Source organism: Pan troglodytes, chromosome 2 (genome assembly GCF_028858775.2).
Source record: "Pan troglodytes isolate AG18354 chromosome 2, NHGRI_mPanTro3-v2.0_pri, whole genome shotgun sequence".
Lineage (NCBI taxonomy): Eukaryota > Metazoa > Chordata > Mammalia > Primates > Hominidae > Pan > Pan troglodytes.
Genome location: NC_086015.1, coordinates 137,576,908 through 137,647,435, shown reverse-complemented (window position 1 = coordinate 137,647,435; position 70,528 = coordinate 137,576,908). Strand labels below are relative to the sequence as shown.

The 70,528-nt window shown below is 48.9% G+C and overlaps 2 protein-coding genes across 3 annotated transcripts; both read left to right on the top strand.

Moving 5' to 3' along the window:
* Positions 1-31,514: 31,514 nt before the first annotated feature.
* Positions 31,515-50,272, top strand: AMOTL2 (angiomotin like 2). Of its 2 annotated transcripts, none has more exons than XM_003310039.6 (10): positions 31,515-31,785; positions 34,641-35,435; positions 38,338-38,644; positions 39,721-39,865; positions 40,240-40,332; positions 44,334-44,629; positions 45,728-46,035; positions 46,640-46,860; positions 47,424-47,603; positions 48,380-50,272. In XM_003310039.6, the coding sequence occupies exons 2-10, from the start codon at positions 34,702-34,704 to the stop codon at positions 48,436-48,438; spliced, it is 2,343 nt and encodes a 780-aa protein (XP_003310087.1). In that variant the 5' UTR covers positions 31,515-31,785; positions 34,641-34,701; the 3' UTR covers positions 48,439-50,272. The 2 variants fall into 2 exon arrangements, with proteins under 2 accessions (XP_003310087.1, XP_009444787.1); XM_009446512.4 differs by having other exon boundaries at positions 31,524-31,785; positions 47,427-47,603.
* A 3,694-nt stretch (positions 50,273-53,966) lies between these two features.
* Positions 53,967-54,307, top strand: LOC107970776 (putative ribosomal protein eL39-like 5). Its single transcript, XM_054681045.2, has one exon. The coding sequence runs from the start codon at positions 54,057-54,059 to the stop codon at positions 54,210-54,212; it is 156 nt and encodes a 51-aa protein (XP_054537020.1). The 5' UTR covers positions 53,967-54,056; the 3' UTR covers positions 54,213-54,307.
* Positions 54,308-70,528: the final 16,221 nt, after the last annotated feature.

Below are 70,528 nucleotides of genomic sequence, written 5' to 3'. Positions count from 1 at the left end.
TTATAGATGGGAAAGCCAAGGCCAAAAGATGGGAGGAGCTATGGACAGCTGTGAACTTTATCTCTCTGTGGATTTAAAACAAAAGAGACCCACACTCAATTTGAGCTATTACTAACAGCCATTTCCATGCAAAGAGAAGTGTCAGGGCTCAACGTGGGAGATTTGGGGCTGGTCTCTCAGGTAAAGCTTCTCCAGACGGACACCTCAGTGGGGTTACCTGGGGCAGTAGCCCCAACTCCTGCTCAGTCTCTTGACCCTGCCACCAAGAACGGGATTGCCAGCACCCCAGATGCTCCAGATCCCAAGAAGCACACTCTAACAAGGCTGGGCAGAGTTCCGTGCAGACCGGGGCTCTCCTCCTTAAAACTCTTGGTGCTTCCAGCCCATAATTCTCTATCCAAAGGGAGGCCTGGTGAGGATGAAATCACAACTGGAAATCGGAACTGGAAATGTGGGTAGTATATTGTACCTCAGATCTCCACTCTTGGACAGAACTGGAAAAACGGGGGAAAAATGTGCTTCTCTGCTTCCCTTTCACCATCCCCTTCAGTTCGCAGATGGGTTCTTTCTCTGTATTTGTAAATATCACATATTATTCCTTCTCTCTCTCTCTCTCCTCTTTTTCTGTGTGTGTGTGTGTGTGTGTGTGTGTGTGTGTGTGTGTGTGTGTGTGTAACACATATACCTGTTACAGAATTCAAAAGGAACAAATGGCTATTCAGTGAAAAACAAGTCTCCCTTCCACCCTGTTCCCAGATAGCAGTGTTTGCTTTTCTGTTCCTGCTTGGCCCCAAGAAGGCCTAGGCTTCCATCTCCTGCCAGCTGTGGGACCTGGTGCAAGACTCTTTTTCTCTTTGAACCTTGGTTGCCTTCTCAGTAAAACTAGTGTAAGACTACCTACAGCATGAGCTCATTAGGACTAAATGAGAAAAGTGTTCCAGGCCCACTGAAATGCTGTGCACCCCTGTTATCACTATTTGACACAAAGCACTATTCTCATCCCCTCACCTTGTCTAGCAAGGGCCGAAGGACAGAATTTGAAGACCTTGAATAAGAAAAGGAAAGATTTGTCCGGTGGCAGGTAATAGGCTGTTACAATGTGGAGGAGAGCTGGAGTTAAGGGAAAAAAATGGCACAAGAGGCCGAAGGGAGGTATGTCTATCAGGTTGTGCTGCACAGCAAACAACCACGAAGTATATACAACTATAATCATTTCTTTCTTGCTCAGCATTTGCAGGCCAGCTGCAGCTCTGCTTGAGACTGTGGATTTGTGGGGTGTCTGGGACAGTTCTGTTGATGTGTCTTATTCAGTGACTGTGCTGAGCTCCCTCAGGTGTGTTCTGACAATGGCAGAGGCATGAACTGCCAAGCCAAACTACACAAGTGTCACATCTGCTAACATTCTATTGGCCGAATAAGTCACTTGGCCCAATCCAAAGTCAAAGAGGGTAATGTTCACTCCATCCACCATGAAATAGTGGCAAAGGTATGTATTATCAGGGATAAAAGAATTGGGAGCAATATTTCAGTCTGTCTTCTCTACGTTCCCCATCCCCATGGCTTTAAATACCATGCATTTGCTAAGGATTCCCTAACTTACATTCCAGTCCACAGCTGTCCCTTAAGTTCCAAGCAGTCCCGAGTTCCCACAGCACTCTCTTCCTCCAATATCTCCACTTGCACATCTCACAAACTTCTTCAAATAGAAATCTTGGTTCCCTACTCCTAACCCAAGCCTGATCTCATCAGTGGCCCCTCCTTCTACCCACTTGCTCAAACCAGAGGCAAAAGATCACCTTTCACCCACCGTCTCCCTCACCATCCACACCACGTTCAACCCACACAGATGATGTTGCCTTCAGAATGTGCCTCTCCCTGGCCAAGTCCCCAGCACCTCTCCCACCTACAGGTGGCTGCTGTAGCTTCTTGACTGCTCCCTTTGCTTCTGCACTTGCTTCCTTCATGCTTTTCTCAACACAGCCAGAGCAATACTCGTGAGTGAAAGGTCAAGCCATGTCACTCCCCTGCTCCAAACCTCTGACGGCTGCCATCTCGGAGAAAATTTGAAGTCCTTATGGTGCTCTGCAAGGCCCTACATAACCTGTCTTTGGTCCCCTACCTCTCTGACTTCCTCCCTAATACTCTGGCCCCCACATGGTTTGCTCCAGCCACACTGCCCTCCTTATGGCTCTGCAAACACCAGCAGGCACACACTGGCCCCAGAGCCTTTGCATTGACTGTTCCCTCTCCCAGAAGTTCTCTTCCCCCAAATATTCGTACTGCTAGTGCTCTTTCTGAGGAAAACTTCCCCTAGTCACCTTATCTAAAACATCACCCCTGACTCAAACTTTCAGATCCCCATACTTATCACTGTCAAACATATGATAAAATTTACTTGTTTATTCTGCTTATTTTCTGTGTCTAGTAGAGATAATGTATGCTCCATGTTGGGTGACCACCCCAGTTTGCCTACGGCTGTCCCTATTTTAGCACTGAAATTACTATGTCCCAGGAAATTCCTGGAAAACTGGGATGGTTGATCACTCACAAGGGCAGAGATTTTTCTGTTTTGCTCACTATCTTATTTCTCTTCCTGGTGCTTAGCACATTGCCTGGCACTCATTAAATAGTGGTTGAATGAATGAATTAGCAGTAAAAATGACCATCTGAAAATTTAAATCAGCTCATATCTGTCCTATGCTAAAAATTAATTGATGGCTCCATGTTGCACTTGAAACACAATCTAAACTCCTTACCATGGTGTATTAGTTCATTTTCATGCTGCTGATAAAGATATACCCAAGACTGGGCAATTTATAAAAGAAAAAGGTTTAATGGACTCACAGTTCCATGTGGAGACTCACAACCATGGCAGAAAGTAAAAGACACATCTTACATGGTGGCAGACAAGATAAGAGAGCTTGTGCAGGGAAACTCCCTTTTATAAAACCATCAGATCTCATGAGGTTTATTTACTGTCATGACAATAGCACAGGAAAGACCCGCCCCCATGATTCAATTATCTCCCACTGGGTCCTTCCCACAATACGTGGGAATTATGGGAGCTGCAATTCAAGATGAGATTTGGGTGGGGACACAGCCAAACCATATCACATGGCCTCCAAAACTGCATCTCCTAGTCCTTTTCTGCAACATTTCATACCTCCTCTTCCTCCACTCTTGTTAGGCTCTGGGCCAACTGACCCCCTTCTAGCCTCTTCATGAACACCCACCCTCATAACAGCTCTAGGTCTTTGCTGTTGCTGTTTTCTTGGCTTCCCTTGGAGGCACCCACTTATCCTTCAAGATTCAGTTCAATCAGTGTGTCCTCAGAGAGGCCTTCCCAGGATTTCTGGGCACAGAGGCTTCCTCCAGTGGCTACAGCTGCTCACCCAGTGTATTTCCTGCGTAGCCTCATCACTAATTATATTCACCCCTGTTTATCTGCATGCTTGTGTATTTATTAGCTGTTGCCCACAAGGGCAGGAGCCTTGTCTGCCCTGTTCTCTACCACAGCACCACCCCCTTGAACACAATGAATTATCTCCCTTGTGGTCAGGGATGGAGGAGGGTGTTGGAAAGATTTCATGCACAGAGTGAGGAGCTAATTTCACTGAGGACCAAATGGGCTCTTTGGACAGTGAAGGAATTCCTTGTGCATTTTCAAGGAAGATATCTGTAATAAAAATTATATTTTCCATTTATTCAGTACTTAACATGGGCCAGGCATAGTGCTAAGCACCTTCTATATATCACCTCATTTAATCCCCACAATAATCTCATTATTATCTCTACTTTCAGCTATGAAAACTAAATGTAAAATACACTGTCCACTAACTACCTATCCATTCTTCACATCTTCTTTGTTAATAGAGTCCTGGCTTTGTGTAGGGTGAGAATGTGTCCAGCCCTGAGTAATGGATTACAATAATCCTGTTCCCTGCATTCCCAGACTCCCTGGCAGCTAGGAGTGGCCATGTGAGCCTATTCTGGACAGTGTGAAAGAAGTGGAGTCTGTTGAGGGGCAAGGTGTTCTAAGAAAGCTTCCATTTCTCCCACATCTTTCTTCCTAACTTAAGGTGTTGTGTTGTCTGGAGCCCTGGCAGCCATCTTCTAACCTTGAGAAAACAAGCTCCATGGTGAAAGTCATCAGACTAAATATTGCAAACCAGAAAAAGAGAAGTTCTTTCCTATTCTGGTCACATTGCTAACCAACTGAACCAACACCAGAAACCACCTCCAATCTTTTTTGTTGCATGAATGAAATAAGTCCCTATTTGTCTAAGCTACCATTAGCCAAATTTTCTGTCACTTGCAAGTGAAAACATTCCTAACTAATAGATTGGGTTTCAGATAACTTTGGAAAGAATCAAACCTAGAGAGGAAGAATTCTGTCTGGAGATTGTGACTTGTGGAAGTCCAGCAGTATAATGACTGGAATTTATGCCCACATTTTGTTATGGTGATTGATACTGAAGACAGATGCTGAAGCCATTACTTTTGAGACTACTTCAAAGAGAGAAGAGGATAAAGGTCATATTCACTGCTGACCAGAATGTTATGGTGGATTTCCAAAAGTGACAGAGGGAAATCTATAGGAAAGGTTCAGTTTAAAATGCAAGGTTTTGCATTCTGACAAGGTATAAAAGAACCAACATCTTTCAGCATTTACTGTGCTCAAGCACTATGTCAGAATTTTTACCATATCAGCCCATTTGAACTTCCCAATTGCCTTGCAATGCAGAAATTAACATCTCCACATTGCAGAGGAGTGAACTGAGGCCTGGGAAAGCAGTAAAGCAAAATAGCTAAGAGCTACAGAATCAAAGCAATCCTACCTAAAAGCCCAGCAGGATTTTTTTTTTAAATAAATTGACAAGTTGATCCTAAAATCCATATGGAAATAGGAAGGACCTAGAATACCCAAAAACAACCCTGAAGAAGAGGTTAGAAGTCAGAGGACTAACATCTGATTTCAAAAATTATTATAAGGCTACCGTAATCACAACAGCATGGCATTGGTGCAAAGATAAACAAATAAATCAGTGGAACAGATATATTCAATATATAGCGATTTTCTTTCTTTTGGATATATACCCAATAGTGGAATTGCTGGGTCACATGGTAACTCTATTTTCAGTTTTTTTAGAAACCTCCCTACTGCTCTTCATAATGGCTATACTAATTTACATTCCCACCAATAGCGTATGAGGGTTCCCCCTTTCTCTACATCCTGGCCAGCATCTCTTCTTCCTTGTCTTTTTGATAAAAGCCATTCTAACTGGGGTGAGATGGTATCTTATTATGGTTTTGATTTACATTTCTCTGATAATTAGTTATGTTGTGCATCTTTAAATATTCTTGTTAGCCATTTGTATGTCTTCTTTTGGGAAATATCTATTTGGATATCACCCATTTATTGTTCAGATTATTTGTGGTTTTTTACTAGGATGTTTGAGCTCCTTATATATTCTGGTTATTAATCCCTTGTCAGGTGGATAGTTTGCAAATAGCTTCTACCATTCTTTGGGTTATCTCTTCACCTTATTAATTATTTCCCATGCTGTGCAAAAGCTTTTTAGCTTGATGTACTATTATTTGTCTAGTTTTGCTTTTGTTGCTTGTGCTTTTGATGTCTTGCACAAAAAATATTTGCCCAGACCAATATCATGGAGCTTTTCCCCCAACGTTTTCTTCTGGTAGTTTCATACTTTCAGGTCTTAGATTTAAGTCTTTAATCCATTTTGATTTTATTTTTGCATATGGTGAGAGTTAAGGGTCTACTTTCATTCTTCTGCATATAGTTATCCAGTTTACCCAGCACCATTTCTTGAAAAGACGGTCCTTTCTCCATTCTATGTTCTTGGTGCCTTTGTGAAAAATAAGTTGGCTGTAAATGCATCAATTTATATCTGGGTTCTCTACTCTGTTCCATTTACCTATGTGTCTGCTTTTATTCCAGTATCATACTGATGTAGCTGCTATAGCTTCATAGCATATTTTGAAGTCAAGTAGTTTGATTTCTCAGCTTTGCTCTTTTTGCTTGGGATTGCTTTGGCTATTCAAGGTCTTTTGTGGTTCCACATAAATTTTAGGGTTGTTATTTCTGTTTTTGTGAATATTGCTGTTGGTATTTTGATAGGGATTGCATTGAATTTGCAAATCCCTTCGTGTAGTATTGTCATTTTAACAATATTAGTTCTTCCAATCCATGAGCGTGGAATATTTTTCCATTTTTCCGTTCTTTAATGTCTTCTTTAATTTCTTTCATCAGTGTGTTATAGTTTTCCCTAAAGAGTTAGTTCTTTCATATCTTCGGTTAAGTTGATTCCTAGGTATTTTTTATTTTTTGTAACTATTGTAAATAAGATTACTTTCTTGATTTCTTTTTCAGACTGTTGTCAGCATATATAAATGCTACTAATTTTTGTATGCTGACTTTATATCATGCAATTGTATTGAGTTCTTTTATCAGTTTTTTGGTGGAGTCTGTGTTTTTTTATATATAAAATCACGTTGTCTGCATACAAGGCTAATTTGACTTCTTCCTTTCCAATTTGGATGCCGTTTATTTCTTTCTCTTGCCTAATTGTTCGGGCATGAACAACTGATTTTTTTGACAAAGGCTCGAAAGTAATGCCGTAGAGAAAGAATAGCCTTTTCAACAAACAGTGCTGGAATAATTGGAAAAGCATACGCAAAATAGAGACTACAACAAAGAAGAAGAGGAGGAGCAGGAGGAGGAAGAAAAAAGAACTTGGGCCGGGTGCGGTGGCTCACACCTGTACTCCCAGCACTTTGGGAGGCCGAGGTAGGCGGATCACCTGAGGTCTGGAGTTTGAGACCAGCCTGGCCAACACAGAGAAACCCCATCTCTACTAAAAATATGAAAATTAGCATGGTGTGGTGGTGGGCACTTGTAATCCCAGCTACTCTGAGAATGAGGCAGGAGAATTGCTTGAACCCAGGAGGTGAAGGTTGCAGTGAGCCAAGATAGCAGCACTGCACTCCAGCTTGGGTGACAGAGTGAGATTCAGTCAAAAAAACAGGGAAAGAGAAAGAAAGAAAGAAAGAAAGAAAGAAAGAAAGAAAGAAAGAAAGAAAGAAAGAAAGAAAGAAAGAAAGAAAGGAAGGAAAAGAAAGGAAAGAAAGAAGGAAAAGAAAGGAAAGAAAGAAGGAAGAAAAGGAAAGAAAGAAGGAAAAGAAAGAAAAGAAAGGAAAGAAAGGAAGGAAAGAAGGAAAGAAGGACTTGGAGTCACTCTTTTTGCCATTAATAAAAATTAACTCAAAATGGATCATAGACCTTAATGTAAGAGCTAAAGCTATACAACCCTTAGAAGAAAACATAGGAGTAAATATTCACGACCTTGTGTCAGTGATCGGTTTCTTAGATACAACACCAAAAGCATAGTCCATAAAAGAATAAGTGGATAAGTTGGACTTCATCAAAATTTAAAATTTTTGCTCTTCAAAATACACTATTAAGAATATAAAAAAGACAAGCCACAGCTGAAAGAATACATTTGCAAACTATATGTCTGATAAAGGACTTCTGTCCAGAATACAGAAAGAATTCTTAAACTCAACAACAAGAAAATAAAGAACCCAATTTTAAAGGGGGACAGGGACAAAATATTTGAACAGATACTTTGCCAAGAAGATGTAAGGTTGGCAAATAGGCACATGAAAAGACGCCAAACAGCATGAGCCACTAGGGAAATTCAAATTAAAACCACAATGAAATACTACTACACATCATTTAGAATGGCTGAAATTAAGATTTACTATACCACGCATTGGCGAGTAGGCAGAGGCAGTGATACTCTCATATGTTGTGGGTGAACATGTAAAATAGTACAACGAGTTCAGAAAGCCATTTGGCAGTTTCTTTAAACGTTGACATATGCTTACCATATTAACCAGCCATTTCTTTCCTGGGTGACTATCAAGAAAAAAGGAACTATATATCCATACAAATATTTGAACTTGAACGTTCCTAGGAGCTTTATTTGTAATAGTAATGATTCTGGAAAAAAAGCCAAATGTCCATTAAAAGAGAAATGAGTAAACAAACTGTGCTCCATTCATACAATGCCATACTACCTAGCAATAGAAAGCGATGAACTATTGATACACACGACATGGATGACTCATCAAGGGAATCATGCTAAGTGGAAAAAAACAAAAACAACAAAAAAGAGCCTACTGAATGATTCCACTTATATAAACATTTAAACAAGGTAAACTAATCTATAAGAACAGAAAGCAGATCAGCGATTTCCCGGAGATGGGGTTGGGGAGAGGGGTGGAAGGGAAGGACTGAAATGCTGAAATTAACGAATTGTTACATGTAGTTTATTATATGTCCATAAAAGTAAATAAGACTTGTTGTTTTTTGTTGTTGTTGTTGTTTGTTTGTTTGTTTGTTTTGAGACGGAGTTTCACTCTTGTTGCCCAGGCTGGAGTGCAATGGCATGATCTCAGCTCACTACAACCTCCGCCTCCTGGGTTCAAGTGATTCTCCTGCCTCAGCCTCCCGAGTAGCTGGGATTACAGGCATGTGGCACCACACCCGGCTAATCTCTACAGACGGGGTTTCGCCATGTTGGCCAGGCTGATCTCAAACTCCTGACCTCAAGTGATCTGCCCGCCTGGGCCTCCCAAAGTGCTGTGATTACAGGCGTGAGCCACCACGCCCGGCCAAGACTGTTTTGTTTTGTTTTGTTTTGTTTGAGACTGAGTCTCGCTCTGTCACCCAGTCTGGAATGCAGTGGCGCAATCTCGGCTCACTGCAAGCTGCGCCTCCTGGGTTCACGCCATTCTCCTGCCTCAGCCTCCCGGGCAGCTGGGACTACAGGCGCCCACAACCATGCCCAGCTGATTTTTGTATTTTTAGTAGAGACGGGGTTTCACTGTGTTAGCCAGGATGGTCTCGATCTCCTAACCTCGTGATCCGGCCGCATTTTAAAAATACCCAAGAGCACACAAGGGGTCAGTGGGGAAGCCAGGGTCCTTACCAGATCTCCAGAGCTCAGGAGCACAAGCTCTGGCCACGGTCGTGGGCTGCCTCTCAGATGGCCTAAGTCTGTTGGCAGGGGCTGTGTGTGAAAACTGTGGATGGAATAGCTGGAATTCTTTACATAAATGCCAGGAAATCCAGGGGCTTCTGGGTACCATATGAAAGTTTAAGAGAGAAAAAGAGGCTCATTTTGTGAGAAAAATGAAAGATACTTTATGGGGTCATGGAACCATGGAAACAACCCTGCCAGCCCTTCTTCTTGGTGCTTGTTGGGGCTGGGTGGGTGTTGGGAAGAGCAAATCCCAGTTCTGCCTGCCCTTTCCAGCCAGGGTCTCACACAGAAGCAGTCCATGGTGCCCACTGAGGCTGGCAGGAGGGCAGCAGGGGAGAGGGGCCATCCATGGGCATCCAGGGAGGTGAGACTCAGGCTGCACAGAGGTGCAGGGCAGCAGAAGCCCCAAACTCGGAGAGTGGGAAGTTACGCTGTTGGGCGGAGTCACAGTAGGAGCACAGAGGTTCCCCTGAAGGAGGCCGGTGTCACCTGCAGCTTTCCCTAGTGCCCAAGCTGAGGTGAGGGTGTTCCCCACAAAAGCAAGCTCTTCTTGGCAGGTAAAGACACACTCATACCTCACACAGCTACCCTGGCTGTGGGCATGGTAGCAAACTGACTGCTGGTTCTGCTAACCAGTTCAAACTCTGTCAGCAGAGCTCGTCACTTTGTAACCAGGCCTGGACCATATTATCTACTCCTTCTTCCATTCAACAGATATTTATTGTGCCAGCACTCTTGTAGTCTCTGGAAATCGTGGCCCCCGGAGCTAACATTCCAGTAAGGAGAACAGACCATATGCAAGACAAATAAGTGAACATACAGTGTCTCAGGTGTCGGTAAAGTGTGGTGGAGAAAAATAGAGTTGGGACAGGAGACAAAGAGACAGGAAGGGGTACGGACAGAGCTGGGAGGGACTGGGAAGGAAGTTGCACAGAAGTTCTAGTGTGACCCTGCTCTTCTTTTGTCTCCTATGATGGTTTTCCCCTAATCTTGTAGCCGACAACAAAGAATCAGGGTGCACTTTGTTACTCCCCTGCGGTATCCAAGAGCCCAGAAATGAGCTAATACCACCCGAACTGAGCACTTTCCTCATCTCCCTTCCAAAAGCCAGTCCTGCTAATCCTACCTCCTAACCTTAGAAAGGTCTTATCCAGAAGTCTGTCATTATTCTACCGTCTGTATATATTCAGGTCTGCTTCTCCACACATGATCACGCTTCAAAAATTCCCATGGCCCCGCCTCTTCTCCTGTGTTCCTCACCTATCATTCCCTCCTCCTACTCAAACACTTCACACTCAAAGGTGAAACTCTAACCCATCCATTTTCAGAATCCCTCCTTGCCCACGTCAGCCCTGTGGACCTCTCTTCCTGATCTCTGATAGCACAGTATGTCTGAGCCCCATGATTGAGGCAGTGGTCTCCTGACTGTTGATTTGGTGCCTCCAGCCATCCTGGTTGTGCCTCCTGTGTTTTTGTCTCTTCTGTGTCCCTGAAATGCAAGTTCATCTGAGCAAACAAAAGGTACACCACAGATATAGCTCATTTCTCCCTTAAAAACAAGGCTTTGCTTTGTCTAAATGTTCTTCTCTCCATCTGAGAAATGAAAAAGGTTTGGAAAATTCCAGCATGGGAGTGTTCAGCCTTATTTGAGTTGTGCAAGTGGGAAAAAATGTGCTTTTCCCAAAATTAAAAAAATTTCCCCAGCCTTTCCTCTGAAAGCAATTCACAAACCTCTGAGCCCAGTATGTAAGCTTGCCAGTTTCTTCACCTCTCTGAGGAATGAATTGTCCTCCCATTTGTATGTCATGGGCACGCATGCATTTGTGGGCAAAAGAGGAGAATGGAGTCAGAGTGGAAGTTAACCAATTTGAAAATGAAGCATGTGACAAGTGGAAAAGGCAAGCTCTTTGATGCCCAAGTCCCCTGGCTTTCCAGTGTACAAAAGAACCCACTGCTCAACAGCAGTAACCCCTGACTGTTTCTATTCTTCCTCTGCATCTATCCCAGTGTTTCTTCTTTCTGATGAAGGCAGCTGCCATGTTGTGAGTTGCCCTGTGGAGAAGCCCATGTGTCAAGAAACTGAGGGTGGGCTGGGCATGATGGCTCACACCTATAATCCCAGCACTTTGGGAGGCCGTGGTGGGTGGATCACTTGAGGTCAGGAGTCCAAAACCAGCCTGGCCAACATGATAAAACCCTGTCTCTACAAAAAAAAAAAGACCAAAAAAAAAAAAATTAGCTGGGAATGGTGGTGAGTGCCTGTAATCCCAGCTACTCGAGAGGCTGAGGCACGAGAATCACTTGAACCTGGGAGACGGAGGTTGCAGTGAGCCAAGATCACACTGTACTCCAGCCTGGGTGACAGAGCAAGAATCCATCTCAAAAAAAAAAAAGAAAAGAAAAAGAAAATAGAAGAAAAGAAACAGAGGGTGGCTTCTGGCCATTCAGTGAGGTCCTGAGGCCCTCGGTCCAACAGCCTGCAAGAAACTGAATCCTGTCAACAACCATGTGAGCTTGGAAGCAGATACTACCACATTTGAGTCTCCAGATGAGACTGTGGCTGCAGCCAGTGCTTTGCTGGTAACTTGTGAGAGATGCTGAGCCGCAGGACCTAGCTAAGTGGCATCCATATTTCAGATCCATGGTAACTGTAAGTTAGTAAACTTTGTTGTTTTAAGCCACTAAGGTTTGGGGTAATTTGCTATGAAGCAATAAATAACTCATATGCCAACTATGTGCCAGGCACTATTCTTGGCTCTGGGGACAGAGCAGAGGACAAAACATACAGCATCTTTGTGCTGACATAGCCGACATCTAATGAGGGAAGGCAGATGATAAATAAAGCATGTCGACCACTTTAGTGTCCCCCAGAATTCATGTATTGGAAACTTAGTCTCCAATACAACAGTACAGGGAGGTGGGGTTTCATGGGAGGTGTGTAGATCATGAGGGCTCCACCCTATAAGTGAATTATTGCTTGTAGGCTGGGAGCAGTGGCTCACGCCTGTAATCCCAGCACTTCGGGAGGCTGAGGCTGGCAGATCACGAGGTCAGGAGATCGAGACCATCCTGGCTAACATGGCGAAACCCCATCTCTACTAAAAATACAAAAAATTAGCTGGGCGTGGTGGCACGTGCCTGTAGTCCCAGCTACTAGGGAGGCTGAGGCAGGAGAATTGCTTGAACCTGGAAGGCGGAGGTTGCAGTGAGCCGAGATCATGCCATTGTACTCCAGCCTGGGTGACAGAGTGAGACTTCGTCTCTAAAAAAAAAAAAAAGGCTCGCAGATGTGGATTCACTCTCTCTTGCCCTTCTACCTCCCACCATATGAAGACATAGTAAGAAGGCCCACACCAGAAGCCAGAGCCTTGATCTTGGACATCCCAGACACCAGAACTGTGAGTAGTAAATTTCTGTTCTTTATAAATTACCTAGTCTAAGATATTCTGTTATAGCAGCACAAATAGAGTAAGACAGTGACAGAGAAAAATAAAGCAGTGAAGGGAACTGGGGAATTGCCAGGGTTTAAGGGTGAGTGGTGAGGTGGGGGTGATAGTGGTTGTAGCTTTAAATAGGGTGAAGAGGAAAGACCTCTCTGAGAAGGTAGCATTGAGCAGAGACCTGCAAGTGAAGGAGTGAGCCACGAGCTATCTAGGGAACAAATGTTACAGACAGAAGAAACAGTCTAGAATGAGTTTTTGTTTTACTTAGCAAAACAAAATTTAGAGAAGGAAACTCTCTTGGCTCCTCTGTTTAGCCTGTAGAAAAAAAATAACTAAGCACTAGCAGCTCACCAAAAATGCATTCTAACTTCCCTCCTGCCCACAGAAAGAGTCAGAAGTCAGACAGAGATAAGCTGTGTTTCTGTTTTCTTTCTTTCCTACATCCTCAATATAAGCAGTTACACACCTTGGCAGGTGGGACCTCTGTGATTTTGAGGTGGTGAAAGAAGCAGTCTAATGCCTTCTTGTCCTACCATTTACCTTGGTGCGGTTTTCCTGCTTGAGTTGGAGTAGAGCATGTAGGGATCGGGGAGCTGGGGCCACAGGCTACAGGAATACCAGCTGGAGAAGACTTGCATGGCCCAGCTCACTCTGGGATCCTTGGGTCCACCCATTCACATTGGGCCAGACCCCAAAAGGGGTCTAAGAAATCCAGCCAGGACCACTCTGGCTGCCCAGGGATGGTCAGAGCCAGGGACACTGATGACCACTCACTTCTATCCACACAGGCCTGAGGCTTATCTGAGGAATTCAAGGAGAGAGCAGTTTCCAAATGAGTTGCCCTTTGAAAAACGTAGACCTAAGAAAGTTATTCTATCGTGTAAGTGAGAAGGGAGAGTTTGGGTTGGCCCACTGATCCTCCTTCTCCACACCACTGTGCTCAGAGTGAGGCTGGACATTGAGATTCTGCCACCACAGCTGCCTAGAGGAAAATCTGATTTGTGAGAGGAACAGCCAAGAGCAGCTCCCCTTCAGAAATTGGACCAGAGCCAAATCTGGCTCTTTGGCCTAAGTCAGAATCAAATAGCTGCCTGTGACTTCTGCCAAACACTGGCTTGACTTGATGCCTCTCACACCCAAGAAAAAAGGGATGTGAACTTTCCATCCAGCTCACGTCCTCCAGCTCTTCACAGTGTCCTACCTTGGAACCCAGGGTACTCTGCCTCTTTGCAAACAGCAGAGAAGTTTGCAATAAAGACCTTTCCCAGCCAACAAAAATGGGAAGGTTTTGTTACCATCTAGATATAGGAAACACTCACAAAGCAAAAGGAAAATGACCCCAAATGGAAGCACGGAGGTGTAGGAAGGAATAGAAAGCAATAAAAAGGGTCAATAGATGAGAAATTCCAAATGATTTACTCATTACAATATGTAAAAAACAGTAATAATATTTTGTGAGCTTTAAAATATACATAGAACTAGGCTGGGCGCTGTGGCTCACACCTGTTATCCCAGCACTTTGGGAGGCCAAGGCTGGCAGATCACTTGAGGTCCGGATTTCAAGGCCAGCCTGGCCAACATAGCGAAACTGCATCTCCACTAAAAATACAAAAATTAGCCAGGCATGGTGGCGCACTTGTAATCCCAGCTACTTGGGAGGCTGAGGCAGAAGAATCACTTGAACCTGGGAGGCAGAGGTTGCAGTAAGCCAAGATCATACCACTGCACTCCAGCCTGGGTAACAGAGAGCAAAACTCAGTCTCAAAATAAAATAAAATAAAATATATATGGAATTAAAATACATGACAAGAACCGAAAAGATGGGAGGGGAGTGAGTTACAGTGTTCTCAAGTCTTTACATTGCCCTGGAATTGCCAAAAGTATTAATTTATATTAGACTTTTTGTTGTTGTTGAGACAGGCTCTCTCTCTGTTGCCCTGGCTGGAGCAAAGTGGTGCAATCACGGCTCGCTGCAGCCTCCACGTCCAGAGCTCAGGCAATCCTCCCAATTAGCCTCCTGAGTAACTGGGACTATGGGCATACACCACCACACCCAGATCATTTTTTTATTTTTTGTAGAGATGAGGTCTCCCTGTATTGCCCAAGCTGGTCTCAAACTCCTGGGCTCAAGCAATCCTCCCTCTGTGGCCACTCAAAGTGCTGGGATTATAGGCTAAGACTTTAATAAGTCAAGGCTACATGTTGTAATCTCTAGAGTGACCATGGAAAAAAATAGGAAAACTATAACTAATAATCTAAGTGGGTTGGAATAATAAAAATACTTAATCCACAAGAAAGCAAGAAAGGAGGAAAACAAAATATGTAAAATCAATAAAAGACAAATGGTAAGATAGCAGATTTGAACGCTAGTATATTAATACTTCACTAAATATAAATGGGCTAAATGTCCCAATTAAAATCAAAGATTGTCAGACTGGATCCTTTTTAAAGAAAACTAACTCAGGACACCCTTTTGTCTGCTCCGCTTAACCTTAGCCCTCTTACTGCTTGAAGGCTGACTTGATAGCTGGAAGTGCAGTGGTTATCTTACAACCATCAGGCTAAGTCTAGACACTGTGGGCAGAGAAAGGAGGAACAGAAAGACAAAAAGAGCTGGGACACTAAAGATGCCGTGGAGCTGCCACACCAGTCCCAGTACCCACCTGCAGACTTCATGCATTATGGAAGAAAAATGAATCCTTTACTTAAGTTTAAGCCACTCTTAGTGTGGCATCCAATACTCATGGCCAAACATGATTCCTACTATACAAGGCTTAGGATATTACATCTGCAAAACCCACTGATTGTTTGATACTAACCTTACCCCATTTAAATCCACTGGGTTGCATTTCACCTACAACTGATAATAATCACAGTGTGACCACACTGCAAGAGATGAGACCACTAGACCAATCAGACCACAGAAGAGTTTAGCAGACTGGGACCAGCCGCACGCATATCCTGTGAGTGCCCACTTCTCAGACTCAGAGGGATATTGCTAGGGTAATTTATAAGCACCTTAAATGAGTTAGGGGGGAAAAGTGGCTTCCTGTAGGCAGCCACCAATCAAAAAGTTATATGGATCATCCCATGACAAAAACGTCCAAGAGTTAATTTCACTCCTTCAGCAAATTTTTATAGAGCACTTACTACGTGTCAAACATTGTTCTAGTCATCAGGGACACAGACACAAACAAAACAGGCAAAACTACCTGACTTCGTGCTGTTTACATTACAGTGGGGAAGACAAACAATAAAACAATAAATAAGTGAGATAAATAATATGTAGAACGGAAGTAAGTCAGTGGAGGAAAAAAAAATGTGGAAAAAAGGACAGGGACTAGAGTATGTTATAATTTAAATAAGGTGATCAGGGAAGGTTGTGCTAAAGGAAGACATTGATAAAAGACCCAAGGGAGTGAATAATAGACAAAGACAGGGACAGAAAGCTTCAATCTTCTCATCCCCAAAGCAAAAGGAGAGAATCCCAGATAACATGACTCATCCTCATGAACAGCTTTGGCAGAGGGTGCTGCTGGCTCAGAACTGCCCTTGAGTCTTAGTGAGGGAAACCTGGCACATGGGAGGTCCCACTGCAGTGGAGAGAGGTGAGAATTTAAAGAACTGCTCCATGAGAAGGTAATTATTGAGCATGTGCTGGACACCATTAGATATACAACAACCTTATCTATGAGCTAAGTTCTATTACAATGCTTATTTTGCACAAGATGAGAGTGAGGCTCATCTTTTTGTTCTAGGTGGCAAAACCAGTTAGAGAGGAGAGAAGTTTTCCTGAGTTGCTGTTCTCAGCACCTTGCAATCCCCCACCCTAGCCCCATCCCACCATCTTCAAGTGACCGCTTATCAGCCTAACACGCAGGCAATAGTAGGAATAGAAGAGAGTACCTTCAGCTCAGAAGTAAAAAGAAAGGACCCTAAGAAGAGTTGGTTCCTCTTGGGATCCCTGGGCTGAGCATTCCTCCTCTTCTGACTATGCCATTGAGAAGGGCTCTGTGGGCCCAGGGGTGGGTGGCAGCTGCAAGTGTGGGGGAAAATGAGCCAGCCAGGTCTCCAGCATTAAAGGCTTTGCAGTTGCAGACACCAAGGGCTCTCTCCCCTTCCCCCATCCCATTCTACCCCTCCAACTCACTCTCCATCCCAGGACCTTCCTTCCTTAGCCATTGTTCCTCATGGAAATGAGACAGCAAGGAAGATGCTGTCTTGGCACCGCCTCCCAAGGGAGCAGGTCTGGAATGTGCTGGGGACATTAGATCTCCCAGGGAACCCCAGCTGGAGTCTGACTGCTCAGCCACTCCAGTCTGCTGGCTATAAACAGGACAGCCACCAGTACGGGATGGAGACTGGACCCCAGCATGTGTCAGGACATGAAGACATACGACTAGGGCCGATCCTGGGTTTCAGATGCTCCCCAGGGCTCCAATCCCCTGAATGGCAGGAAGGGAGGGAGAGCAAACGAATTCCCCAGTAAGTGTGCAGGGAAGAGACTGTGTTCTCTCTCTCTTTCTCTTTCCCCATTAATCATGTGCTTTTTTAGTGCCTGGCACCAGGATAGTATTTACATATGTTATGTTGTTTCATTTTCATAACAGCCCTGTGAGGGAAAATCCATCTCATAAAGGAGGGGCTGAGGCACAGAGAAATGAGTGATCACACGCTCGAGATGACATACCACCAGGGTTGACTGAGGCAATGACCCTGGTTCTTAACTACTGTGGCAGAGTCTTTCTCTCTCGCCTCTCCCTCCATTTGCCCCTTCCTGATCTGTTATTCTTCCCTCCATCTTCTTCCTTTCTTCTCTTTCTTCTCTTCTGGCCTCCCTTTCTTCTTTGTATTCATTGATCCAATAAATATTTATGTCAATGTTACATGCCTGGCACTGTGCCTGGCACAGGGAATAAAGCAAAGTCCCTCCTGATCAAGTTGACATTCAGTTGAGGGTAGATTGACCATAAAGAAACAATCCCACACACAAATAATTAGTTGCTGATGAAATGACTTGTTTCTATGCAGAGAACAGGAAGAGGGTATGCCAGAGAGTGCCAGAGGCTGGGGGTGTTTTAAGCTGGGTGGTCATGGGGGCCTCTCTGAGGAGGCAATGTGTGAGATCAGACATGAAGGAAAAGAAGGCACCAGCCACATGAAGATGTGGAGCCAGAGTTCTAAGGGTGGGAACAGCAGGTGCAAAAACCCTGGAGTGGGCAGGATCTTGGCAGGTTTGGGGTCTAAAAGGCCAGTGTGGCTGGAGCCCAGTGACCAGGCAAGAGAGCTGTAGGAGAGGTGCAGAAAAGGGTGGATTCTGGATGTGATTTCAAGAGCCCTGGGAAGTTTTTAGGAAGAGGAGCAGTATAATCTAAGTCATGTTTCTGAAAGAGCACTCCAGCTACAATGCAAAGAACAGGCTGAAGAGTGGCAATAGTGGAAGCAGGGAAATGAGTGAGGACACTATTGCAGTGGCCAGGAGGGAGAACGTGGCAGTTTGGACCAGGGTGGGGACAGGAGGGGTGGAGAAAAATGAGTATTTACTGACAGCTACTAAGTGCCGGGTGCCAAGAGATGAGAAAGGCCCAATCCCCTGTCTTTGCAACGCATCTAGTAACAAGTTGTTCGGGGAAACAAGATCACTGAAGTCCTGTCCTGGGTGTGAAGATAGAGGTCTGCAAGAGCACAGGGGACCCAGTCGGGAAGGATCAGCTCCATTTCAGGAGGGAAGGGAGATTGTGGAGAGAGCTTAGTCTCTTCTGAGCCTCCAACTACTGCAGATGCAGATGACATTCCTGCGGCTAGCTTCAGGGCCATGCTGGTGGATCATACTCATGAGACCAGTGGGGTCCTACAGAATGAAAGTTAGTGTGTGCCAAGGGCTCCGACATTTCCTAAGTCAACCTGAAAGCTGGCATTGAAGCTATTTAGGATCTCAGCAAATGGAATTACTCCCAATAGGCAGCTGGCTTTTCCAAAAGTTCAGTAGAATTCCTTCTAGTGATCACCAAGCTGAGACTTTAAGGATACACTGAGCTTCCCAGGCAAAGAAAGGGGCGACTCAGGGCATTCCCAAAAGATGCATGTTCACAGAGGAGAAAGGACTGGGGCTTCAAGTCAACAGCCAGCAGTGCCAACTTGCTGGCAATGTGAGTGAGGCACCTAGGAAGAGGGTCCTCTAACCTCAGTTAATACTTCAGATAACTGCAGCTCCAACCAACACCTCAACTGCAACCCCCTGAAAGACCCCACGTCAGAACCCCCACCAGCCAAGCCACTCTCAAATTCCTGATCCAGAGAGTCTGTGAGCTATAATAACTATTTATTGCTGTTTTAGCCACTAAGTTTTGGGATAGTTTGTTACACAGCAGTAGATAACTAATATAGAAAGAAGGTGAGTGTTGAGATAGTATAGAAGAGAAGTTAGAGAGGAAACCAAACCAAGAACAAGTTGCTAAGGGTATCCTTACCGCGTTTACAGGCTGTATGCCCAGGGGTCTCTGCTCTGTCTGTGGTCCCTGATGAGTCCAGTGGCGCATTCTTTCCACCCACAGCCACATCTCCATATGGCTGCTTCTTATGGCTGCTTACACACATAAGGACACTTCTAAAGCTAGCTTATTAACACGCAGAGCCTACTATGCGCCAGCTCTAAGCTAAGGGCTCTCACATATAAGTTTTTGTTAAATTCTCACAACAAAACTTGGAGGTGAACATTATCATCCCCAGTGCCCAGGACAATATCTAGCACAGAGTAAATATATGTATTAGCACGTAGTAAGACCACGAATAAACAGACCCCAAAATATCAGGGCCTTAAAGACAAGAAATGTATTCCTTTTTCACCAAAATCCTAGGGGAGAGTTGCCTGTAATGTGAAAAAACAGTTAATATAATCTTGGCTACTGTATTAATCAGGGCTCTCTGGAGAAAGAAAACCAATAAAATGGGGACAGAGAGAGATTTTAAGGAATTGGCTCAAGTACTCGTCAGGATTGACCGGTCTGAAATCTGTAGGGCAGGCTGGCAATTATATGTATGTATACATACACATACATATTTCATTTATTTATATATACATAATACTATATATAAAGAGTACAAAATTATATATATTTATTATAAAGAGTAAAAAATTATATATATTTATATATATAAAGAGTAAAAAATGTTGTGGGGGAAGAGAATAGAAGTACAACTTCAAGGAGAAAAAGAACTAACTAGAATTTCTGATTCTTATTTAATAAGAACTCCTTCATGTATTGTTTTTCTAAAGCATATGGATGGGTATTAAATTGGGATGATATTCAGATTCCCTATGATACATTTAAAAGAGCAATTGAAGAGCCTTATTTTTAAATGATTTTACTAAATGTTATATCATTTGCAATGATTTAAACTTCTGAAATAAAATTATTCGTTATTCCAGTGACTTTCCAGCTTACAATTTAGAGGCAAATATTCCTTAAGAGGATATCAACTATCAATATTTTCAAATGTTGATAAGCTGTTACCTCATAATTTCTGCCAATTTATAATTTAATATTACACCGCATACTCAAATTGTCAATCTTTCACAGCACATTACCAAAGTTGTCAGGAAAACTGGACTACCATGACCAAAGATGTTACCGAGCACACACTATTCTGACAGGGAGCGCCACCATCAAGGAGCGGTTTTCTTTAACAATTCTACTTATAAACAACATGGGAATAGAAGTAATTTAAAATGTTTAAAAAGTATTAAATGCAAGACTGTTTCTGCAAATTGCATTTTGGATACTTTGTATTACAGGGTATAAACGACCCATCCCCAACTATGGAATGTTAAGCTGACAACCAAGACAGTCAAAGCCCTCTGTAATCAATATGCCACTATTATCTGGCCATACCAAAAAATAAACAATCAGCAAATTACCTTAAAAAAAAGCATTTACACTTAGAATTTGAATGAGAAAGGATTCCCTCCTTCTTAAAAATGTTTCTGGAGCTGCTAAAAAACTTGCATTTGTAAACAATAGTTGATAAAAATATTCCTCTGGATTGTACAAGAAGAGGGATAGAGACCACTGCTAGGACAGGGAAGATAATATCAATCAGAGTCAGCTTCCTTCTCTGGGCTTCATCAGAGCCTGGACTCTCCTCATTTTTTTAGTTCTTCATTTTCTGCAGGTAAAGCTTCTTTGGCTTCCTGGTTAGCCACCTCATCCTGTTTTCCCTTTTGTTTGCTCTTTTTTGTCTGAAGATTTATCCGTTCCTGCTGCCTTTGTGGGCTTCCTTTCCACTTTAGGGTTAGCTGACAACCTTGCAGGTCTTCTCTTGGGCTCTTCCTTCACCACCCTTTTGCTAAGCTGAGCTGACCTTCCTTTTGGGTGTCTTGGTGGCGGAGAGGGTGCGTGCCAGGTGCCTGCAGCGAGCGGTGCCGGGAGCCTTGGTGAAGCAGTGCTGCCTGGCTGCTGCAGCTCCTCTGGCTGCCTGAGCTGCTGGGACCCCTAAGCAACATTTTAAATTCTTATTTTACACATGAAGAAAACAAGGCTTAGAGAAGCTAAGTCGCAGTCACTTGTCCAAGGTCGCCCAGAGAGTAAGTGGCCCATCTCCAACCCAAAGGAAAAGGCAAGCCACAGACTGGGAGAAAATACTTGCAAAACATACATCTGATAAAGAGCTTACATCCAGAATATAGAAAGAACTCTCACAATTCACTAAAAACAAAACAAACAACTCAATTTTTTTAAAATAGGTAAGACATTTAGACAGATACTTTTTTGGTTTTTGGGTTCTTTTGAGACAAAGTCATACTCTGTCCTCTAGGTTGGAGTGCAGTAGCACGATCTTGGCTCACTGCAATCTTCACCTCCCAGGTTCAAGCGATTCTCCTGCCTCAGCCTCCTGAGACTACAGACGCACTGCACCACACCCTGCAAATTTTTGTATTTTTTTTAGTAGGGACAGGGTTTCACTATGTTGGCCAGGCTAGTCTTGAACTCCTGACCTCAAGTGATCTGTCCATCTTGGTCTCCCAAAGTGCTGGGATTACAGGTGTGAGCCACCGCGCCCGGCCTGGACAGATATTTTATAAAAGAAGATGTGTGAGTGGCCAATAACCACATGAAAAGATGTTCAGTATCACTAGTTATCAGACAGTTGCAAACTAAAACCATAATGAAACACCATTACTTACTCACTAGAATGGGTAAAATTTAAAAGGCTGACAATACCAAGTGTTGACAGATGGGGAGCAACTGAAACTCTCACACATTATTGATGGGAATGTATAACAGCACAACACTTTGGAAAACCGTGTGGTATCTTACAAAGCTAAGCATACACTTTCCGCATACCCAGCAATTCTATTCCAAACTATTCACAAAAATAAATGAAAATATAGTCTGGGCCAGGCACGGTAGCTCATGCCTGTAATCCCAGCACTTTGGAAGGCTGAGGTGGGTGGATTAGTTGAGGTCAGGAGTTCAAGACCAGCCTGGCCAACATGGTGAAACCCTGTCTGTACTAAAAATACAAAAATTAGCTAGGCATGGTGGCACACACCTGTAGTCCCAGGTACTCGGGAGGCTGAGGCAGGAGAATCACTTGAACCTGGGAGGCGGGGCTGGAGGTCGAGGGAGGAGGAGCTTGCCTGCAAGCATAACAAGGAAACTTTTAAATAGATGGAGAAGCTGGGCACCGTGGCTCACGCCTGTAATCCCGGCACCTTCGGAGGTGGAGGCAGGTGGATCACTTGAGGTCAGGAGTTCAAGACGAGCCTGGCCAACATGGAGAAACCCCATCTCTATTAAAAATACAAAAAAATCAGCTGGGCATGGTGGTGTGCACCTGTAATCCCAGCTACTTGGGAGGTTGAGGCAAGAGAATTGCTTGAACTCGGGAGATGGAGGTTGTTGCAGTGAGCCGAGATCATGCCACTGCACTCCAGCCTGGGTGACAGAATGAGACCCTGTCTCAAAAAATAAAAATAAAAATAAAAGAAAAATAAATACATGGAATGATCTAAGTCTTGATTATGGCTGTGGTTATACAATTGCATATAATTACGCAAATTTCTCAAACTACACACGCAAATGGTTGAATTTTATTATATCCTTTTATATTGTTATATCTTACTAAAAATGCAGGTGCACCACCATCCAAAAATATTAATAATTGCGGCCGGGTGTGGTGGCTCACGCCTGTAATCCCAGCACTTTGGGAGGCCGAGGCTGGTAGATCACGAGGTCAGAAGTTTGAGACCAGCCTGACCAACATGGTGAAACCCCGTCTGTACTAAAAGTACAAAAATTAGCTGGGCATGGTGGCACGTGTCTGTAGTCCCAGGTACTTGGGGAGCTGAGGCAGGAGAATTGCTTGAACCCAGGAGGCAAAGGTTGCAGTGAGCCGAGATCGCGCCACTGCACTCCAGCCTGGGCGACAGAGCGAGACTCTGTCTTGAAAAGAAAAAAAAAATACTAATAATTGCTGTGACTCCATGGTCCCTGCCTTTCCCACCTTCCTGTGCTCTCATCCCTGCCTAGCCTATGTATCTCTGGTACTTCCCTCTGACTCCTAGGAAAAAACTCTCTGAGCCTCTCCAAAGCCAACCCCTTTGTACAAGTGCTGGATTCCATTTCTCCTCCTGCCCCAGTCACTGGATTTGTGCTGGGGTGAGCAAGTTGGTTCCTGCCAAAAAGGTCTGAGAAAGCAAGCTGGGGAACCAGGAAACACCAGACCCCCAACAGAGTTTAGCCAATGACCATCTTAACTAAGGCTGCACTATTCATGGTCTTCAATGCTGGAGCCATCTTATTCTCCACTAGGATGTTAGGCTCCATACTCCAATTTGTCCCTTGCCTGATATCCTTTAAGATCAGTCTAATTTCTTTCAGCCTGTCTTCACTTATGTGGGTGCCTTAAACAAAATATGTGGTTTCTTTCCTGCAGGAATTTTCAGGCTTTTCATAGAAATCGATGCCATTGTGAATCTCTAAGAAAGAATACTGATTATGGAATCTCCCTGGCATTTTAAACCAGTGCCCACACAACACACCGTGAGGGCTTCTGCACAAAATAAGCAGACATTATCATATCTCCCAAGAGACACTCCAGCCCCAACCCTGCCAGGTCAAAGAACATAACTTTCCCAAAGGGGCTGAAGGGCAGCTGTGCCCTCAGGAGGCAGCAAAAGGTGGGCCTGGAGGAGGCAGAGCTCCCTCCCACCGCCTTCTCCTATGAATACAAAGAGGAAAGGTTACCCGTTTAGACCCAAAGGCAGCTCTGGGGCAGCCTTTTCCCGGAAAAGCATCCCCCTGGGGTCCTAGGATTAGCCCTGGGCCTCTGCAACCCAGGACCTCAAGTTTTTCTTTGGAAGGTCTTGGCTTTGGCCCTGGAGTGCTGGAGCACAGAGTCCTCACACCATCCAGAGTACTGCCTTCACAGAAGCATCCCCACCCCTGGGTTTATCCTTGGCGGATGTATGGGAGCCCAGCCCACAGCATGGAAAGCAAGCCCTGAAGTGGCAGAACCAGATGAACAACCCTGAGTCTGCCAGCTTCCTGGCGCAAGCGCCCATACCAGTCCTGACAAGGCCTGGAATGAGCCACCTCAGTGGGAAAAAGGAAGAGGAAGCTAAACGGAGGAGTGAATACCTTCACCCTGGCTCCGCCCCAAACCCTGCCTGCTGGATGGCAAGAGATGAAAGAAAAAGCCAAACCCTTCAGCGAAAGAAGGCAGGAGAGGAGAAGCAGGAGAGGGATGTCAACAAAATTCTAGAAAGGGGAAAACAGAAAAATGAGATTCTTTCCTTTCTCCCTGCTGAGCGTTTGGGGCAGAATCTCCAACAAGCTTAAGAGGCACCAGACACCTCTATGAAGTGGGCCAGGGTGAGATCCAAAACAGGACTGTGGGTAAGAACCTGAAGAAGGGGAAGGGGAGCACTCTCCAAGATCCCCTCCCTCACTTCATAAAGGGAAGATCAACCCCCTTACCCCGTATCCCTCCTCACTGCCAAATTGTAGAGTTATCATCTGGAAAGCCTAAAGGCAGGGATGGCAGTGGTGGGGTCCTGGTCATGCTTATTCCTCCCAACCCCCTTCATCGCCCCCTCCTCATTCTGCTCTCCCAATGCTGGCTGCCAGCCTCCAGGCAGGAGGCTCAGAGGATCCTTCACTGGAAATCTTGCTGGCCCAAGGGAAATGACCTACATATTCTGCTACTTTGGGGTCCCCAGTATTAGGGCCAGAATCCTATCCCACCCTTTTTCTGTGAAACCCTCCAAGAATCCAGCTCTGCTCCCACACAGGGCTTCCATTAGCTGTTAACTGCCTCACTCTTAAATAGGATCAGACAGCCAAGAATCAAAGTCATTTGAGGGAAGCCTTAACTACGAAAAGCAGAAACCAAAACAAACAAACAGAAAAAAATGAACTTTAAGGAAACAGAGAAAATGTGAAGATCGGAATAAGAAAACAATTTTCATTATAATTACTACCCCTAAAGGGATAAGAGAAGATAATTAATTCATGAAACAAGAAGATGATGTTATAAAGAGGAATCCTGGACAAGAAACAGCTCTTGAAAATTAAAAATGACAGCAAAAATATAGAAGGGTTAAAATTTAAAAGGGAAGAAATTTCCCAGAAAAGAAAAGATAATAGGAAAAAAATTAAAAGTTGGAGAATCATTCGGGGAGTTCTAACATCCAAATAATTGAAGTTCCAAAAGAGAGAACAGATAAACTGGAGAAAACTAACAACTAAATCATCTGAGAAAATTTCCCAGAGCTTAGGGACAGGACATGTCAGATTGAAGGGCTCACCAAAGACTCAGAATAAAAGACAAGAACATATCAAGGCACATTACTGGGAAACTTCAGAACATCCAGGCATGCAGAGAAAATCCTGTAAGCTTCCAGAGAAAGAGAAAACAATTTATATCCAGAGATCATCAGTCAGAAGTATGTTATTTTTCTCAATAGCAACACCAAAAGCAAGAAGACAATGAAGCAACTCTTTCAAAATACAGAGGGAGAATTCTTTCTCACCTAGAGTGTTATACCCAGGCAACTATCAACAGTGTATGAGTGGTTTTTTAAAAATTTGCCTCTCGCAGATCCATTCTCACAAAGTGACTAGACAAGTAAACCCAGAAAGAGGAAGAAAAAGAACCCAGGAAATGAGGGACCACACAAAAGAGAACTGAGAGGAAGGGCCACAGTGAAGATGGAGGGCGATCTCAAGATGAAAGCTGTTTGGTAGGACCAAAGAGTGTATCATCCCAATTCTCCAGGTGGGATGACCAGAGATAGACCTGATACAACTGAGTCTACAGTCATTTAGGGAAACTTAGAGTTATGTGTGTCCATTTTGGCACAACTTAATGCTAAATATGTAGAACACCAAGCAGATGCAAAATGAGGCAAAGTTTAACTTCAATCAAAACAAAAGTTGTATAAGAAAGAAAATGTAATCACAGCACAGTATATGATTCTGTTCTTAACAATATTTACATAGTCACAATAATATAAACGTTGGATAGTAATTTAACCAAAAATGCCATGTAGCCGTGTCAAGAGGATGAAGGAAAGAAGTGTGTGTGGTGTACAATCCTAATCTTTCATAATAGGAATGAGGTAGATAACACCTAAAGCAGAAGCATAATGAGAGAAGAAAAATAAGAATATTATATACAGTATATATACTCTATATAATAAGGGTAAACATGGAACATTTAAAAAAGTTTAGGCCAGGCATAGTGGCTCACGCCTGTAATCCCAGCTCTTTCGTAGGTCGAGGTGGGCAGATCACCTGGGGTCAGGAGTTCGAGACCAGCCTGGCCAACATGGCAAAACCCCATCTCTACTAAAAATACAAAAATTAGCCTGGCATGGTGGTAGGCACCTGTAATCCCAGCTACTCGGGAGGCTGAGGCAGGATAATAGCTTGAACCAGGGAGGCAGAGGTTGCAGTGAGCTGAGATCATGCCATTGCACTCCAACCTGCGTGACAGAGCAAGACTCCATCTCAAAAAAAAAGTAATAAAAATAAAATTTAAAAGATGTTTAAAGTGATTGTCTCTTTGGAATGGAATTTGGTGGGGGAAAGAGTAAGACAGGGGACTGCTTTCTTACATTGTAGAACTATTTGACTTTTTTTCCCCTTTTTCTTTTGAGGTATACTTAATATATAGTAAACCCACCTATTTAAAATGCAGTTTGATAAGTTTTATCATAAGTACACCACAGTCAAGAGAGTAAATATATCCAGCACCCTCCACTCAAGTTTCCATGTGCCTTTGTAGTCCTCCTTCCCTCCAGGATTACTCCTAGGGAGGGACATATGGATGGCTGCAGATCAATGGCCACCCAAGAATGGTTCAACAGTTCCTGCCACTGTTTTAGTGAACCAGGGGGTCTGTGCTTCTAGTGCAGGTTCTCCAGTTGCCAGCCTGGGGAAGACATCTCACTGTTCAACTTGGCCTTCAGCACTCAGCTTGAGAAATGTCTCTTCCAGGAAGCCCGTCATGACTGCCTCCCTGTGCCCATGCTCCCTTCCTTCAAGGTGTAACTCTCCACTTTGTAGTGTACTTGCTTCTTTTTCCCCTGCACCAAGTGGCCTGAGAGCCCTGCAAGAATGGAAGCCCCCTTTGACTCATAGGGGCTGACTCAGAGCAGGTGTGCAGGGAATGTTTGTTGATTGAAGGTATGAAATACATGACAGAATAGATATGTGGAAGGGTGAATGGGTGAGTGAATGCAAGGTGTTTTCCCACGCCAATGATATAAGGCTGTTTATGTTAAAGATGGTATCTCTTTAAAGACCACGTGAAAGCCCAGCAGAGGCTGAAATGGGAGGAAAGCGCAGAAACACAACTGGAGCCATGAGTCCATTCTTGGAGAGGTCTGAGAGACACCTGTCCCAGGATGAAATCCTGTCCCAAACATCTCTTCCCCTCCCCTTCCCCTCACCCCCAACCTCAGACCCAAGACCCACCTAGGGAGCCCTGGGCTGAGCTGACCCCAGCAACTGGAGATGTGACTCACTAGGGGGCACTCTTCCATCACACTGGCCCTGCCCCAGCAGGCACAAACCCTGCCCTAGGCCCTTCCCTGCAAACTCAGGGGCCTCTTCACATTCCCTGCTGCCTCTTGCCAAGAGCAGAGGATCTTTCCAGGCAGCAATGGCACATCCACCAAATCAGTATTCACTCAGTATAAGGTAGCTTTGCAGAAAAGGCAGGTGTCTGGGGTTACATTGATATTTCAAAATGGTCTTCCTTTATTCACCGGCCAGAATGTGCCCATTCTTAGATCCCCACCCTATTCTTTCCCAGTCTGATGGCTACCCACACAAAAATATACTCAAGTGTGCGCTCCTGCAGTTCATCTATGTATTCACCAATATCCAGACACGTCTTCCATGCAGGACTGGAAATTGTGAAGGCTCTGGGCAGTTACAAACCCTAGAAAAAGGGGAGGAAGTGGGAGCATTGTTCAGAGCTCCCTGCCCATTGTGTAACCTCACCATTCACAGGAATCCTCTTAGCCCTGGGCTGGCAGGGGCACCAGAAAGAAGCAAAGGGCCACAGAGGAAGGCCAGGGGCTCAAGGAATGTGTGCAGTTTGGAGAGGCAGGGCTTCTTCTTCTTCTTCTTCTTTTTTTTTTAAACAGAGTCTCACCTGTCACCTAGGCTGGAGTGCAATGGAGCTATCTGAAGTCACTGCAACCTCTGCCTTCTGGATTCAAGCTATTCTCCTGCCTCAGCTTCCTGAGCTAGGATTGCAGGCGTCCGCCACCATGCCTGGCTAATTTTTGTATTTTTAGTAGAAACAGGGTTTCGCCATGTCGGCCAGTCTGGTCTCGAACTCCTGACCTCAGGTGAACCACCTGCCTTGGCCTCCCAAAGTGCTGGGATTACAGGCGTGAGCCACCGCACCTGGCTGCTTCTTCATTTTTTTAGGACAACATCCTCTTACTTAAACCATTGTGGGGCTAATTTCATAAATCTCCAACTCTGGAGGATTTAACCCCCAAAGACACAGACCCCATGAGGCCCTTTGTGCTTAATGGAGATTCCAGACCTGAAGCATGAGGGTGAAAGGGAGAGGGGGAAGCAGTGGAAGGAGAAGACTTGGGGGAGAAAACCTAGAGGCAGTGATGAAGGGAGGGGAGGAGAAAGGGGTGAAGGGGGGACAGGGGTTTGCAGAAGGACAAAGAGAAGAAAGTCCCCCACTTGGGTGTTCTTCTGTTCTTGGAACTGGAGCACTGGAACTTCCATCCTAATGTTCAGATTCTTCCTATGAATTTGCTTCATGCTCCAGATTCCAGTAGGTTTCCTGTTCCCATAACCTGTCAGAGGGAGTGTTCAGGGGAAGCTGGAAAAGTGAATTTCACAACTGACAGTCATCCTTTGATCTTGCCACCTGCACCCTGGAGCTCTCCTCCACTAAGCAACCATTTGGGAAGTAAGGGGAACATTTCCTTCCCAGCTCCATGGGAGGAGGCTGCTAGGGTCCCACCAAGAACTCACTTTCATGTTCTGGTTGGGTGCAGTGGGATGCAGCTGCAGGGCCAGACTGAGGCCATAAAACAGGCACAGACCCAGACCGGGGCTAAGGAGAGGCGATGGTGTGGGTGCCTGGATCCCTTGCTAAGCCCTGTACACACCTATGATGCAGCCACACCCCAAGGAGCTACACTTCCCAGAGCAAAGGCCTCCAGCCTGGCTTACTCTGAGAATTAGGTCACCTCTGCATCTTTCCTGGATAGGATTCCTGACCCAGCCAGCCACATTGTCATCTGGGAAGAATCATAACCTGTAGGAGGAAGAGAGGAGGTAAAGGAGAATGGGACAAAGTAGATTGAGACAAAGGTGGAAGAAGAAAGCACCGGCTCACTAAGAGAGCCTCTCTCGCCTCTGCTGTAAGTGAAGATTCATATGCAAGCAGGCTGGCCGGCCCAGTGTCCGCTGTGCACATCTGCCTCTGGCACATCTGAACAGTGGTCACCTTCTCCACCAACTACCCTGCAGAGCTGGGGTGGCCGCCAGCTTAGGCAGGCTCCACCGCAGGCCATGCCTGACAGATCTTGCCTTCTGTTCTTTCTGCAGAGAGAAAGGGAAAGGAAAAATAAAAGTACATGCACATTTCTCATTTAGGTTTTGGGATCCCTCTCCCGCTTCTGTCCCTTTGGGGACAGAAATTAGCAATCATGGGGGCCTGTGTGGCTCTGCAGCAGGCTTGTCCACTCCAAGATGTACCTCCTTCACCCTAGCTGCCTTGAACTGACGCCTTTCTGCAACCATCTCAAGAATATTTGTCAAACATTTTGTCAGGTATCCTCCCAAATGCCTGAAAGACAGGACTGTACCATGTGGTCTTTCTCCCCGATTTTACAACCCCAGAGTGCACATGTCCACAACCACTCCCCTGCCTCCACCAATTACGCTGTCCATAAGGTAAGGCCACTCAGAGACCTCTTTCCTTTCACTTCTAAAATTCCTACCTACAGTGGTATACTGATCACAGCTTCTCTTCGTAAGGGGATCCTTGGAAAGACAAATATCCTGTAGCTTGGCACAAATGATCCATTTGCTCAATCATCTCAGATCCAATCACTGTTTGAAACACAGTATTTGACTTCCAAGTAAAACACACACGCGCGCGCACACACACACACTTTTTGTGAGTTTTATTAAAAATTAACAATGTCCCTGGCAATTAAGCTTGCAGAATTTCCTTGTCCTTGTTTCCCTCCAGTGAATTTGGGACTTGCAAACTCCATGCCGATGGGAGGACCCAGCCAGGGGTAGAAATCAGCCCTGACTCTCCAGGTGGACAGGGGCCTGACTGCCCCCACCTCACCCCAACTGACTTGTAGAGAGGGCTTGTGTGGTGGGGAACGGGGACAGCATGTGTCAGAGCAGGCTTTCTGAAGAAGGGGTTTCCATCTAGCAGTGGAAGTGTCCTGGGGGCAGAGGAGAGGATTCCATGCAGGAGCCACAGAAGTGGGCACAGGGGAAAGCCCCTGGCTGGCAGGGGTGTACGGGGAGGTAAAGAAGAGACTAAAGCAAGGACAGGGTAAGTGGAGAGAGGAGGGCTCCCAGTGTCTGCCCTGTCCATCTAGGGAGCCTGGATTCTGATAGCCAGGGAGGGGTTTTGGGAATGAGAAACCAAGCAGCCCAGTGGTTGATTACCTGGTTCTCACTGTGTGTGACTCTGGGCACGCTGCTTAAGCTCTCTGAGCCCTGGTGTCCTCATTTACAACACAGGGATGATAACAGAACTCCGTTGGAGGGTGCTTGGCAGGGCTGAATCGGATGACTGGGAGAAAAGCCAGCGGTGGCACACCTTGCACTCTGCGTAAAGGGGCACCTATTATCACCTTGGGGAAGAATTGGACAGAGCGCCTGGCGGCGGGTGATTCAGTTGGGTAGGTGGGTCAAATTGACCGGATCTTCCAACCCAGATTCACACTTCCTGTGGAGACGGTCGTAAAATAGCTGGCGAAGGTGTTTGTAAACAAAAGTGCATTCAAAGGTTGCCGCTGGGGGTGAAAACAGCGGGGGTTAGGGGAAAGAGGCTCTGTGGCTGGAAGCATTCACTTAGCCCGGGGCACTGTCCCAGCCCAGAGGATATGGATGTCTTTGCAGTCCCTCCTCCCTTTCCCCCCTCCCCCAGTACACACACACACACACACACACACACACACACACACACACAGCCGGAGCCCCCTCCCGCAGCAACCCCAGGACACGCGTGGTACAGCCCTTGCTGTCGTCCCGTCGATGGGTTTAGGGATGAAGGGTGAGAGCGGGTCGGCGACTGGGAGTGGAGGCGATAATGGGCAGAGTTGGATTAAATTGTCTCCAGCAGCTCCGAAGGCAAAGCAGGGGGCAGGGGCGGACACACCGCGGCCTGGAGGGCGCTGGGCGCAGAGGAACGGAGCTCGGGGGCCGGGCCGGCGCTCGGCCAGCAGCGCCGCCTCCCCGGAGGAAGGCGGGGGCCGGGAGGAGGGAGCGGGAGAAGGCGGAGGGCGGAGGAGGGCGGCGCGCTGAGAGGTTATTTGTGGTTCGCTTTGATCCCGAGGGGGAACCTGAAACTCTCACATTCCTGGCATAGCAGCCGCCTCCGGCGCGGGCCGACCCTGGGGCTGCGCGCTGGGGCGCGAACAGCCAGAGCGTCGGCGCCACGGCCGAGAACACATCTTCGCCGCCGAGCTGAGCTGGGCCGAGCCGGAGGTTGGGGTGTCTGACTGCGCTGGGCACCCTCGGGCCGCAGCGGTAAGGAAGGCCGCTCGGCGCTCGGGAGAGCGCGCGAGGCCACAGAAACGTGCCCCAGCCAAAGCTGGAGTCTCGACGCAACCCGGCCTTTTCTGGGAGTCGGAGCCTCGAGGATCGAGCGTCCTCGGGGCGCAGTGCGCCCTTTCGAGGCAGCCTCAGTGCCTGGCAAGGGCCGCTCTGCCCAGGGAGCCCAGCGCGCTGGGCTTTGCGGGGCTCTAGAAACGCGCGGGTCTCTTGGGGCTGGGGGAGAGGGGAGAGGGCCGACTCCGGAGACAACAGCCAGAGTGTTTCGGGTTGCAGGTCGGCGGGGGTGGGGGTGGCGGGGGACAGGGATGGAGGCGCCGCTTGGAGCTCAAGTTGCAGGGTCCTGCGGGCTGATTTGGTTAGGTGGGGGTTACAGGTGCCTTTGCCTCCAACTAGTCCAAGAATTCCTCTTTGTCTTCCTTGGAAAATCCTCTCTGGAGCCACGAATTGGCTCTCACTTAGAAAGAATGCAGCCTGCTGTCCAGCCCGGTGACGTCAGCGTTAGAGTATTTGGAAAACAAAGAGGGCTCGAGAGGGAGGGAGGCGGACCCGCGATGCTTAAAGACCTCTCCGGGCCTCGGGCTACCCTCACCGGCTCGCCCCAGGCGTACCAGCGGCCACCGGAGCCGCCCGGGCTCGTGGTGGGGCGGGAGCCCTGGCTGGGGTGCCAGAGTCTCCTAGCTTGGAGACTGTCTTTGGTTCCTTAGGCGAGCAGGAGCCCAGGCCAAGGCTGGAGACGCGCGCTGGCTTAGAAAGGCGGCCTTCAGAGAGCGCAGCGGGCGAGTGCAGCAGAGGTTCGCGGCCGGGGGCGCGGAAGCAGGTTTTTGTAAAGGCCCAGGCGTTTGATGTCTGAAAGGACGTGAATCTGAGGGGCTTGGCCGGGACAAATTCGCGATGAGAGGCCTTGGAGGTGTTCCTTGCTCCCAATCCGGGCACACTATGGAGCGCCTGGAATCTGTCAGGAAGGCTCCGCATTCCTTCCTGCCGCTCCCCTGCCTTCTCTGTGGGAGTCGGCCCAGAGAGTGATTATCTTAGGAAATGCCCGCAGATAAAACTCCAGGGCGAACTGAATCCCATACGAATTGAATCCCATTTGCTTGCTTTGCCTCGGGTAACTCTGGAGTCTTGCATATCTACCCCTCGTTGTGTGTGGGGGCGCATGACTGGGTGCCAGGAAGGATGGGTACAGAGGTGCCCTCCAGACTCATCCCCCACTCCCCAGCTCTGGGCAGCTGGAGTACTGGGGTGGGGAGAGGGAAAAGATCGGGAATGGCTGCTCTGCCAACATGCCATAGCCCAAACTGAAGCAGGACACTAAGGCTAGTTTAGTGGCAGAGGAGGGGCCACATTCCTCCCACCCACCCCCCCCCCAACCCCTGCCCATACACACAGGACCTGTGGCAGTGTGGATTCTGTTTAGTTTTCCCTGGATCCCAGTTTGGAGATTTGTGTTGGAAGAGGCTGTGGAAAGGAAGCTGGGTGAGAGAGGCAGGCAGATTTCCAGTCCATGAACCACTGGGAGCCCAGGCTTAGAAGGGAACTCCTTTCTCCGATATAATCTCCCAGCACTTTAGGCTCACAGTCCCCTCTCCCCTGCCCCAGGTCTCTCAACCAACAGCCTCCCCTTACTTCTCCAGTTGGCCCAAGTCAAGATGGGCTTCCTTGACACTGATGTCAAGAAAGATGCTGAGTGCCCATCCCTTATGTGCCTAGAGGACCAGTGGGGGCTTTTCCAAGTAGCAAGTGTGTGTGTGTGTGTGTGTGTGTGTGTGTGTGTGTGTGTGTGTGTGTGTGTTGGGGAGGATAATCATAAAATCAAAGACATCATGCCATCCTTTCTTTTTCCTGGAGCTCTCTTGCAGTTACTGTCAGCACAAAGACTGACCCACTAACCTTAATGGGTGGCACCTTTTTGCCTCATCTTACAAAACCATTGTCCTCTTGGAGCATTTTTATTCATCCTTTATTCACCAATTCAGGTGCAATTCCTCCTTCTTCCTGTTCACCTTGCAGAATGACTGCCAAGGTCATCCCATGACAGGGAGCCCCAGATTCATTCTGTCAGCAGCGCTTGATGAAGCAGAGCCCAAGCCCATCCTCCAGGAGTTCTCTGGTTCAGGGAGAGTGGGAAAAGTGGCCAGGGGTTCAGCGGGCTAGAGGGTGGTAGGTTGACTGTGCCAAGGCTCTGGGATGCCTCAGTCTAGAGGGTGGTAGGTTGACTGTGCCAAGGCTGGGCTCTGGCATGCCTCAGTCTAGAGGGTCCTGGGGGCCTTTCGCCTAGGGCTTCTACTGGACTGCATGCATTCTTTATCACCTGCCAATAAATTGGGGCCCCATCCACCCCTAGACTGAATAGCTAAGTGGTTAGATCTGAACTAGGCCTGCCTTAGAATTGCCCATCAGGCTGTTTGATGTGTAGCTGGCTGTACGGGTGGTGGTTCCTGGTGGGTTATCTTCTGGTTTCCTGTTGTCTCTCTCCAGGAATAGTAAGTCTCCATGAATGTTATCATTAGTAATCGTTTACCAGGATTTTCACTGTGCCAGGAGCTCGCAGGCCACTGCCTCTTTTTTTTTTCCTCATCTCCATGAGTCAAGCAGAATTCTTTGCATTTTTCTGGTGGAGAAACTGAGGCTCAGAGATTAGGTAACTTGTCTTAATCAGTAGATGGCAGCACTGGTACTTGAACCCAGGCTTGTGTGAACCGCCCCACCCCTGCTCTTCACTTTTATGCTTTCCACCAGAGTAATAATGGAAATCCTGGAAAGCCTTCTCCTTTCCCATGGGTTCCCACTGATTGCTTTTCTCTCTCTCTCTCCCCACCCCACTCCAGGTGCTCTGGGGCCAGGTGCCACCGGCCATTGTCCAGGCAGCTGTGTGCAAGCCAAAGAAGCATGAGGACACTGGAAGACTCCTCGGGGACAGTCCTGCACCGCCTCATCCAGGAGCAGCTGCGCTACGGCAACCTGACTGAGACGCGCACGCTGCTAGCCATCCAGCAGCAGGCCCTGAGGGGTGGGGCTGGAACTGGGGGTACAGGGAGCCCCCAGGCCTCCCTGGAGATCCTGGCCCCAGAGGACAGTCAGGTGCTGCAGCAGGCCACCAGGCAGGAGCCCCAGGGCCAGGAGCACCAGGGCGGTGAGAACCACCTGGCAGAGAACACCCTCTACCGGCTATGCCCACAGCCCAGCAAGGGAGAGGAGCTGCCCACCTATGAGGAGGCCAAAGCCCACTCGCAGTACTATGCGGCCCAGCAGGCAGGGCCCCGGCCACATGCGGGGGACCGAGATCCCCGTGGGGTCCCGGGAGGCAGTCGGAGGCAGGACGAGGCCCTGCGGGAGCTGAGGCATGGGCACGTGCGCTCGTTGAGTGAACGGCTCCTTCAGTTGTCCCTGGAGAGGAACGGCGCCCGGGCCCCCAGCCACATGAGCTCCTCCCACAGCTTCCCACAGCTGGCCCGCAACCAGCAGGGCCCCCCACTGAGGTGCCCCCCTGCTGAGGGCCCAGAGTCCCGAGGACCCCCACCTCAGTACCCTCATGTTGTACTAGCTCATGAGACCACCACTGCTGTCACTGACCCACGGTACCGTGCCCGCGGCAGCCCGCACTTCCAGCATGCTGAAGTCAGGTAACTCTCCCCACCTTGGGCTTTCCAACTCCTGGCTTTCTTCCAGCACAGGTCTCTCAGGGAGGAGAGCCTCAAGATCACAGCTTGTGTCAGAGCTAGCAAGATCCACCCCACCTCCAACCTGAGAAGGGAGGGCTAATGCCTGGCAGAGAAGAGGGACTTAGCTGAGGTCCCCTAAGAAAGAAGTTAGTGGTGTCCTTTGCCTTAATTCAGAGATAGGCACCATTGTCTGCTTAGCTGTAGCATTCAAGTAACTAGAGTCCCCAGAGTACACAAATTGCAGCAGGGGGTTAAAGGTTAGATTTCAGAAAGAACTTCCTAAAGGCAAGGTTGGGAATGATTGCCAAACTGTTTCCAAGTTAAGTAGGAAGAAGGTGGGACCTCCTTCTCTGGATATTTTTTAAGAAAATGTGAGCAGCTTGCTTTCTGTGATTATTGGGAGGCATTCCTAACTAGAGGCTGGAAAGGCCCAGTGGCCTCATTAGAGACCTCTCAGCATCTTACACCAGGGCAGGAGCTTACTTGTCTCTCCTCTTCATTTCCTGCCATATGCTCCCTGCGTCTGCAGCCTGCAGTGGGAAAGGATTCTGGGTCCAGGTGGGCCCCTTTCTGGTGAGGCTCAGGAGAGGCTGCTGGGCCAGGGTAGGGACTTAGAGTTTGATTCTGAGTGTGCTGGGAGGCCCTCAGGGGATGTGATTTGGTTTACCTTTTCTAAATGCTCTCTCTGGCTACATGCAGAGCATGGTTTGTAAGGGGCCAGAATGGAAGCAGGAAGACCGGGGGAGGCAAGAAGTCTAGAGAGTTTGGAGAAATAAGTGTTCCTAGAAACAAGGCCCTGCCTCACGCTTCTCATCTTGCCCAGCATCTTTTCCAGAGAGGCAGACACAGCCATCATTGCTGCATCTCCCCCTATGGGAGTCCAAGAAACCCCACCAAGGGACCCCAAGGATTTCAGACTCTTCCTCTGGTGGCCCAAGGTCAAAGTCTGGTTCTCTTCATGCCTGCTGAGTGTTCCTTTAGTAAACACCCGCTTTCCCACCGTCCGGCTTTCCTTGCTCTCGAGAAATGAGTGACATGATGGGGTTGGTATGGCGGAACCAGAGGATGGAGCCTCATAGTTTTTCTCCAGCCTCCACCCCTCCAGACTCGCACTTTATCGCCCCTCTCAGGGCTCGGTCAGGAAGAGTTTCGGAAGCTGAGTGGTGCTTTCTTCTTTTGGACCAGCCTTATTGAACCCTGTCAGGAAAAGATAGTAATCACGGCAAGGAAGTAGACTGTTTGCAGGAGAACAAAAAGCAGGGGAGGGAGAGGACGAGGAGAAAGGAAAGCAAGTGTGAAGGGAAAGGAGTTGCTATTCTTTCTCAGAGCTAAGTCATCCCCAAAGAATGCCAGTTGTGTCTGCCTGGCCCAGTGCAGGGGGGAGCAAGTTCTTGAAGCAACCTTGAGAATGGCCATTTTAGCAGTGGAATGGAGAGTTTGAGCACTCCAGTGGGGACCCTCTTCCCAGCTCTTACTGGAAGCCCCGCCTTAGGTAGTAGGAGAAATACATCTGCCCAATATCTCCTTTCAGATGATCCAATGAAGATTATTTGTTAGGAAACGGGCTAGACTCCTAGCCTAGGGTCCTGAGAAGAGCAGGGGGGCCATAGGCTGTATGGCAGCAAGAGTCAGGGGCAGGCTGGGTGTGCATTAGTGCTGCGATGATGCACCCAGAAGGGGAATTCGGTTTTTGCGGGGCTTCTGGGACTTGGAAGATTCTTTGTGAAACTGAGGCAGTTGTGACACTGGGAATCACAAGGTCCCAGGAAGGCCCTTGGACTCCCCGTGCCTCTTGCCCTTTGCTCCTTCCATCAACATGGAGCCCTGGGAGTGATGTTACACCAGTGCCAGAGGCCAATAGAATATTGTCCCCTGAACTCAGCGACCACAGTAGTCCAGAGGCAGCCCTTACTCCCAAGGAAACCAAGAGTTTGGGCCACATTTGTTCTCTAAACTGAGGGTAAACTGAGGCTCATACTAGAAGAGATGGAGGATGGGCCACCATTATAGGAGCACCTGCCACCCGCCCAGCACTGGCCCAGCACTCTGCCAGGCCTTACATAGCGTCATCCTCAACAAATCCCAGCGAGGCTGGAGACCCTCATGATGCAACAGAGCAATGCCCAGTCTGTGGGGCTGAGGCACTCGCCCAAGATTAAACAGCTGGAGCAGGGATTTGAACCCCTATTTGTCAGACTCTAGAGCTCAGACTCTTACCCTGACATTTGTCTCATTGCTCTAACCTTAACTGGAGTCTTCTAAAAATGACTCTGGGTGAGTGGGGGATGGGGGGTGGCAGGACTTGAAATAGGAAGGAGAAAATGAGTGCTGCTTTGGCAGTCTTGAAACTGGCGACTCGTGTAACAGACACAAGGTTGCTGCTGGGGCCCAGCCACCAAAGTTGTCCTGGGGCCTGGAAGGTTATAGGCTCAGTCATGATTGACATGGCCTCCAGCCCCAAAAATAACCTCCCATTGATTAGGAGTGTCAGGGTGCATTTTTTAAGATGATGTATTTAAGCATTAGTTGCTTAGGAGGCCCAGGATTGCTCAGGCTGATCCCCAAGGCCCCAGCCACTGTGAGGCGGGTATGAAACAAGCATCCTGACATTAATCCCCTCTAGCCCTGCTGTCTGACTCTTGAGAGCCTCAGGCAGAAACATTTGGAAAAGGCCTTCCCTACTGGTCCCTGCCTAACACTAGAGGGTTGAATAATTATCTGCAGTAATTTTAATAATATATTAATTATTGATAATAATTAACCATCTTCCCAGTATGCCTAGGAGTGGGGTGACTCCGGGCTGCTCTGGTGGGAGCCATGAGGGTCTGTGCTGTCTCTGAGCACCGTCTCTTCTGTTCCCCAGGATCCTGCAGGCCCAGGTGCCTCCTGTGTTCCTCCAACAGCAGCAGCAGTACCAGTACCTGCAGCAATCTCAGGAGCACCCCCCTCCCCCACATCCAGCTGCTCTCGGCCATGGCCCCCTGAGCTCCCTCAGTCCACCTGCTGTGGAGGGGCCAGTGAGTGCCCAGGCCTCCTCAGCCACCTCGGGCAGTGCCCACCTGGCCCAGATGGAGGCCGTGCTGAGGGAGAATGCCAGGCTGCAGAGAGACAATGAGCGGCTGCAGAGGGAGCTGGAGAGCTCTGCGGAGAAGGCTGGCCGCATTGAGAAGGTAGGCCCTGCTGGGGCTTCAGAAGGGCAGACCAGAAAGAGACCCCGAGGGGCTACCTGGGGAGTGGGTAGTCCAAGGAGAGGCAGAGGAGCCTGAAAACTGTTTGGCTGGATTTCTCCCTATCCCTCTGTTTTCCACCTCCCTCACTCCTCATGCACCCTCCTGAGCTGACTCCAGACAGCTGGGGAACAGCCGAGAGGCCGGCAGAGCAGGCCTGGAGCATGAACAGTTGCTGGCCAGTGGTGATTAGAAAGAGCCCATTCACCAGCTCCTTGCACACTCGCACCCTTGCCCTGCACACACCCCCTCCCATGGACACCTCCCACAGAGAGCCCTTTGTGTCCCCCACACAACAGCAAGTCTGTTCCAGGCCAGCCCTGGCCAAAAAGAAAACTTCTCCTCTTGGAAAAAAAACGGGCGACTTGTTGGAATCACAGGCCAGCTAAGAGCACGTGCGGAACCTGCCAGCAGCCAAGTGGGAGGAGCAGCCGGGGCCCAGCTGGCCCTCTGGGTGGATGGTGATGCCTGGGACACCAGGCAGAGGCAGCTCAGGCTTAGGCCTGGTGCCCGCTTCTTTAGTGAAGGGTTACCAGTTTTCCGCTGAGGCTCAGTTTTAGCAGATGGCCTCAGGCCTCCCTTGACTGTCCTGTGGTGTCCAAGTTAGGTCAAACCACCCCATCATGGCTGGAGTCTTTCGGTGCCCACTTCCGGCCAACTATACTCAGTTTCTTGGTGGAAGCCAGCCAAGAGTAGAATGTTTCCTTCTGGACACTGGGCACAGGGAAGCTGTGTTTAGTCACCCTGCAGGCAGCTATTTCCAAAGTACCTGGCCCTGGGTTCACTCAGCATCTGGTCCTTGGGGCAGCTGATGGGACCGTTGCTTGCTGGTCCCAGCAGTCTATTCTACTTTCGGAGGCTACAAGCTTCTGACTATCCCACCATAGTCACCTGGAGGTTTTGCTCCTGTTTGGTGGCCTCTCATCTGTCACCTTTTCTGATGGTGAGTAGTGGATCAGCCTCGAATCACTCCCTGGGAGCTCTCGCCTTCATTCAGCTCTGCTGTCTGACTCTTGCAGCTGGAAAGCGAAATCCAGCGGCTCTCTGAGGCCCATGAGAGCCTGACCAGAGCCTCCTCCAAGCGTGAGGCCCTGGAGAAGACCATGCGGAACAAGATGGACAGTGAAATGAGGAGGCTGCAAGACTTCAACCGGGATCTTAGAGGTGAGAGCCAGTCACACAGGTGGAGGTTGGAGAACCTCTGCAGAGGACTTACTTCTTTTGTTCTAGAGAAAAATTGGGAATCTCTATTCTCTGTCAAAAGTGCAGATGAACTCAGAGAGCCAGGCTGAGACCCCTTTGGAGCTGCCCTGATAGAGAGATGCTTGTCTCTAGGTACTGGGCCTAGGATCCCCTCAGGGATGATGGCTCTTGACAGAGGAGGCTCCCACCCATGGGGCCCTGAGCTGAGCTGGGGTTTCCTTATGAACCCATCCCCAATATGGAGGATACAGCCCCATCCTGATAGGACGTCAGGAAAAAATCCCAAGCTGGCAGCTTCACCTGACACTAAAACATCTTTCCTTCCCTTGAAACAGAGAGATTGGAATCTGCAAATCGCCGCCTGGCAAGCAAGACACAGGAGGCCCAGGCCGGCAGTCAGGACATGGTGGCCAAGCTGCTTGCTCAGAGTGAGTAGGGGCCCCACTAAGAAGCCTGGCCTGTGTGCAGGCAATGGGACTGCTGCACACCCTCTGGACTAGGAAGATTGGCCTTCCCCCTTGCAAAGTAGTACTTTGGGAGCAGGTTTACTGCCCACTGTATGCCCAACACTAGACTGGATCTGGGGATAGTGGGGATAAGTGGCTTCCAAAGAAGAATAGGATCTAGTTCTGTATCTTTTAAGAAGATCAGCTGACACAAGAGGGAAAGCCAGGCAGCAGTGATTTGCTGAGCTTCGGTGCTGACCATCAGTGCAGTGCATTGGGCAGTGCGGGAGGCAAGGTAGCCCTGAAGACAGATGAGGTGAAGGAGAAGGACAGGTCTGAGAGCTTCCCAGGGAGTTCCTGGCAACAGAAAGGTCGGGAGTGTGCAATGGGAATGTGAGAGGTAGGGGGGCATGGTGGAGCTGAGCCATAGCAAGCCAAGTGGAGGCATCTGAGGCAGCCAAAAATGGGATCCTAGACCTTAACCAACAGATGCATTCTAAACGGGGCGGTCTAAGCATCCTTGAAGAATGGGCAAGTTCATTGACTAGTCCATTTATTCATTCATTAGCGGATGTGTTTTAAGCAACTGGCAGATGTTCAAGAGAGAATGGGAGCAGGCCCAGGAAGGTACCATGGCAGGGAGGTCAGGAACGAAGTGGTGAGCTTAAGAAAGGAGCAGTTTCCCACAGATGCAAAAGAACAACGGGGGTGGCCCTAGAAACGGGTGATTAGGAGCCCCGGTGGCCTGAGAGAGGGGCTCTGTGGGGATGGCAGGGGTGGAGAGCCAGCCAGAGGTGAAGGAGCTATTGGGCGGTTCAAGAGGTACGTGGGGTGGGTGGCAAAGGGAGCCCTGAGCTCAGCAGCAGGAGGCTCTAGCGATCAGAAGAGACTAAGAACAGTTATTTATTGAGCTCCTACTAGGAGCTTTAGTGCTGTTCAAGGTGTTTGCAGAGAAGTGGAATGGGAGTGGTTGGTAGCTGGGTAAACATGGCTTTGAGGCTTCACAGGAACCCTACTGTGAATGGCACAAAGAGTAGTGTGGGGTGCAGAAATGGAGGAGCAGCTTGAGGACTTAGCTCTGGCTGGCAGCACCCCTATCTTCCTTCAAAGAGGGTTCAAAGACTAGGGCAGGGAATGGGGGAACACAGCACTGAAGGAATTGACAGGGTGGGGCAGGAGGTAGGCTGGTCTCTTCTGGCTGGGTGGGGTGAGATGGCAGCGGCTTAAGGTCTCTGGGAAGGAGTCAAAGGGAAGGAGGGAGAAAGGGGAGGGGGCAGCCCTGGGGTTTCCCTGAGGAGTCTGGGGAGGAGAAGCTGCAAGGGCACGGCAGATTAGGGTGCCTGTGGAGGAAGGCGGACTTCTGGGGCCTGACTCTGCCAAAGAAAGGAAGCCACGGGGCGGGTTTCTGGGAGCTTGCTAGGGGGTGAGAAGAGGGGGGCCGGCCGGGAGGCGTTTCCGCTCCCCGGGGAGCGAGTGAGCGCCGAGCTGTTCTTGGCTCCTCGCTGGAGCCATTAATCTCGCAGCCGCGGGTGACCTGGATGCCTGGCATTCCAGAGCCGCGAGCTGTTCCGCTCCCGGCCCGCCCCCCGCCGCTCCCTCCCGTGCGCGCTGCCTGGCGCCCTTCGCCCGGCTTTGGGAGGAGGGAGGGTGAGCACAAAGGGAGCCTGGAACGTGGAGGCGGGGGCTCGCTCGCTGCCCAAGGCGCATCCCGGGTCCCGTCGGCGCCTCGCCTGCCTTCCTGCCCGCCTCCGCTGGCCTTCGGGCGTCCTCTTCCCACCCGCACCCAGACCACTCATTTCTTACTAAGGAGCTCTCCTTCCCGAGATCCCGCAGGCCCAAGGTTTTATCAGGGTCCCGTTGGTAGGGGATGGCCAGAGCTCAAAGCCTCCCAGCCCCCACCAGGGCCTTAGAGGTTGGACAAGGCTGCAGGAAGCTTCTGGAAGCAGAGGGCTGGGTCCTCCGGCCCCTCCTCCCCCAGGGCTGAGGAAACCCAAGCAGCTCTTCCTTGCTCCCTAGTAGCTATTGCAAAGGGAGGTGTCTGATTGACCTCCCTTTTATCTGGGGTCAGTCAACACTAGGAAAGTGTGGCCATTATCACCAATGCCATCTGCTTTTCCTCCTAGGCAAGCCACGCAGCCCCCCAGCACTGCCCTTCTGGCCCTTCTAGGCCAGCAGTGCCCCCTGGGGATCTTGCCTTGAGGCCTGAGGCTGGCCTGTTAGCTCCACCCCCTTGGGAATATTTCTCCTCTCTCTGCGCCCCAGATTCTCCAGCTATAAGATGAGACAGAGTCCTTCCCCACAGAGTCATGCTAAGGCTGAAATGAGATGCAAGCCCTGGGCAAACTGAACGCACAGGTGGACTAGGGGAGGGTCCTCCCTGCCTGAGTCCCAACCTGGCTGCCCCTCCTCAATGGATGTTAACACCCCACTCAATGGATGTTAAGCCAGCGAAGTATGAACACATCCGTTTCAATATTATTGGACTTCCTCGTATTTTCCTCCATCCCACAGAATGATACCATCCTGGGCTCAGCCTTCAAAAATCCAAAATGAATCAAGAGCTAACCTGAGTTGCCTCTGTGTCCTCCCTGCCCTGCCCCAGGGACCTGAGTAAATGAATCCTCCCTTCCACATGCCAAGGTCTCAAGCCTTCACTCTTCTGTTCCAGAACTTGCACTGTCCTATATGATAGGTACTTAGCTGCATGTGGCCCAAAGATTGAAATTAATGAAAATAAATTTAAAATTCAGTTCTCCCATCTTACTAGCCACATTTCCAGTCCTCAGTGGCACGTGTGTCTAGTAGCCACTGCATTGGAGGGTGCCGTATAGAACAATTCCACTCTGGCAGAAAATTCCACTGAATCAGAATGCTGTTCTAGAGACAGTGCCTTTAGGTTCATTAGCTGGGGCCCATAGCCCTGCCCCCCACCTGCTCTCCAGCAAGGTAGGCAGCTGACCCGCTCCTCAGGGGGCAGCCTGGGACTCTCAAGGGGCAGGTGCCTGGGAGGTGGATTTAAGGCTAGAACATCAGATGGAGGGCTCTGTGGTCTGGCTTGGGCTTCTCCTGGCCCTATGGAGAGGGCCTCTGAGCAGAGTTTCTCTGGGCAATTAACAAAATGATTTAAAAGTCAGGATAGCTTGACCCTTACACACTAATCTTTGGGCCATAGTCATTTTCATTGTGCTGCAGACTTTGCATTTCCTTCTGAGCCTGGTTGCTCACATCTCAGTGGTCTTTTCAGACCATGGAAGGAAATGTAGCCCTCAACGGACCTCTCGGCCTGGGTCTGCAGAAGGAGCCCCAGAGCTCTGGGTGGCCTGTAAGTACAAACGCCTCACCACGTAGCCAGAGGCAGCCTGGGCCTTCATAGTGTGGCCAACTGGGGTTTCCATTTGGCAGCACCGTTCACCTCCTATGTTTCTCCCCTATAAGTTGGGGATCCCAAATCCTCCCTGGAGGGGCTGGAGGATTCGTGGAATAAGATGTGTAAGGGCCTGGTGTGCCGACAGCAGATGGTGGTTCTGTTCCCCCTTCTTTCATTCTCCCACTGGAAGGAGGACCATGTCACAGCCTGAGTCTCTATTTTCTCATCTGTACATGGGCATCACAGTTCCTACCTCAACAGTCTCGAGCCATCACAAGGTTCAAGGGATATTGTGGATGTGTTTTAGACATGGTGCCCCTGGCACAAGTGGATGGTGTTTGGGGCTGTCCCATGGCAGTGTGTCCCAGTAGAAAGGCAGGGTAGCCCAGTTGTTACTGCAAGGGTCCTGGAATTGGGCTCTGTCATTTACTCCTGACTTAACATGAGCCTTGGTTTCTTCTTCCATGAAACAGGGTTAATAGTGGTACCTTATTCCTGTTATTTTTGAGAGAATGAGAAGCAACTGTGCTCATCCAGTGGTCAGCACAGAGCCCAGGAGGCAATGGGGCCAGCCAACGTGGTTACTGTCACTGATCAAGCCTCTCTCTCCCTACAGGCTACGAACAGCAGCAGGAGCAAGAGAAGCTGGAGCGAGAGATGGCACTGCTGCGCGGCGCCATCGAGGACCAGCGGCGGCGTGCCGAGCTGCTGGAGCAGGCTCTGGGCAATGCGCAGGGCCGGGCAGCTCGAGCCGAAGATGAGCTGCGCAAGAAGCAGGCCTATGTGGAGAAAGTGGAGCGGCTGCAGCAGGCGCTCGGGCAGCTGCAGGCAGCCTGTGAGAAGCGGGAGCAGCTGGAGCTGCGTCTGCGGACTCGCCTGGAGCAGGAACTCAAGGCCCTGCGTGCACAGCAGGTGAGCTGAGAAAGTCTCCAGGCTAGGGCAGCATCTGAGGATGTTGGCTTCCCTTCCTCCTCGGGGACTGTAGGTTTGGAGGCCAGGGCTGAGGCCCCGGGAGCCCCTGCTTAGATCTAGGCTGCAGGCCCGTTGGAAGGCGGCAGGGATGATTGCTCTCTGCTCCACCTTTGCTGCGTGCTCCCTTCCACTCGTTGTCTTAGCAGAGGCCCTGCCACCTGGCCCATGTCCAGCCTCGGGGGACTCCTGTCCTCGGCAGCAGCAGGGCTAGTCGTCCTTGACCTCTAGAGAAAGTAAGTCAGGAACCTGGATATAGAAGGCCTGCGAGCTTTTTTTTTGAGATGGAGTTTCATTCTGTCGCCCAGGCTGGAGTGCAGTGGCGCGAACGCTCACTGCAACCTCCACCTCCCAGGTTCAAGCCATTCTCTTGCCTCAGCCTCCTGAGTAGCTGAGACTACAGGCGTGCGCCACCACGCCCAGCTAATTTTTGTATTTTTAGTAGAGATGGGGTTTCACCATATTGGCCAGGCTGGTCTTGAACCCCTGACCTCACGTGATCCACCGACCTTGGCCTCTCAAAGTGCTGGGATTACAGGCGTGAGCCACTGCGTCCGGCCACCAGCCAGCTTTTATATGCCTCCCCGAGATTGGGAGGAAAGATGGTTGTCCAGATCCATAGTGCTTAGCCTCACTTCGGACTTCTGTGTAAACAACTCTTGGTGTTTACAAACCAAATAGAGTTATTTCTCCACTCCCAAACCTACCCTTGCCACAGAGGTAGTATGACTGAACCCCCTGGTTTGCCCAGTTCTGTTCTAATTTACACCAGTTTTCCCAGTATAATTATTGATAGCACCCCCTTTGCCAGTTTGGAGGATTATCTGTCTGGTCTCTATGCCCTTGCCATAGGATTCAGGGCAGGGGTATGGGGACCTGTGCTGTATCCCCATTTCGGTAGAGGAAGGATGGGGAAATGTATGCTGTGTATGGCTGAACACGTACATGTACAAGTGACAGTCGTTGTGTGGAGGCGAAGACCAGTGGCTGCCACACCCCAACCTGCACCCTTGACCACGGTCTCTACTCCTTGCTCTGCAGAGACAGGCAGGTGCCCCAGGTGGTAGCAGTGGCAGTGGTGGGTCTCCAGAGCTCAGCGCCCTGCGACTGTCAGAACAACTGCGAGAGAAGGAGGAGCAGATCCTGGCGCTGGAGGCCGACATGACCAAGTGGGAGCAGAAGTATTTGGAGGAACGTGCCATGAGGCAGTTTGCCATGGATGCGGCTGCCACGGCTGCTGCCCAGCGTGACACCACTCTCATCCGACATTCCCCCCAGCCCTCGCCCAGCAGCAGCTTCAATGAGGGTCTGCTCACTGGTGGCCACAGGCATCAGGAGATGGAAAGCAGGTTCGGCATTGCAGGCCAGGCACCTGAGGTTGGGGGAGCGGGTGGCAATGTCCAGTCACTGCCCTGCCCTTGATCCCTGATAAACAGGCCCCTTTCCCCATAGAGCTCAGCACAGTCCCTCCTGCTTCTGAGCTGAACCTGCATGCTTGGCACACCAGGCACTGTAAACATGCATTTGCCCAGAAATACTGAGTCCTTGGTCTGCCCAGGAGACTCTTACTGTGGAGGTGTTGGGTGCCATCCAGTGCTTGGGCCCTGCCTCCCCTCTCTGGAGTGCCGCCCTCCAGGATGAGGGCTGTGCCGCCACTATCATCTGATGAATCTGGAACCCACCCTTAATGGCCTGCCTTTGCTGGTGTGAGAAGGGCCCAGGGCCTTATGCACTGGTGGTTTTCAGAGCCTGGGCTCTAAGAGCATCAAATTCCAGAGCTGTGGTGCCATTTCTAAGCCCTCTCTAGGTCCCTGCTACAAGCACAGAAGGATCCAGCCTGGCAGGGTTGGGGGAGTTGGGGGGGGCTTTTCCCCTAACTCCTATGAGGCAGGAAGGGTGGAGGCTGTTGGATCTGTGGGTCTGACAATGTGGGCATGGCCTCTCACCCCTCAGGTTAAAGGTGCTCCATGCCCAGATCCTGGAGAAGGATGCAGTGATCAAGGTCCTTCAGCAGCGCTCCAGGAGAGACCCTGGCAAGGCCATCCAGGGCTCCCTGCGGCCTGCCAAGTCGGTGCCATCTGTTTTCGCGGCTGCGGCAGCAGGAACCCAGGGCTGGCAAGGGCTCTCTTCTAGTGAGCGACAAACAGCAGACGCCCCTGCTCGGCTGACTACAGGTAAGAGGAGGCTGCTGCTGGGATAGATGGAGAGGTAGTTTCTCCTGGGCCTGAACACAGATTGCCAGACTTTTCCTCCCAGAACTGAGGCTATAGGAGCCAGGGCTTCCTGACCCTCTCCCAGGGGAGCTGGCTTATTCTCTGCCTCTAGTGACTCTACAGCGCAAGGCTCTCCTGCCAGTGTGAACAGGGGTACTTAGTCCCCATCACCATAAATTCCATCATGCTTCAGCCCCAGCCACTGAACTAGGAAAAATAGAGCTTCCTGTGCAGACACACCTTGTATGCAAGCTCCCTCCACTCTTCCTTCTAAGCAGATGCCACAGAAACTCTAGAAGATTTAATCTATAAGGAAGGGTCCCACCACCCAAAACATTTGGAAGCCAATCCAATCTGGTAGTTATTCCCATTTGAAAATAGGAGCATTTTTAGTCTTAAAGTTCTTGCAAATCAAGAGCAGCCCACTCCACCTTGAATCCCCAGCAGGGACAGTTAACTTAGAGTGTCCTTCACCAGGGCCACATCTTACAGGCATGGCAATAACCATCCACCTACCTTTCCAGCAGACAGAGCACCCACAGAGGAGCCAGTGGTCACAGCTCCCCCTGCTGCCCATGCCAAACACGGGAGCAGAGATGGGAGCACCCAGACTGACGGCCCCCCAGACAGCACCTCCACCTGCTTGCCACCGGAGCCTGACAGCCTTCTGGGGTGCAGCAGTAGCCAGAGAGCAGCCTCTCTGGGTAAGTCCTCCTGACCCCACTTCTGTGCTAGGCAGGGCCGAGGGGGCACTGGGGTGTGAACTGGAACACAAGGCCTTTTCTTCCCAGACCCCCTCCGGGTCATTGCCCACACTCCATGGGGAGCCGTGCATAGCCAGAGGTGAGCAGGGTGTCTGGCCCACCTCAATGTGAACATGAGGGATGGCTGGTTGCATGAATAGGGAAATTGGAAACCCTGATTAGAGGCAGATCCAGAATTCAGAAAGAAAGCAACCAGATGGGAGGCACTTTAGCTCCTCTTTCATGGTCTTCCCTACATAGTTAATTTCCAATTTGATTATCCAAGAGAATGGAGCTCGCAAGTCATGCCGATGGCACTCTGGAAGCCTGTTTAAAGAGTCCGGGAAGGAGATATCTGAGAAGATGCCATTTCTTTTTCCACTCCCCTTTCACATTGGCCTTTGCATATTTGCCTGTGCCTCATGATCTCAGAAAACCACAGGCATGAAAAGAATGCTGCAGCCTCCCTTCCTCAGGGCTCTCCATTGCTCTCTCTAAGCCCTCCAACCAGTTCAAAGTTAGAAACAAATGCATCCTACACATCGGAGGTTGGTGGGCTGGGCTGAGCACTGAAAGCGGGCAGAGCATTGTGCTTGGTTGGCCGAGTTCTGGGAACCTGGGCAGCAGAGGCGGGAAAAGTTGGTGAAGAACGATCTTTGTCTTTCGAATGTGCCAGGATTTTAAAAGCAATCTAGTAACACTCATTGGCATGTGCCTGTGTTCTTGTCTGTCTCCAGACTCTGTAGCTACATCCAGAGTCCAGGACTTGTCGGACATGGTGGAGATACTGATCTGAAGGAGGTGGTGCTTCAGGACTCTGAGCCATTCTCTCCCCTCCTCTGCCCTGTGCCACTCTCAGCCATTTCAGCAGCCCCGTCAACCGCTGCTCCGTCCCTTTCCCCAGCCAGACACTCATTCCCATTGACCATCTGGTCCCAGGAGCTCAGGAGGAGGACCCCAGGGGAGAGGAGAGCTGTGAGAGCACTGGCACCCCCAGAAGACTCTGCTTCTTAGCCCACATTCCTCCGGGCCTTACGGAGAATGAGGATTCAGCCTTGACTTCTTGCCCAAGGCCTGCTACTGGGGTAGCAACTGACAGCTCAGAAAGGAGCTGAGCTCCCTCTGCCCTGCCAGTTGTCAGTCAGGCAGGGAGGGAGGGGCTGTGTTGGTTTGGGGAACTAATTTCCAAGGATGGCTGCCCGTGGACACCAGGTGGACTGGTTCACTAATCAAGTCAGCCATATTGTTCTCTGGCTAAGTTTGGTTCCAGCCAACCTCATCTGCTCTTCAGTTCCTCACTGCCTTCTTGGGATACTAAGACTTGAATTTTTGGGGGACTATTAAGGGTGTTAGTCTTGGAGAAGACACAGCCTCACCTTCTCACTTGCTGTGGGTGAGGGGCCATTTAAGTGGACTGGGAGACAGTGCGCAGTTTGTATATAATTCCCTTTCTTGTGGAACAGAAGACTGAGGCCTGCAGGTTCCGATGTGTCTTCATGGGCTGTGCTCCCCTCTTCCTACTGTCAGTTTCTGAAACTTCTGACTGGCCTCCCAGTTATGCCTCCTCCTCAAGTTCCTGGCCCGTGGATGTTAAAGCTGCTCGATTCCCAGGATCTCGGCTGCCTTCTCCTCCATCTTGAGCCCTATAAATGCCCACGGGACCCCCACCACCAGCCTCTTGAAGTGGCTCCACAGCTCCTGTGCCTGGAACATCCTGTCAGTTTGGTCATAAACCCTGAGCCAGATGAAATGAGCCACCGTGAACAGACATCTGCCATGCCCCCAGGTGGGCTTCGGTGGCCCTACCCGGTACCAGTTCTGTCCTCTCCGAGAAACTGGAGACATCTTGTTAGCATAAGTGTCTTTGTTCCCACCTGGAGGGTTTGGGAGAGGAGCAAAGCAGTTGAAAACTAGTTAATGAGCTACAAGAGTCAAATAGTCCTCTGAATGGAGCCCCCATTACAAAACAGTGCCCAGGAGGCTGGCTCCTCAAGCTACCCATGCCCAGCGCCCTAAAGCCGGACCAGATGCTTTGGAATTGGGGTGAAACACCCACATGGCAGCCTGCTAGCAGCAGTGACTTTGACTTCTGGTCTTAAAGAGTCCCTCACTTCAGCCCCAGGAGCTATTGGTGGGTTTTAGCAGTTTTGTCTTTACCGTTTTTAGTTCTCCTTGATTCTTTGTTTTCTTCCTTTATCGTTTTTAGGTTTGGTATATGTTGTTTTATTTCCATGGTTCCTCAAGTTTCCTTTTTAAACATTTGCATTTGCTGGACAATTGCAATTTTTTTAAAAACTCCCCTACCCCTGTTTAAAGCTGAAAAATACATTTGGTTCATGTGCATTGTTTACAAAGCAAAAAGAAAAAAGAGAAAAAAAGGCAAAAAATATTGTGAAAGAAAAAAAACAACTTAATATATTTTGGATTAATATTTGGTATTTCTTTTAAAGTATGTTTTGTGCTGTGAACATTTTCTGCCAAAGACCATGATGTGTGTCTGTATGTTTAAGTTATCGTAAATATTTAAAATGTAAACATGGCTGTTTTGTTATGCCACCCTGTACCAGGATTGCTGCCGCATTCCACTGGGTATAACAGTATTTTAATTAAAAAAAAATAATTAAAAGTGATGTCTTTGCACAGGTGAGACTTTGCACTGAGGGAAGGGAAAGGGTGAGGATTTTGGAGGGCCACCCAAGTCATAGTCCAATCTCTTCAAGGACCCAAGATAGAATTTAGGAATTTTGTGAAGCTGCATTAAAGATAGAGTTGGAATGAGGATGTGGCTGGCATTTTCCCCCTTTCATAGATAACATTTCTTGAAGGCTGGGAGGGGAAGGAGGGCCTGGCAGATGGCAGCCTCCCCAGGTAGGGCTGTGTTCTAATCAGCTTTGTTCGGCCACACGCTGTGGTTATCCACAGTGGGAGTGGGTGTCCAAAGATGGCTTTATCCTTCCCCCACTCCTTTTCCCACTCCCACCTAGCACATAAAGTTTTGTCCGAAACCATCCAGAAGGCCAGGCACCATGCAGAGGACATTCAAGGATGTGCATGTTCTTAGCCACCGCCTCCCTCCTTTGCTGTGACATCACCACTCTTTCCTGATGCTCAGGAAAGCATATTGCTCCAATTCAAAATTAAAGAAAGCCATTCTCAGTCTTGCTTGTTCTTGTATCAGAAACAAAATACCTGCCTTGTGCTTCTATAAGTGTGTTAGGACCCTGAGGTTCCCAGTCAGCATGTGGCCAGCAGTTAGCTGGCCATGAGGCAGCAGCAGGCTACCAGACAGCCTACGTGACATGTGACAGGAACGGTTCCCCACCATGGCTGTGAGTGAAGTGTCTTCGGGGCCAATGTGGGAACTCGGGAGCCATGTTGATGAGTAACTAAGTTGAGATCCTAGAGAAGGTGTCTTCCCGAGCTGGCCTACCAGCCCACAAGTATGAAGACAAGCAGGTGGAAGAATTGGAAACATCCAGAAACTTTTCTAGCAACTTTGCAGATGGTGATGGGCCCCACTGGATGAGGAGCTCTCCATGCAGAGGCATCAAACCCACCCCATGGCCACACCTCCACCCAACCCTCCAGCCTGCCTCCTGCCACTGGGGCACTATCTATGCCAGCCTTTCTCCCATTGAGCCCTGAACTAGAGTCAGCTTCGCAAATAGGTTACTCACCTGACATGCAGGCCTAGTGCATGGAGGCGGCCTGAACAATAGGGCTCCTTCTCACCCTCCCACAGCCGCTCCTCCCTGGGCCACAGCAGCCCATGGCTACATTTGCTGACTTGCTGTCCAAAACAAAATGTCGGTGCCTGTGGCAGGGAGTTCCAAAGGACAGCTTGGCAACTCAGACCTGTGAACAATAAGCCCTGACAACAGTGCCATCTCACCCCAGTACCTTTGGCCAGGGGCTTCCAAAGCATCTGCACCTTCTGTGAGATCCAGTCTGTGGAAAGTCACTTTAATGTTTCCTTGGCACAGACCAGGAGGAATAAGAAATCGGTCCCAGTGTACCCAGCACATGTACGTGCATGTGCATTTGTGTGCACGTGTGCACATGCGTGCCTGACCATGTGTCCCAGAGAAAGGTGTGAGGGGCACCAATATCTTCTGGCTAGTGTCCCTGCAGGGCATGGGTGCTCTCCTGCCACATGGTGACCAGTGCATCTGAGTGACATTTCCTCGGGAAAGGGGATGAGTAAGCTGCTCGGTGCCCTGTGAAATGCAGTCTAATGAAGTTCCAGAACTAGTGGAGCTGCAGGCTGTGGCAGGGATGGTGAGGCCCTGTGGAGGGAGGTGTTTGCCTTCTGTGTCTAACACCTGTGAAGGGGTGGAGCCTGGGCCAGAGCCCAGGTGGCTCAGTGGGGCCCTTTGGAGGCCAAGTTCCTCTTTGAGGGGGCAGCCCTAACCTGCCTGCCCTGCCTCCACCCAGTGTCTCCACCAACAGGGCTGGGGATGTGGCTCAGGGGGCAGCCCATGGCTGCAAGGGCTGGAGGGCAGCTTATGAGTGGCTGCCCCAGCCTCTCTCCCTCCTCTCACCTCCTGGTTAATTGTTAACTCTTCCCCTGGCATAAGTATGCGCCAGGCTCAGCAAGCTTGGTGAAAATATGCCAAGACAAGGGCAGCAAATTGGGGCCCAGTCACCCAGAGATAGCCAAAGCCGCTTTACTGCCCCCGAAGAACTCCAGCTAGACAGGAAAGTTGTTTGCAGTACCACTCTGCCATCAACTAGCACAAGTAAGGGGCTGGCCAGGATGAAGCTGTCCCTGATCAGGCCTTGCTGGGAGCGACCGACCCCTCTGGAGGTGGTCCAGAAACCCCCGCAACCAGCAGTGCATTCCTGGACGTGCCATGCCTGGATCTAACACATGGGAGAAGTGCCACAGCAATTGAACCCTCAGCATCTTTTTTTTTTTCCAAACAAGATAGAATTCACATACCATAAAATTCACCCTTTTGAAGTGCACCATTCAGTGGTGTTTTGTATCACAGCATCTACTTTAAGCCATCGGTCAACCACGGGTCATCAGCAAATGCCCCACCAGTGGGCCATATGGACACAATTAGAAGTGTTATTGGATCTGCTGCCTTCACACTTGTCGGCTCCTCTTTCCTAGGCTGACACTTTGAACTTTCTATTGCAGAGAGTCCCCTTTCACCCATCCTGGGCCCAGCAGCCCCAGAGTACCTCTGCTGGGCTGCAGCCAGGACACTATCTGCTCTGAGCTGGAATCTCCCACATTTCATTCCCTAGGCTGCCAGGGTGGAGGTCCTGAGGTTTGGAAAGGAGGCCCATGAGCCCTGAGCCCAAGGCACCCATGTTTGCTAAGGTTTTCCAGAGTCAAGGAGCATTGGCAGGGGTCGGTCCAATTTTGTGAGGCCTGAAGCCTGTATAATTTGGAGGACCCTCTTGAAGAAAAAGAATGCAAAGTGGTGAATACAAAATTAGATCTAGAGTTTTGGAAGGGGCTTGTTCAAGTGAGCACCCCGAGGTACAAGATTCATTAGCTTCACAGTAAATCTGTCTGTCTGGACATTGGGCATTGTGTTTCCCTGATGGGAATGGAGCCCTGGGAAGTACCCAGGACTTGGGTTCATCCTTGTCTCTCCCAGGTGAGGCTTGGATCTGGAAGTCAATGAAGTTGCAGTTTTTCTTCTGCAGATGAAGTGGCTGGTTCTGGATATCCACTAAAAACAGCCCCCTCTGTAGGGTGGAGGTACCCACAAAGGGAGCCTGCGGTCTAGGCGCAGGATGGGGTTATCACCACAGAGCCTGGATGAAAGGGCTGACCAGTTTGCTGAGGACCAAACTGTAAATGACTCTCATGTGCACCCTGCTCTCGCCCACCAGCCAAACCTCCAGCCCCCAGCAGGAGTGGGAGTGGGGCACATCTGACATTTGGCTCTCAGGGTGCCCTGGAGAGCCATGCCACTTGCACTTGATTGCAACAGGGACACATTCTACTCTACTCTGTGGGCCCATCAGCTTTTGATTCTGAGCCAACCTGGTGTCATGATCTGTCCTGAGATAAATGCCTCTTACAAGTCCAAAGGCTCCTACCTGGGGGCACATTCCAGGTGTGTTGGGCAATAATTTGGTTATTTCCCTGCACAGGTTTGCCTCTTCTTGCATCAAGTTGGCCTTCTTTTGAAGCTTCAGGAGCCTTGAAAAGAGCCCTGCCCAGTCTCTCTTCTGAAGCCTTTCTTGCTCAACACAGTGTACTATGGAAATCTTCACAGCATATTTCATTATGGCAAAAATACCAAAATCTCAACCATAGAGTGACTACAAAAACCACAGCTAGGTTTGCCTTGAAAATTACAATAACCTTTTTTAACTTAAAAAGAAAAACAGGCCCCTCTCTCTTCCTTTCTCCACCATTGTAGTGTGTGTTTGGCTCCGCCTCTCTCCATGTCTTCTCACAAGACTTTCAAGATTAAGCAATTCCTGGCCAAGAAACAAAAGCAAAATCATCCCATTCCCCAGTGGATTCGGATGAAAACTGGTAATAAAATCAGGTACAACTCCAAGAGGAGACATCGGAGAAGAACCAAGCTAGGTCTGTAAGGAATTGAACATGAGATGGCACACGTATTTATGCTGTCTAAAGGTCACAATCATGTTACCATATCAAGCTGAAAATGTCACCACTATCTGGACAGTTGGACATGTTTTTTTGGGAATATACTTTTTCTCTCTGAATCTGTTAGGAACTTTCTGGTTGGCTGGGTTCCGTAATAAATACGTGAGACCTTTCATTTCAAAAAAAAAGAAAAATAGGCCTCCTTCCCAGGGGCTCCGGATTTCATCAGCCTTCTGCGCATGCCCAGCCATACAAACCACGCAGGGATGGCTCCAAGTGCACTGTGGCCTCTTTGAACTGCAGGCCTTTGCACATCCCAATCCTTTTCCTCGCAATGCCTTTCTCATCTCTTTTCTCCTCCACCTTGAACATCGCTTCCTCCTGGCAGCCTCCCCTCTCCAGCTTCCTTTCTGCTCCCACAGGACCATGATGGGGAGGACAGCTGGGATGTGCAGAATGAAGGAACTCTTGCTAGCAGACATTAGTCTGTAGCTCTTCTTGGGTCAGAAGGAGCCACAGGTAAAAAGACATAACCGAGCTTTTTAATTATACAGGCGTTTACTCTTGTCCTTGCGCTGGTGTCACAGGTGGCCCTGCTTGATCAGTAGCCCTGTAGGATATTCTGACCAAAGGTCCCAAGCCCTTCCTCCTTGGCCAGGTGCCCATCCCCCATTGCCATTCACTGAAAGTGGGAGAGGTGGGAGAGGATAAAAGGGACTCTGTGGGTGGAGTCTTCAGGTCAGAGAAGGAGAAGCTGAGCCCGAGGGCTTGGGGAGCAGAGTGAATGAGCAGGTGGAGGTGGAGGTAGGTGTGTGAGCCCAGAACTGGCCCTGCCAGATGGCTGGTCCCTGAGTCAGGCCCAGGCGCTGACTGCCACGTGGGCAGTAGCCAGCCCCAGCCATGGGAACAGCAGGCGGAATCAGAACTCTCTCCACCCCTAGGAGAGCCGCACCTGCCTGGAGCTTCTCCTGCCTGGCCCTGACAGCCCTGGGCTCCCTCTGGGAGAGGATAGGGGCAGGGGCAGCAGCAAGGGAAGGGTGGGGTGAAACACTTGTTATCAGGGCAGCAGTTCCCAGCCATGCCTTGTAGTGTTTGGGTCCCAAGAACAACTCACAGGGGTTGTTGATCAAGGCCACAAAGATCTGAGCCAGGCAAGGTCCAGGGAAAGGCTTCCCCAGAGCCTCCATGCCATCCCTAGGTGCCAACCTCCCACCCCTTCCTCCCTGGAAGCCAGAGCACCACAATAAAGGGAGGGGGAGAGGTTGGTGATGCCTTCTGGGGAATGGCAGCATTTGTCTCCCAGTCCCTGCCCCTTCTGTTCCCAAGTTCATGGGAAAGGAGGACCTGTCCTGTGCCACAAGAAAGACTCTGGCTCTCACACCTGTCAGTGTACCTCTACTTGGGGCAGCATTTTCAAAGGCCTGTGCTCAAGTCCTGTGCCTCTTTCCTGCAGCCCCCAAGCTGGACCGTCAAGGCGTGGTCCTGGGAACAGTGTGGTCAGTTCAGGGGCCTGTGGTTGAACTTTTGCAGCCATCCCACCACTTGTCCATTGAAAGATATTCACCTCTCAGACCTCCCCTTGCACATGTACGCACTCAACTAATAGCCATTAAGGACCCAGCATGTACCACACCCATTCTAGATACTGGGGGGAGTCAATGGGGAATAAAGCAGACAAAATCCCTGCCCCATGGAACTTCACTCTAGCAGGAGTGGGGTGGGGGAAGACAAACAGGAAACTAAACTTGATAGAGTATGGGAGAACAATAATTCTTAAACTCTCTGTGGTGAAAAATCAGTTGTTTTTTTTCAATCTGCATTTGGATTTCTGAGCAATATCAAATTTAGAGATCCCATAGCTAGAGATGCTATAGCATAGAAGCTTCCAAATGCATCCCCTCAATTTCTGTATGTGTGTCCTCTTGCAGTGCTGGTCCACACTGTGTGCCAAGGTGACAAGAGCTTTGGGGGAAAACAGGGAAGGACAAGAGGGATGAGGAGTTTGAAGCAAGGTGGTAGGGCTGCGGGAGAGTTGCAGTTTTAAAGAGGAGTTATTAAGAAGGTGACATTTGAGCAAAGATTTGAAGGAGGTAAGGGAGTGAGCCATGTGTGTAACTGAGAAATGCGCATTCCAGATAGAAGCTTTAATAAAAGGAAAGAGAATTTATAAACTTGGACTTCAACTGGTTGAAGCCCTGCTGAGGGGCGAAGGGCAGGGGCAGGAAGCAAGGGAGCATTGTAGGAGGGACACCTGTGAAGGAAAGGCCCCCCAAATCAACCCAGGCCCACCAGCATCCTGAGTGGGGCCACAGTTACATTCTACCTGGTCTCCTCTCTCCTTTCAGAACCTTCTTTCTTTACAAGCCAGCTCTCAACCCCTGATATGAGGGTCACTCACAACACAGGCCATTCTTTTAATAAAATGACATTGTTTTCTGTGCTCAGTGCATCTACCTCCAGCTTTGAACACAAGAGGTGCTTTAACCCAGGACGTGGTCTGAGCCCTGCTTCTGCATCTATAGGCACAGGGCCATGACTGTGAGGAAGTTTCCATCCATCTGACTGGCTTCTGCATCTGAGCCCAGGTTATATGGCACAGGAGACATGTGGCAAGATGAAGATTCCTTCCTCCATTGAATGCACTTCCACACCTGCTCATGCACACCACATGCATACATACACTTTCACACCGAACACACAGGCATGAAATACACTCATGGGCTTGTCCACATGCACACCTGCCACAAACACCCATCATAAGCCTCCAGGTAAACAATATGGGCATGCGCACTTATACACACACTTGCACACACATACACATTTTTGGAGGCTTGAATGCACACCCACGCCCAACACACACCCCCTCAGGGAGGCACACATGGGTCCCCTAAACATGGACTCAGTCTTCCTACAGGAGAATTTCTATTCTGAGCAAACACCCAGCAACTGCAGTCAATGGCAAACAGATGAATGGGACAAAATTCACTCGTGTCCTGGTGGCCCTACCAATACAGCCCTGAAGGAGCAGGCAGCAGGCTTATCCCTTCACCAGCAGGCCTTCAGAAGGGCAAGACCAGGGTGGGGATCAGGTTTGGGCAGGAGAACACTCAGAGCTTCTGGGTACTGACTCAAAGCCAGGGGCCGACAGCCTTGTGCATTCCTGACAAGTAGGTCACCATGACAAGGAGCACTGGCTCACATGCTGGGACCTACGGTGACTGGAAAAGACTTGGGGAAAATCCAGCTGTTGTGAGACAGCCAGTGTTAGTAGGTGCTGCCTTCCCATACCAGTGAGTTAGGTTGGGTCTTTGCAGCACCAGAGCTATGGAGTGTGTGTCAGCGGCAAGGGCTCCTGCTCGGCACAGCAAAGACTAGGAGAAGAAGAGGGCAGTGGCTTACGAGAGACTGTAGCGCTGGGAAGGACGGGTGAGGCAGGGGACACATTATGAATAGTGTTACTTTTTAGCACACTAGTGTGTTAGGCACTGTGCTGGGTGTTTTTCATGTATTATCTTGCAAGATACAGCCCTGCAAGTTAGATTTTATTGCCTCCATTTTACAGATGAGGAGACTGAGGCTCAGAGGGCTTAAATAAATTACTCTAGGTCTTCAGCTAATAGGGGCAGAGCTCGGATATGAGTCAAGGCTTGTCTGACTCCAGATCTCAGACTTTCTCAACATCTTCATGTTGAAGCTAAAACTTGCATTTTAAACTATCAAAAGCAAGAGGTACCTAAGGAGACATGGCAACTAAAGGTACTGTGGTATCCCGGGTGGGATCCTGGGACAGAAAATAAACATGAACTTTAGTTAACGACAATTAACTGTGATACATGTACAATTAATTGTGATACATGTACTTTACTAATGCAAAAGTGTTAATAATAGAGGAAACTGGGTGCAGGGTATACAGGAACTATTTATACTATCTTAATGATTCTTCAAATCTAAAACTGTCCTAAAATGCAAGACTTATTTTTTAAACTTTGCATTTTTGCCAGCAGCAGGAAGCAGTAGATAACCAACATTCCAAGGTGCAGCCTGTGTATAAGGCCTGAAGAGGCCAGGGCCCCTGGAAAGTTTCTCAAAATAAGAGGCCATTCTGGACTTTGTACCACTGAGTTCCCATCACCTACTTAACTTGAAATAGAGACATTAATTGCAGGGCTGTGATCACAGCCAACGCCACCTTCCTAAATGGGGCAAAAGGGCACTGAAGTCGGGCAGAGCAGCTGCAAACTGGCATGAATTCCCAAGGCTGTGGCAGAGAATTCTTGCTGGGTGTGCCTGTACCTCACTGACAATGTGCGTGGCCAAGCTGATGTCCCTCCATTTTCTCAACTGTTGCCACTAGAATGTAATAGGAAAAATGTATAAGTCTTATACTTCTTTTATTAAATTTATTCTTAGATATCTTATTCTTAGTAATACTACTATAAATGTAGTTGCTTTCTTGATTTCATTTTCTGATATTTTATTTCTAGTACATGAAAATAAAATTCATTTTTGCATATTGATCTTATGTTTTGTCCACCTTGCTGAACTTGCTTATCAGTGCTAACAGTTTTTTAGTGGATTCCTTAGGATTTTCTATATACTGCAAGATTATGGCATCTACAAATAAAGATAGTTTAAGTTCTTTCTTTCCAATCTTGATGCCTTTTATTTCATTTTCTTGCCTAAGTACTCTAGCCACAAGCTTCAGTACAATGTTGAATAGAATTTGTGGGAACAAATATCCTTGCCTTGTTCCTGATCTTAGGGGGAAAGCATTCAATTTTTCACCATTAAATATGATGTTAAGCTGTGATGTTTTCAAAACAAAAAGAAAATAGTTGCCCTTTATCAGACTGAGGAAATTCCTTTCTATTCCTGGTTTGTGGAATGTTTCCATCCTGAAAGAGTGTTAAATGTTTTCAAATGCTTTTTTGGCATCTATTGAAATGATCATGTGGTTTAGTCATTAATTCTATTAATTCTGGATAACATTGATATCCAGATGTTAAACCAACCTTGCATTCCTGGGATAAATCTCATTGAGTCATACAGTATACTCCTTCATATATGTTACTAACTTCATTTTGCTAGTATTTCACTGAGTATTTTTCCCACAAGAATGTGATCCAGGAAGGAAGGGCTGCATATGCCCCACTCACCACATTGTCCCCATTCCCTCTAGCAATGCCAGGCACAGAGAGTGCTCAGTGAACATCAACAAGTGAATGAAAAAGTCAATCTATAAAATACAGGATCTCATGGGCCTCCAAAGAGTTCACACTAGGAATAGTGACCATCATATTATCACAAATGTCTAAGTATGCATAATCCACATAAACTGGAGAGTCAAGGGAGGTTATAAAAAACCCAAACTTAGAATGAAGCCCTTGCTGAATGAGGGGGCGTTGGGTGGCTTGCTCCACTACAGTCAAGGGTGTCTCACTTTAGGTTCCAGACCAAGAGGCAGAAGCTTATGGGGACGTGGGGCCCTCTCTCCACATACAGGTCCCCCCAGCCTAAGGAAACATGCCAAGGTCTCAGGTGGTGACATATGATCTAGGACTGCCATGAGCAAACATAAGACAGATGAGTGGCTATTTTGTGGAAAGCAGGGTCTTACCTGCTGTGGTCTGGGTAGGGATCTGTGGACCCTGTGGCAGTCAAGCTTGTCCTTGTTGATAGGTATGATCTTAACGCAACTTCTAAGCAGGTTTCTTAAGCTCATCCTGAGACCACAGCTATTAATCTAAACTCTGGGGGCTGACATGAGGATTAAATGAGATAATAAATGACGACCCCTTAGCATGATGCCTGGCATAGACTAAGTGTTCAGTAAATGGGGACATTATTGTTTTATGCTAACTTTTATTATTGTTTTATGCTTTTATTATTTTTACAATTATTTTAGAAGGATGTCCACTGACAGCCAGACTCTGTTATAGCTTCTTTTTATTCATAACTTCAAAAATGTGGCAGTCTCTTCCAGTAGGCACCATTTGAGTCAATCCAAGACCCAAAGAGCACAAGGTGCTCCCCAGGAGCAGCTGGCTGGGCACCACCCTCACCTGCTATCTGGACACAGATGAGGGGTGCTTCAAGACAAACAGGAAAGAAAGCTTTTCTTTCTCCCTGAATAAAAGCCCTGGGGGCAAGGGAAGTTGTCCTCCCTCTCACCCTCTGTCCCCCTACGCCATTTCAGGCTGGCTGTTTATGCCCACAATAAGGACAGTCCAGTCACAACACAAAGGCCATGGCACAAGAGGGCACCATAGGAAGAAAGCTGGGCACAGCCAGAGAGCTGGGTGCCCTGCCTGCCAGCTCTAAGAGGATCCCTGGTTCTTCTCTCCTGTGTGGTGGGAACTCCTCTCTGGATTCTGGCACCAGACTTCTAGCTCTTCATCTCCTCCATACCTGCCTTATCAGAGCAAGGCAGAATACAGCAAGAATGTATTTGCTGGTCTTTTAGCAACCAGTGTGCTTGCTGAGCCAGCCTCAGGCCCTTCCCTTCCAGGAAGCAGAGCAGCAGAGTCAGCCAGGCCAGGGCTTTGGCTTGAAATGCCCCCATGACCAACCAGCTGTGCTCTCAGCCCAGGTGAGCTTCTGTGGGACCACAGCCCAGATCACCTCATAGACTCCTTACAAGTGATATGGATTCCATTGCAGCCATAGGTGGAGTTGACTAAGACATTGAAGGAAATTGAAAAGAACAGTTAGAAAAGTAGAAATAGAACTGGGGCACCAACAGGATGTGAAGACCTGTAGGGGAGGAAGAGGGAAAGAGGATGGGGCCTGAAGAGGCCACAGGGTCTGGCAGTTGTGAGGCCACAAGTGGCTGTCTGGTGCAAACTTTCATAGCTAGAGAAGGTGTTCAGGTTGTCTGTCCAAGGATGTTCATTCAGAATTGTTTATAACAGGGAACCATCGAAAATAACTTCAAGGTCCAGCCCCAGGAGACAAATAAATAAATTGTGGTTCAGCCACGCACAGGTAAAAAAAACATTAGTTCACAGGTTTTGTTTGGCTATGAAGGAGAAGGGGATTGTTTGCGAACATTAAAAAGATTGAGAAGTTTTATGGGAAAAAAATCCAGATGTCCAGCTTCTCTTGAACATCAAAAACTCTGGCAACACTAGACCCTCATTTCCACTTGACTCTGGCTGGAGCAAGAAGCAGCTGCGTCCTTCAGATGAGGAAGTCCCTCCAGGTGGCCAAGGTTTCTACCCACCCCGTCTCTCATGCAGTTTCATGTCAGTATCTGTCAGCTATGGGTAGAGATCTTGTGCATGTTCTTCCCTGAGCCTGGAACATTCTCCTCTTCACCCCCAACCCTGTGCCCTGATGAGTCCTTTTGATTTTTCAAAAATTAGCATTAACGTCACCTCTTCAGGGAAAATTTCCCCAACTACTACATAGTGAGTTGGGTCATCCTGTTTCAGGTTCTCCTTGCATCCTTGTAAAACTCTTCACTACTGTCACTAAAGAAGTGTCTGTGACAGCTCTCTGTTACAGAAGAAGTCCACTCAGTGAATACAGAAAGAAATACAAAGTCACTATTAGAATACCAGATGCCCCTGAAGGCAAGATCCATCCATGGATATTAAACTCAGTGGGTGAAAGTTTAAGAAATATGATATTTACATAGTCTCAAAATATTTTCCCCAAAACAAATTTTTATTAATTACAAAGGGGAAAATAGTAACTTGAGAGTGAAGAAACCTAGCAGATTTCACTTTAACCAAGTGACCAAGGTTAACATCACCAGTAATAAGTTGCGTTGACATCCTGTACCCCTTGATAGGATGCACTGAGAAAGGCATGTCACTTCTGTGGTATCCATCCCAATAAGGCATAACCTCAATCTAATCATGAGAAAACATCAGACAAACCCAAACTGAGGGGCATTCTACAAAACAACTGCCCAGTACTCAGAAAAGCCTTAAGGTCATGAAAGACAAGCAAAGACTGAGGAACTGTCACAGATTGGAGGAGATTAAGGAAACATGACAACCAAATTCAAAGTGAGACACAGGATCAGATCCCAGAACAGGAAAAAAAAAAAGTAGAAAAGAAAGTCTGTGCTGAATGGCATTATGCTAATATTAATTTCTTAGTTTTCATAATTGTCCTACTGTATAGTTATGTGAGATATTAATCTCCAGGGAAGCCTTGTGAAGGGTATGTGGAAGCTCTCTGCATCATTTCTGCAACTCTTCTGTAAGTCTGAAATCATCTCAAAATTGAAAAAAGTCAAAAAGGTATGTGTGTAATTATTTGCTAGATGCCTGTGTCCCCTCCTGGGAGCCTATAAACTTCGTGAGGATGTGGACAGGGACTGTGAATGCACTATCTTTATTCGTGATTGCATCCTGGTATTATGGAAAGTGCTTTACACATAGTGGGTATTCAATGAATATGTGCTGAATAAACAGATTCATAGTTACTGACACAGAAAAATGTCCTCGGCATATTATTAAGTAAAAAACCTAGGATACAAAACAGCACAGTGGGATCAACAGTATGATCCCATTTTTTGCTTTGAAAAATCATATACCAATATTTGTATAAATGAAAAGACTATAACAATTTAAAAATGAAATGTTGCCAGGTGCAGTGGCTCACGCATGTAATCCCAGCACTTTGGGCGGCCAAGGCGGGCAGATTACCTGAGGTCAGGAGTTTGAGATCAGCCTGGGCAACACGGCGAAACCCCGTCTCTACTAAAAATACAAAATTAGCCGGGCGTGGTGACACACGCCTGTAATCCCAGCGACTCGGGAGGCTGAGGCAGGAGAATCGCTTGAACCTGGGAGGCGGAGGATGCGGTGAGCCGAGATCGCGCCATTGCACTCCAGCCTGGACAACAAGAGTAAATCTCCGTCTCACCAAAAAAAAAAAAAAAGAAAAAGAAAATGAAATGTTGACAGTGGTTACCACTGGACGATAAAGTTTTGGGTATTTTTTTTCTTCTTTTTACTTCGCTATATATGTATATATCTTGAGACAGAGACTCAAGACTGTATATATCTTGAGACAGAGACTGCACTCTCTCGCCAGGCTGGAGTGCAGTGGCATGATCTCGGCTCACTGCAACCTCCACCTCCCGGGTTCAAGTGATTCTTGCCTCAGTCTCCCAAGTAGCTGTGATTACAGGTGCCCACCACCATGCCCAGCTAATTTTTGTACTTTTAGTAGAGATGGGGTTTTGACATGCTGGCCAGGCTGGTCTTGAACTCTTGGCCTCAAGTAATCTACCCACCTCAGCCTCCCAAAGTGCTGGGATTACAGGCATGAGCCACCACGCCTGGCCTACTTTGCTATATTTTCTAAGCTTACTTAGATTTTCACGAACTATTCTTATGTGCAGGAAAAAAAGTGTGTATATATGCATACATAAAGAATGCCCTGAGCATTGTGCCCGGGTTCGTGTGTGTGTGCAGATCTGGAGCCAGACCCCCGAGGGCTGGGCAGAAGATGCAGGTGTCTGAGCCCTGGGAGGTGGTGACCCAGCAGCTTGGTGACTGAAGTCAATGGAGGGGCGAGGTGCCAAAAGGGCAAGTTAATTATCCTCCACTTCTCAGCTTCTCCATTCAGCCAGCTGGCACTTTCTGAGCAAAATTCTGAACTCGCGTATTAATTTTCTCGAGCTGCCATAACAAATGGTCACAAACTGGGTGGCTTAATGCAGGAATGTATTCTCTCACAGTTCTGGAGGCTAGCAGTCTGAAATCAAGGTGTTCACAGGGCCATGCTCCCTCTGAAGATGCTAAGGGGGAATTCTTCCTGGCTTCTGATGGCTCCTGGCAGTCCTTGGTATTCCTTGGCTTATAGGTGAGTCACTTCAATCTCTACCCTTGTCATTACATGGCCTTCTTCCCTGTGTCTCCTCTGTGTCTCTGTATCCAAATCTTATAAAGACATCAGTCATTGGATTTAGGGCCCACCCTCATCCTGTATGACCTCATCTTAACTTGATTACATCTGCAAAGACCCTATTTCTAAATAAGGTCACATTCACAGGTATCAGGGGTTAGGACTTGAGCATATTTTTTGGGAAGAGGCAATTCAACATACTACAACTAAGAACTACCCTGTACCCATTTTCTATCACTGTGTAACACACCACTTCAAAACTTAGCTGCTGAAAACAACTATTTTATTTGCTCATAATTCTGTAAGTCAGCAATTAAAGCTAGGCTCAGCTGAGAGATTCTTTCACTAGTCTCCCCTGGGCTCATTAGTGGGGCTGCAGTCTTCTGGTGGCTTGACTGAGGGGGAAGGTCCAAGATGGTCATATTCATGTCTGACACTTGGTGCTAGCTGTAGTGAGTTGGTCTGGTGAGCCTCAACTGGGATGGTATTTGTCTACTCCACGTGGCTTGTCATGCTCCATCAGGCTAGCCCAGGCATGTTCACATGTAGATTGGCAGATGCTAAGAGGACAAGAGCAAAAGCTGCAACGCCTCTTGAGGACTAGGCTGCTGCATTCTAGTGGTCAAAGCAAGTCACAGGCAAGCCCAAATTCAAGGGGTAGGGAAAGAGACTTGACCTCTTCAAGGAAGAAGTAGCAGAGTTATGTTGCAAAGGGGCATGCACATAGGAATGGGAGGGGTTACTGAAGCCATCTTTGCAAACCATCTACCATAGACTTCAAGTTCTGAGAGGATAAGATAAACGGATCCAGGCCTTGACCTTAAGAAGCAAGTCTAGCCCCCTGACTATGAGGCACTGCAGCAAGTGCCATGTGTTAGAATAAAGGCACAGGAAAAAGCAGTGAATTCCCTGGTGTGTGTGGCAGAGAGCTAGTAGGAAGTGAAAACTGAGCTGCCCATTTGCCCTCTAAGTCCCAAGTCAAGGGCCTCTCATCTGTGTCTGGTTCTGGATAATGACCTCCATGTCCTGGGCCCTTAGGGCTCCAGATACAAGCTAAAATAATTATAGTTTAACCCTAAAGCAAAGATGGCATGGTCTCAAATCCCCAAAGAAGCAGTTATGTTCTCATGCTGACTGAGGCAAGAAAAGGTTTCCCAACATGAGAGTTGGTGCAGAAATGGGCTTAGAGCTAACCCTTGACAGAATCCCTTTTCCCTCCCTCACAGACAAACACTTGCCCTCTTCTCCAGTGACTGCTCAGGAGAGGTCTAGCTGCCCACACTTCTGTGGGAGGAAAAACTCCAAGTACACACATCTAATATGCCATCAGGGGGTGGAATCCTGGCTGCATTTTTTTCACTTGTAACTTTGACCCTCTTTCCTCATATGTGAGATGTGGGTTCATAGGGCTACAGTAAGAACCAGTGAGAATTCTTTGCAAACACTGTGGAAATTGTGCCATTATCTGTAAGGACATGTGTAGCTCCTGGCTCATTCATTTACTTAATCATTCTTTCTTGTAATGTTTAACTCCATTTTGTCTGCCCAGAACAGCATCCTCCATCTCCCAGGATCCACTCCTCACTCTTTTCTGACCATGATCTTTGAATGGGAAATGCCATATTCCTGGATACCCTCTTCACAGTGATTGGTCCAAGGTTGAGTAATTGGCTCAAGTTGGGTCAGTCAGCATTCTTCCCTGAAATTTTTCAGTGTGAGAATGTAAAGAAGTAGCTTATTTCCCCTGTGGATTTGGAGCCAGAAAGTGCTGGAGCCATTTATAGTCAAGTCCTTCACCATGGGGAGGAACTGGAGCGAGGGCAGAAGGTGCACGTGAATTTTGGTGCGGTGTCAGTCCTTGGTTCCAGCTGTCTCTGAGGCCCACCTACACCCTTCTCTTCCTGCAGTTATGAGAACTTTCCCAGACAAACTTCTTTTTGCTTAAACTTGTAAGCAAAGGAATCTTGACTAAGACAGATACTTTGTTGAATGTTTATTGAGCAATTCCATCTGCCAATCCCTGGGGATACAACAGAGAAGACATGGATCCTTTCTTCTGAAATGTCACAGTGGCAGAGAAGACAACAGGCAGGTGATGGGGGCTGCCACAGTCGTAGCGCAGAGCAGGCATGCTCCACTTTGCTTAGGGGAGTCCACAGACGTCTCATAGGAGGAAGAGGTGCCTACCCAGAGCCTTAGGTAAGACTCCCTAGTGGTGAGGCGGGGGTGGGTGGGGAAGTGCAGGGCTGTGGGGAGTTGCAGAAGACTGTTGGGATGTGAGGGATAGACGAAGCCCTAACAGTGTGTATAAAGGCACAGGACATGGATTGACACAACCCTGTTGGGGAACAGAGCATTTCCTGGGGGCTGGGACTCAGGTGGAGAAGGAGACAGGGTCAGATCAGAAGGGCCTTGTGGACCAGGCTTCAGAGCATGACAGTAGTGGGCAGCTGCTGAGGAGCTGGGTGCAACCGGGGTCATCGTACTTGTAGGAAGAGGTGTTCCAGGCGAGATACAGGCTCTGGGAGGGCTGCTTACGGCATGCTAAGGCAGTTACCTAGTTTCTACCTACAGCCTTCACCCTGCACCTTGGGACACTCACCTGCAGGGGGTCGGCAGGTGCAAATGCAGCTCCTTCATGCAGACAAACTCAGCCTCCTCCCAAAGCTGGTCCTGTCATCAGGACCAAGGGATCAGGCCAGCCCCTCTGCACATCCTGCCTGCCCCACTCAGCAGCAGGCAGAGGCCAGCAGTCCCACGGTGGACTGGCTTTGCTGTAGGCACCATGCCCTCTGCTCCTGTGAGATCCTGGAGCAAGCTGCCCTGGCAAAAAACATATCTGCTCACAATTTTAAAAGCAGCAGAAACAACAAGTGAGCCCTTTGGTTCACACAGGAGGAAAACAGACATTTAGAGGAGGAGGATCTGTGTGGAGCCCCTCTCAGCTGCGCAGGACCAGAGGTGGCCTCCTTCTAGGGATCAGAGAGCCCTTCTTTCCTCCAGCAGTCCTTGAGTGACAGGCACCCTCTCGGGGGCTTGGTACACCAAGCAGAAGGGCCCCCAATCCAGGGGCAGCCAAGAGGTCAGCCCATGTGGAGCCTATGAGCTGGAGACAAGAGCAGGTGGTCAGCTCAAGGTGAAGGAATTTCTTGGACACTTGTACCTAAAGCTGTGGTCAGAGATCAGTGAGCACCACAGAGGCTATCAGGAGGTGGTGTGAGCAGGTAAGCAGCTGAGGTCAAATAGCTGGAGAGTTTGCAAAGGCTCAAATACATATTCCCAGTTGCTCTGCCAGACGGTATCCCATTTACCCGCCATCCTCCACAGGACCTTGCTCTGTCTTCTGCAGTGACAGGCAACATGATTCTGTGAATTGTTTGCCCACCATGCTGTGAGGCTCTGAAGACAGGACCTGGCTTGTTCACACTGCAGCCCCAGCTCCAGCCTAGGCCTGGCGTGGGGCAGAGGCTGCAAATAGGAGCTTTTAGTGAATAAATGACCACTTGAGGAGCTTTCGCCAGCACCCTGGGGCAGCAGGTGCATGTTGGGGTGAGGACAGCCCCAGAGACTGGAAGAGAGGATCTCAGAAAAGGGCCACAGGACAAGCAGTAAACTCAGATCCAGAAAGCCTGATCTGAGACAAGCTCAGGGAGAGGGGAGGAACAAGCTGGGCCAGGTGGCCTCACCAGGAGTGTCCCAGCAGAGGAAGCCAAAAGCAGGGAGGACAGGGATGCAGGGAGGTGATGGACCTGGGATGGGAAGAACCCACAGGTGAGGGGACTCAGGACAGAGAATAAGGACTCAGGGTCCCTCATAATCTCAGCAACAGGAAAGATCTCAGCACTGGCTTGGACATCGCCATAATGCCCACAGTGACCAAGGCCCCACACGTAGGCTCAGTGTACCCCCAGGACTGGGGGCAGCCAGGACTCACACTTAGGAAGGCTGGATGAGCTGGCAGCTGGCAAAACAGGGTGAACCCTGTGACCAGACCGGTGAGCGTGAGGACCCTGCAGGCTGAAAAGGAAATTGCTGGGCAGAGGCTGTTACTGTGATACCCTCAGTGACTTGTCAGGAGTGTTGCATCTGGGCCCAGTCAGTGGTACACTGGGTTGGCAGGGGAGAGGTGGGAGCTGTGGGGCTGCAGGCAGGGAGTGACTTCTACTCTGGTTGGGAGTCAGAGTCACTTCATTGCTAGAACAGCAAGTGGAGGGTAAGCAGGACTTATCTGGGTGCTGGGTGGCCTTTGAGTACCAGGTCCAAGCACTCAGGCACCCAGGACAGAGAGAAATGGAAAGTGACCCACCAGGTGGAGAAGAGGGAAGGATGAGGTTGGAGAGGGAATTGAGACCATCCAGGAGGGCTGTGTAGGCCAAGGTCAGAGTTGAATGCTGTCCTGAATGCCTGCAGGGTGCCAGGGAAGGGTTGCAAACAAGGAGTGGCAAAGTGAGATTAGCATTTTTGGAAGAATTGTAGACTCATCCTGTCTTCCCCACCATCCTCCACTCCAAGGCCTACAGTGCCATGCCCTGTGGTATTTCTTTGGCAGCTATGACCTTGAGCTCTCAACAATGACCTATAAGAGGTCTGGGAGAGACAGACAGGGGTGGGAGCAGGGAAGTTGCCCATGGGCAGCTCCACCCTGGGGCCTCACTCCAGGAGATTCCCTGCTGGGCAGTGACCATGGCAGGGATCAGGCCCGGGCTTGCTTAGACTCAGAATCCCTGGGCATGGGAGGAAGTGTGGCCACCACGTCTTGGGCCTCACCCAGAATGAAGTACCCTTGAGGAGCCCATTGGCTTCTCAAGGTATTGGGCCTGGCCTGCAAGCCTTCCCTACCTGCCTGGCCCTCCCAGCCCTGGCTTCTCGTTGGGCTGGTCTGGCCAAGCTGGAAGGCCCCAGGGCCACATTTTGGGCCCTGCCCTCACCTGTACTTGCGTCAGTGCTGCTGCCAGCCTCCTACCTCGGGCTTAAGGAGAGGGCCCACCCTGAGCCCTGGCTCCTCACCAGCTATCCGGGACTCTCCCGTCCCCATTGCTTGTCAGACAGCCTGGATTGGGCTGTACTTCTGAGCCCCCTCCTCCCCCATCCCCACCAAGGCCCAGCTCAGCATCTTCCAGGGATGCTCAGGTTCCCAGGCCCTGCCTCAGGTGAGGGCCACATTGCCAATCCTTTGCACAGCTCCAGCTGGCAGAAAACAAAACTGTGCACAGGATAAGGGCTGGGATCCCTAACCCTTCCCCGCTTGTACAGGCACCCTGCCACCCCTCACTTGCTCCCTATGACCACACCAAGCCATAATCTATGGCACTTCTCCTGTATCCTGGGAGATTTTTTACCACGTGGGGACTTGGCGAGAGGTGATTCATTACTTTCAACAGCAGAAGGATGATGCAATCTACAGATCCCCATAGGAGAAGGGAGGGAGGGGGACACCAGGAGCAGGTCCAGGGGGCAAGAGGGAACAGAGAATCATACGTCCAAGCATTGTTTTTAGCCCCTCCTCTAATATTGTGCTGGGCACAGATGGTACAGCAACTCTGCCTTGGAGGAGCTCAAGCTGGCTGGAGGTAGATGATAAGAATTTGATAATATATGGAGCAGGTGTTTATGAAGCAGGAAGCAGAGGTTCCACAGGAACAGAGACCTGTGATCTAGGGGCAGCCAGAAAATCTCAGAGGAAGACCATCTCAGCTGAGGCCTACAGGTTGAGTTGGCCAGTTAAAGAAGGAGAGTGAGGCTAGAAGGAGGATGAGCCAGGGTGACATGAGGGACAGGAAGGTACAGGGAGGACAGCAGACATTCTTTTTTTTTTTTTTTTTTTTTTGAGACAAGTCTCGCTCTGTCACCAGGCTGGATTGCAGTGGCACGATCTCAGCTCACCACAACCTCCGACTCCCTGGTTCAAACAATTCTCCTGTCTCAGCCTCCCAAGTAGCTAGGATTACAGGCATGCGCCACATGCCCAGCTAATTTTTGTATTTTTAGTAGAGACGGGGTTTCACCATGTTGGTCAGGATGGTCTCGATCTCCTGACCTCATGATCCGCCTGCCTCGGCCTCCCAAAGTGCTGGGATTACAGGCGTGAGCCACCGCGCCCGGCTGACAGCAGACATTCTACATGGCTAGAGAGTGGAGGGTCAAGTGGTACAAGATGAGCCCGGAGAGAGAGTGGCCAGGATAGCACGGGCTCCAGGAAATGCCTACTGCCAGTCAGGGTGCTTTTTAGTGAGATGTCCATTGGCTGGATAGGGGGATGCGGCTCCTGCCAGTGTCCTGGGTATACAACCCAGAATAATGCCCTCCAAATGGCTCACTCCTGCTTCTGTCCTGTGAGTCCTGGACCATACTACATAGTTAGAACCACAAGAGTGTCCTATGTGAGCTATCCTGTCCTCCCAGGACCCCAGCCAAACCAGTGCTTTGCTTTCAC

Bases quoted from the DNA above. Each gene is read 5' to 3' on its own strand.
- AMOTL2 (XM_003310039.6), top strand. From the start codon at position 34,702: ATGAGGACACTGGAAGACTCCTCGGGGACAGTCCTGCACCGCCTCATC. The intron at 35,436-38,337 runs GTAACTCTCCCC...TCTGTTCCCCAG, and splicing joins TTCCAGCATGCTGAAGTCAG to GATCCTGCAGGCCCAGGTGC. The intron at 46,861-47,423 runs GTAAGAGGAGGC...CTACCTTTCCAG, and splicing joins CCCTGCTCGGCTGACTACAG to CAGACAGAGCACCCACAGAG.
- LOC107970776 (XM_054681045.2), top strand. From the start codon at position 54,057: ATGTCTTCTCACAAGACTTTCAAGATTAAGCAATTCCTGGCCAAGAAA.